Source organism: Dermacentor albipictus, chromosome 9, assembly GCF_038994185.2.
Source record: "Dermacentor albipictus isolate Rhodes 1998 colony chromosome 9, USDA_Dalb.pri_finalv2, whole genome shotgun sequence".
NCBI classification, from domain to species: domain Eukaryota; kingdom Metazoa; phylum Arthropoda; class Arachnida; order Ixodida; family Ixodidae; genus Dermacentor; species Dermacentor albipictus.
The window spans coordinates 23,461,410-23,524,462 of record NC_091829.1 but is presented as its reverse complement, the minus strand read 5'-3'; the positions used below and the strand labels follow the sequence as shown (position 1 = coordinate 23,524,462).

General features: G+C 43.8%; 1 long non-coding RNA gene across 1 annotated transcript; it reads left to right on the top strand.

Moving 5' to 3' along the window:
- The first annotated feature begins 2,331 nt into the window (after positions 1-2,331).
- Positions 2,332-13,650, top strand: LOC135902005 (uncharacterized). The gene is made up of 4 exons (XR_010564356.2): positions 2,332-3,703; positions 4,569-4,809; positions 8,683-8,776; positions 10,457-13,650. It is a non-coding gene; the product is annotated as an uncharacterized lncRNA (long non-coding RNA).
- Positions 13,651-63,053: the final 49,403 nt, after the last annotated feature.

The window sequence follows — 63,053 nt, the reverse complement described above, 5'->3', positions numbered from 1 at the left end:
CACCCATGACACAAACAAATTCAGCGTAAATCTGCTACGCCTGCTTGCGATTGGCCATTATATTAAATGACGCTGCACATTTTCAAACGAGAACACAAAAATTAATAATATATCACTGTGACGAAGTTCGGCCCAGGTCTCTTATCAATTAACAACCCGGAAGTTATAGAGATCACCGTCTTAATGTATGATATTCCGAACGATAATGGCACAACGCAAAACCTACAAAGAGATGAAAGTGAAAAAGTGAAAGACAGTGAAAAGTGAAAGACAGGTGGGATAGCTACTGTAACTTCCGGATGGCTAGCCTGTGCTGTGAAAAGGGGTAAAGTAAATAAAAGGGAATCGAAGGAATAAAAAAACATTCAGTGAGAGAGAAGACAACCGGAATAATACTTATGCACACTCCAGTGTGTTACACATATACGCATTACATTGCATTCTTTGGGAACCTCACAGTTTGCTGTAGGCTTGCGTGTCGGTCTGTCGTTTTGCGAATCCGTATCAAAACGGTTACACGCCAGCATGGGACACAGGATAGTCCAGGGTCTAATGTCTGGGGCATCGGGCTGCTGTGCTGAGAGAATCGAGTTTATTGCCACTCCTCAGTCTAACTTGAGCAATTGAGTTTACGGTACATGTCGCTCTTCAGTGAACTTCTTTCACGCCATCATGGGTCACTTTGTGAGTGTGACAATCGATGCGGCACCCTTCAATTATCTTTTCTACGCCATCTAGGGTGAATGCGGCGTCCTAGAGGCCTGGTGTCTTGGTCACCGCCCTGCTGACATGGTGGCAAGCATTTCTTGAGTACTGGCCTCTTGACGCCCACCCTGTGGACCTTGTGGCCAGCTCTTCCATCAGCCTGGTGTCTTGCTGCCCACCCTGTGGATCAAGCAGCCACCTGTTCTTGCGAAGTGGTAGCTAGCTGCCCCTGATGCGGAACTGGTGGTCAGCTGTTGTAACGACCTGGTCTCTTGCAGCTTGCCCTGCGCGCGAGGTGATGACCTGTTTTAGCGAATTGATGTGTCACGGTGAGCCCCTTCGGACTCGCCAGCTGTTCCAGTGAAACTGTATCTTGCCGCCTGACCTGGGGACTCCTTTGGTCAGCTGTCTAATGGCCATTGGTTCTAGCCATCTGGTATAACTCAACCCGCCCTATGAATTTCGTGCTGAGCTGTTCTAGCTATCTGGTCTACTGCTGACGTGGTGTTTGCGCGTGCGTTTGAGAATTACATCTGGCAAGAGCCTGTTTCTTTTTATGAATTTCTTCATGAAAGCAGCAAGTTGGACGAGATGGCAGGTTAACATCCTTGATATTAGCGGCTATGTTAACGTCGTTCCTTTTTACACTCTTTCATTTCTGCCATTTGTTTGTGTTCAAGCGTTCCCTGCACCGCAATCACACGAGATCTAGACCGCACCGATAATAATATATCGACACTAACGGCTCATGAATGTAGGAGATCCTCTTGAGTAGATTTTTGGCATTCACTGCTGCGCCCGAGATCGAAAACCCGCCGCGGTCCGATTTCGATGGAGGAAGGGCAAGAACATCCGTCTAGTTATCATTATCTGCACTTTGATGCAATAGGTACATAGTTCCTATTATAAGTATACATGTCTAATACTTACCTCTGCGTACACCTGTTATCGCCATTGTTCCCTCGACAAGCATAAAATATTTCCTACATCCATGTAACACCACTTCGTAGGTGTCAGACACTGTAAAGCTGCCTGATTAAGTGTTTCAATTTTGGCACAGTATGTGAACAGGTCAATCTAAACTTCATTTATTTTCCTTCATACCTTACAGGCTCCTATATGGAGCATCGAGTAAGGGGGGAACACATGATTAAAAACAGGGAAATTTGCGAAGTTGCATTGCAACATCAAAAATGGAATAAGTGAAGTTAACCCCAAGGGAAGAAATATAGCAATCACCACCATCAGCCTTTTAATTACCTCTCCCGCTATATTCCATAACTTCTGATTTGCACCAGTTCATTCGCTCTTACACCTGCCAACTTTGTAATTTTAGCGCGTCACCTAATTCCCGGGCATCCTCGACTGCACTTCCCTTCCCTCTGCACTCATTGGGTAAATATAATACAGCTCCGGTTATCTGTCCTACGCATTACATGGCCCGTCAAGGTCCATCTTTTCTTCATGATGTCAACTCATATATCGCATACCCCTGTTTGCTCTCTAATACATATCGCTATTTTTTCTTCTCTTAAGGTTATTTCTAACATTTCTCTTTTCAAGGTTTCTCGTTAATCTCGAAGTCTCTGCTCCTTGGGCTAGTACCCGTAGAATGCAATGACGGTACTCAATTCTAGGATAGTGGTAAGCTGCCGATCATGATTTTATACAGCGTGCCATATGCGGCCCAATGGATTTTCTTTTCCTCACAATTTCTTTGCCTTAATCGGGATAAGATTTCACTACTTTGCCTTGATCTGTCATTCTAGAGGCTGACAACCAATCAGAAATTCTGTTGTCTCGCTAGGAAATTCAACATTACTTTAGATTTGTGTATTATAATTTTAAACCTTACTCATTCAATTGGCTCAGTTATGCCAGTCAAACCTTACCGTTACCAGCAATTCCCACGAGAGAAAAGATAAAGAGATCGCACAGCGCATTGATACACACCTAAGAATTCCCTACCAAGAAGTTTGAAAGTTACAACCGGAAATTGATCGTTCTAGCAGAACATCATGTGCACAGCAGTCCTTAGCCCTAATTGGAAGAAAATGAAATGTTACATTCGTCAATCACTCTGTAGCTAAATATAACTTGAGCAAAACTGCACGCTGTGTTCAGCAAAGGTAGAATGAATATAATCGAAGAGGAGAAAATGCAGGTGGCGTCCATCTTCCAAACATACGGTTATCGCCGAAAGTTCAAAGAAACAAATCTTTGATGTTCATTCGAATCAACTACGGCAAGAAAGATACTCGAAGTAAAAAAAAAGTATAATGATTGGGTTTGTTATGCGTCAGCATCGTATGGGTTCTGTTCTTGTCTCATGTGAGAAATCGCTGTGTCACGGAGTGGATGGCCTAGGCCATTCTGCACAACCTATTATGTCGCGCTTCATGTCAGGGTTTTGTCTCTTCCCTGTGCTTAGACCGTATTATTGATTTGTTGGGAATTGGTACTATGTTATTCTGGTTCCCTTGCGTTTGCCCGTTCTGGTTTTTCCTTTCCATCGTTTACTGTCCCATCAGCGCATTAATATCTTCGCAGGAAACACCAAGGGCCGTATCTTTGCTTTCAAATTGCGTTCCTGTGTATGAAAATATGTGGGTGAATAATTGTCATTCAGGCGCGGATGGCCAGTGGTTCAGCAGCAGCATCTGAGACGATCACTTCTTAGGCGATCACTTTCACAGGTAATCACACCGCCTCAGTGCGAGTGTACAGCCGAAAGCTTTCCTCGCTTTGTGCCGAGATTGCTATCTGAGGGTGTACAGAATAGTGCAAGGTTTCCTGTCCGCATCTCTCTTTTGTTTTTCACATACACGTGGGATGTTTTTCTTTCTTTCATTTTTCATGAGTGCCAAGAACAAACGATCCACATGTGCCTGTCATACACGGACTGTCCATCAAAGGCGATGCTCGCTTTTCGTGGGTCCTCATCGGGTCAAGCACTGGACGCATCACCGTGGCCGACTACAGGAATAACGCCACCAAGGTGAGCGCACGGAAGACGAGACGTGTTGTGCCGTAATATTTCTATTGCCTTTCACACTGCCAAGATCACTGCGTATAAAACAATTTCACGCGCAGTAAACTGTATACGAAGTAAGGTTAGTCTTTTTATCAGCCGCATAACATGCCGCAAATATTTGCTTACTAACTAAATTAACAAGCACGTTGACGACCGCCCACAGGCAAACACGAACACACCTCATTAGATGTAAGCTGACGCTGGCTGTTGCACATTCTAATTATTGCGGTCAGTATTCCTTGCGAACTTCACCCAGCTTTAGGTAAGCTTATCTGTCTGTTGGTTTATTTATCCACGGCTAACCTGTTCTACGCCAACTGAGGTCTCGGGAAAGCCTGTGATTTGCTGGGTAGAGCATCGGGCAGCTGTGCTAAGCGAAGAGGGTTCCAATCAACTCTTCGGACCAACTTGGGTGACTGCTTATGTGATGTTATATGGTGCTCCTCCATCAACTTCTTTCACGCCATTATGGTTCACTGTGTATGTGCCTCTCATCAGTGAACCATCTTTAGACCCTGGTTATGTGCCATTACCCGCCATGATGGCGTAGTGATTTTCGCGTTGCGCTGCTACGGCCTAAGGCGTGGCATCAAATCGTGGCCGTAGTGGCCGCATTTCGACGGGGGCGAAGTGCAAGAACGCCCACGTAGCGTGCCTTGGGTGCACGTTAAAATAGTGGCGTTAAAATTCATTCCACAGTCCCGCATTATACTTTGTCTCATAATGCTATCGTGGTTTTGGCACGTAAAACCCCGTAAAAATACGTGTCGTTGGGTACGTGTTGCCCTTCAGTCAATATAATTTATGAAATCTTGGGTAAATGTTCCAGGGGACCTGCGTCTTGCTGCCTGACCTGCAGAACGGGTGGCGAAGCCTTCTAGCACGATGGTGCCTCGGAGCCTCCACTGCGGATCTGGTTGCCAGCTGATCTTGCGACCTGGTATCTCAACGCCAGTCCAGTTGTTCTGCCTTCATGTGTTGCTGCGCACCCCGTACACCTCATGGCAAGCTGTTTTTGTGGCCTCCTCCCGGGCTGCTGAAAAGATCGCACATGCGCTAAGGAATCACAGGTACCGAAGGATTTTCTTCTTTGCAAACGTTTTATTAAAAAAGTAGTGCAAGTTGTGGGTTAACATATGCAAACTTATCATCGATGTTAAGTTCGTTCTTTAACGTTATTTCATTTCGGCAATTTCTTTGTATATAATGATTGTCCTCGCTGCAATAAAAGGCAGTCAAGCCTCAAACGATATCGCGGGCTCCTTTCGCGTTGGCTGTAATTTTGTCGTCGTCGGTGCATGTGGTTGCGTTATCGGGAAAGGCTTTAGCTTTTAACTTCCGAATGCAACGCACGCCGCTTTTTAAATACACCACGACGTGGCTGGATCAATGCTGGCTGCTCCTTTTCATAGGACATCTCCATGGCGTTTGGTTCACACAAGGCAGAGATGGACAGGCCGGCCTTTGCAAGCTTCCGCTTCTTAGCATACGAGTAGAGCACAATCCTTGCAACTATTCTGAATTAATTACCCTTGTCAACTTTTGGTGTAGCGGTCAGTCGAAGTGTCATACGCTGCTTTTTTGTGAAGTCGCTTTCTGTTTCGTGGTCGGGAAGTAGGCGTATCGGTGGATAGACAAATCTAATGCAGCCGCCTCTTCAGTGCACCACGTTCTCAATTTTGATGTCGTCTAGTTGAAATAAATAAGATGTTCGTTAGGCACTCCTAAGCGCAATTAAAAACTTCGTCATAGAGAATTCCAGAAATACTTCAGGCAGATTTACGTATGCTGATGTTTAAACTTGTTTATGTGGTGTTAACATCGGTGGAGAATAATGATCCAACGCGCGGGTTATGATATCTCTGAAGTCAAGATTTTTACTGAAGGCTGTACGACCAACGGCGGTATGCACAAGTGTTTCATTTTATTCTGTGCGACGAGTAAACTAATGCACTATTTATGCACTACCTTCGCCTCCTAAAATTTTTAGAATTGTGCTTTAAGCAGCTCAGAAGCTATTCTGAAATGCATGCAATAAATAAGGCGGATGTACTATTTGAGACGTCTGTGAAGCGATGTCACGAAGACGAAGGCATTCTCAGCTGAAATGAGTGTTGGAATACGTGTATTTGCAGTGGTAATGATATGCCCTTCCAAGTAAAATCAGAAAAGAACCGCGCAGAAATTCTAACAATCTTTATTAAGCTATATGCTTTATATCCGCAACATTATCCCTAGATTTTTGTATTGCCTTTAATTAGTGTCAATGTATGTGAATTTGCAGAACTCGTCAGGCTTGTCCAGGTGCAGCTTTTTAGTTAAAAACAAAGACCGCTGGGCAGACTTTCTAGCAGCCTATGGGCTCCTGTTTTTCCTCTAGGATTTAGCGTCAATTCCCGTATCCTTCGCTTTAATTAGTGTTGGTATATGGATGTTTGCTGTGGTAACGATATTTCCTTCAAGTAAAGATTTTAGAGAATTCAGAACAGGGCTGGGTTTACATTCTAACAACCTCTATTAAGCTATGCTTTACCTCGGCAATACTTTTCCCTAAATTTTTGTATTCCATTTAATTTGTGTCAGTGTAGGTGAATTTGCAGAAGACGTCAAGCCGGTCCAGGTGCAGCTCTTTAATTAAAAACGAAGAGCGCTGGGCAGACATTCTAGCAGGCTATAGGCTCATGTTTTTTCCTCGACAATAATTTTGCGTAAATTCCAGTATCCTTCGCTTTATTACTGTTGGTGTATGGCTGTTTGCTGCCCTAATGATATGTCCTTCCAGTAAAGTTTTTAGAGAAGTAAGAACAGGGCTGGGTGTACCTTCTAACAACCTTCATTAAGATTTGCTTTACCTCGGCAATATTTGTCCTAAATTTTCGTATTCCCTTTAAATAGTGTCAATGTATGTGAATTTGCAAAAGTCCTCTGTGTCCAGGTGCATATCCCCATTTAAATACAAAGAGACCTGGGCAGACTTTCTCGCAGGCTATAGGCTCCTATCTTTTCTTTGACAATTGTCTTGCGTATATTCCAATATCCTTCGCTTTTATTAGTGTTGGTATATGGCTGTTTCCAGTGGTAATGATATGTCCTTCCAGTAATGTTTTGAGAGAAGTCAGAACAGGACTGGGGGTACATTCTAACAACCGTTATTAAGCTATGCTTTACCTCGGCAATATTTTTCCTAAATTTTTGTATTCCCTTTAATTAGTGTCAATGTATGTGAATTCGCAGAAATCGTCAAGCCGGTCCAGGTGCAGTTTTTAGTTAAAAGCAAGAAGGGCTGGGCAGATTTTCTAGCGAGCTATAGGCTCATTTTTTTTCCTCGACAATAATTTTGCGTAAATTCCTCTTTCCTTCACTTTAATTAGTGTGGGTATATGGGTGTTTGCAGTGGTAATGATATGTCCTTCCAGTAATGTTTTTAGAGAAGTCAGAACAGGACTGGCGGTACATTCTAACAACCGTTATGAAGCTATGCTTTACCTCGGCAATATTTTTCCTAAATTTTAGTATTCCCTTTTATTAGTGCCAATGTATGAGATTTTGCAGAAGTCGTCAAGCCGGTCCAGGTGCAGCTTTTTAGTTAAAAACAAAGAGGGCTAGGCAGACTTTCTCCAGTTTTTTCCTCAACAATAATTTTGCGTCAATTCCAGTATGCTTCGCTTTAATTAGTGTTCTTATATGGGTGTTCGCACTGGTAATGATATCTCCTTCCAGTAAAATCTTTAGAGAAGTCAGAACAGGACTGGGGGTACATTCTAACAACCTTCAATAAGCTATGCTTTACCTCGGCAATATTTTTTCTAAATTTTTGTATTCCCTTTATTTAGTGTCAGTGTATATGAATTTCCAGAAATCGTTAGGCCTGTCCAAATGCAGCTTATTACTTAAATACAAGGAAGGCTGGGCAGACATTATAGCGGGCTATAGGCTCATGTATTTCCTCGAGAATGATCTTGCGTAAATTCCAGTATCCTTCGCTTGACAATTGCGTCCACGCAATTGTCAAGTGAATATGTTGGTGGCGCCTAACTTCTATGCACTTGGATATCGCCGAATGTTCAACGAAACTATAATCTTGCATATTTTTAACCGTCAACTGTGGTGAGAGAGATAGTTCAGGTGGAAAAGAAATATCCTGGGGAGTTTTTTATGCGTTGTCGTCACATGACTTTTTTTGTTGTGTCACTTGTGGAACAACGCTATCATTGAGTGCATTGCTTCGGCCATTCTGCAGAAGCTGTAATTTTGTTCTTCAATACTGCGTTTTTTCTACCTGTGACCATCTTTGTTGCTTGCCCCACCTGGCCATTGTTCTCGCCGTAATTATCAATCAGCAAGGGCACATTGAGGATCTACTCACGTATATTTACCGTGGTTACTTTTTCTGCAAACATAATTGTAACCCATTGTTTCTAACATCAAAACATTCTACTGTACCGGGCTCCTCATCAAGGTCCTTTACTCAAGTTAACAAAGCCGTTTTGAAATTTTGCAAATTTAGAACATCTTAAATTGTACAAACAAGGGAAATATAGAATATTGCAAACTCAATATTTATGGATTCACACTTCACTTATAAATTAATGTAGTTGGTGAAGCGGCCACAGAAATGGCACAGGCCACTGATAGGCTGCAGTTCAGCTGTACATTCAGTTCCAGTGTGGGGGAGCAGCAACGAAGGAAAGTGAACGACAACCATGGTGTTGGATAGGGAATTTTAGTGAAGCATTCAACCTAAATGCAGTGCAGTCAATATCACTGAAGAATTCTGTGAGAAGCACGCTCAGCACTGGGACGCTCATTACTGTCCAAACGCAATATATGTGTATCGTGGATCAACATTGATAGAGAATGTGACAGGAAGACAAAGTGAAGTTGATTATTCTTGATTGGGGGGAGTTTTAATGCTGTGTTGATTAAAATGAAATGGTTTGCAGGCTTGTAGCGGAGCAGGCAGGAAGCTGTATGTCGGGCTCAAGGAAGCAGTTGACGTATTTGTTGCAAACTGAGGTCTCCGTGTCACCCTCAAAGGTGAGATACGTGCGAACCGTTGCCTGTGGACATTTAGCATAGCAGTGTGATCGGTATGACTGATTGGTATGAATTCATGCGGTATTGAGGGTTGGCGGATATTAGAAAATATTGAATAACAATTTGGGTATTTTTCGATTCAATTCAGTCGTCTAATTTAATTGTCAAACTTTCAGAGTACAGTATGTTTCCAATATTTCTCGAGTAGCTTCAAATTGGTAAATGTGTGATCAAATATGATATCCACGCAAGAGTACTGTTATATTTTTCCCCGCAGCCATATTAGGCATACAAGTGAAGTTACGCAGTAAACCAGGCTATGTAGCTGTACGAGCCTGATTATACCGCCTTTGATAACCTAATATTGCCAAAGATGATAAAAAACCGGTGTTTTCCCTCCAATGTTATGTATCCAATGCTATTGTACAACCTTTTGTTGATTTCTTGTGACGTGTGCACCTTTACTCGCCAAACTGGAATTAAGACATTGGCCTGAGCCACTGTAGCTGTAGGTGACGGACATTCTGACACAAGTCAATTTGCACAGTTTGTGTCAGAATGGTGGGAAACTATTCTGAATAGAGTTGTTTGAAGAAATAATTTGATTCATTTTCCTCATACTGCTGCTCTCCGAGAGCAACATGTAACACAGTAGTATGCCACGTTAAGCTACAGGCATTCCGATCGATTGCTTTCTGGTCACGTTGCTGTTTACGCTGATGACACAGGGGTTGAAATGGCAAATACAGCCGAATTGCAAAAATTAAGACTTCATGTCAACAGCATCGAATTTCTGGAGTGCCTATCGTTAAGCTAGCTTGATGTGTTCCTTGCCGTCGGAGCAGATAAATAGCCCTCTTTTCTGTATCACAATTCACATACTGGGCTGATTCATCACTAGGACTCATGCTTTTGACAAACATTGGCTAACCTCACAAAGCATTAGTATGCCATTGACAGCTCAATATTTGAAATATTCTAAGTTATTTGCTATTACTAGGATGGCCCATCTAATTGCTCATATTTCCAGGCTAGAATTGTCCCGCATGGAGCACATGGGTTGCGCTGCGCTCATGTCACCGAACGTCACGTATGCGCGGGCGGTTTCGAGCGAGAACTTTGCGGCGTTCGAAGGTTTAGGTAATGGCTCTTTGTCCAGTTTTTATGAACAGTACCATTTGTATCCTTGCTTGGCGATGTGCATTATGATAAGTATTTCCTCGTAGACAGTTTAGGCCACGTTCTCTCTAATTTTTTTGCAAGTTATGATGTGTTGTATCCTGAATGTCACTTTGTTTTTACCGTACATTTTGAAACATACGTTTCTTTTCTTTTTTTGAGGGGTGGGGGGGGGGGGGACTTGCAACCACACCTTGTCGTTAACCATATAAAGGCCCCTTACACTTTGTCGATGAGTAGCCTGTTAGGTACTCTACAATAATAAATAAATAGATAATAGAAAATGTATATAACTTTATTTCTTATCTTATATCCACGTTCGACGCACTGTGACCGGCACTAGGAACCAGGGTCCGTAAATTTCCTCTTCCTACCATCCATAGCACCTACTGTCTATCGAAAAGAAGGCAAAATTTTGAAAACTGAGGAAAGAAAGCCGCGATCAATTTTTTCTGCCTGAAGGTGTCTGCAGCCCTCTAATTATTAATTTTTCACGATCAGAGCAACGTGCTCATCGCATGTGGCGATGATGGCGAGGACCTCCCCACCACGGACTTGGAACTGCAATCCCTCGATCGGGAGCAACCTGCTGCCGGACCGCCGAACAGACGCTGACCCAGGCTGGAAAAGTTCACCTGGAACGTCAAGTCTCGAACCGGCGTCAGAGTGGCCACATTTATTGTCACGACAACGAGGCAATTGACACCATTGCTCGAAATCCCAACAAACGCGTGGTTACACACATACACACAAATAAAGAGACTCCAAACAGCGCTGGCCGCATGGCCAGGAGAGGACGACGATGGCGGCGTTCAGCGCCGATGACGTGCAAGACGACTCACGCTTTCGTACCACGAGTCCAACTAATAAGTATTTGCGGGGTAGATCTTCGGTAGCCTCAGGATAGGTTGGGGCGGGTCATCGAAATAGAGCTTCGGTAACACAGGCTTACGGAGTTACCCTGTTGGTATCGGCAGAGGAAACTCGAGGAGTGAAACGGTGGGTGGCATGAATAGCCCGCCGAACGGAAAACCACGCACGCCGACGAAATGTGATGTTCACGGGAGCGTATTCCCGCAATGTGTTCTTCATCCAGTCACCAATGTGTTTCTGCACCCTTTTAACCCTGTACTGCACAACGCAGATTCTGTATAGTGCGCGTTTGAGATTTCGTAATTTAAATTTGCGTACGTGGAACACAAGTAGCCGTACTAATTCACCATCAGGGTATTTTCATGTCCACTACATGAAGAAGGCCTCTCCCAGCGATCTCGCATTACCGCTATCCTGTGCCAGCTACTTCCAACTTGCGCCTGCGAATTTTCTTATCTCAGCTCGACTGCGCTTCCGTTTTCTTGGCACCCATTTTGTAACCCTAACGCTCCAACGTTTATCCATCCTACGCATTACATAGCCTACCCAGCTCCATTCCTTTCTCTTTATTTCGATTACAATAGCGCGTATCCCTGTTTACCCTCTAATCCACAGCTCTTCTCCCGTCTCTGAACGTTACGCCTAACGTTATTGGCCCCATTGCTCTTTCCGCGGTCTTGTTCTCGAGCTTCTTCAACCTACATGTTTCGGCCTCATATGTTGGCGCCAGTAGAATGCAGTGATTGTAGACTTTTTCTGCGACAGTGTTTTTTTAGTCATAGTGGCTTTTTTCTCCCGCTCAGGATCTGGCAATGCTTGCCGTACGCACTCCAACTTATTCTTTCGCTTCTGTAAATTGCTTTGTCTTGATCAGCGTCTCTTGCGACTTCTGACCTAGGTAGATGGACTCGTTCACAGACCCTAGAGGCTGATTGGCAATCCTGAACTTTTGTTCCCTTGCCAGGTTATTGATCATTTCTCCTGATATTAATCCAACTGCACCATTACGCTTTTTGTTAAGGCCCTCAATCATTTGTAATTCCTCCCCGTGTTGCTTAACAGGACGTCGTCTGCAAACCGAAGGTTGCTGAGATGTTGGCCGTTGAACCTCTCGTAGTCCATATTTTGGCAGCTTTCGTACTGTGAAGCATGCAGTGAATACCATTGGAGAGTTTGCGTCTCCTTCACTGACTGTTTTATGCGTACATTTCTACTTTTCTTGTGGAGAAAAAAGGTAGCTGAGGAATGGTTTGAGCTATTTCCGAATATATTCACGTATGCCATATGTACTTCTTGATTACGTAATACTTCTATGAAAATGCATTTGATTCCTTAGAGACACCAGCAGTCGTAATGAATGAAAGGATTGTAGAGTGGATTGTAGAGTCGATTGCCTTACTGATGACAGGAGGAAGAAGAGAAGGGAAAGAGATCTGTTGAACATCCCGAAGCCAGCCTTTTATTTTGCCTCACTGAGGTTGAGTGGTGGCTTTACTCAATGGGAAATTCGTGAATTTGTTGGAGCCATGTGGCGGTTGTGATTAGGTTCGGAATCTAATTGCAAACGAGCGCTTGCTGAACTTATTCACAGTGGAAATGTGTCCTCGAAGACGAGAAATCGAGGAAATTCTATGATTTTTCTTATGTGGAACTGTGTTTGGGCACTACAGGGTTAACTACTCCCTAATACTATTCGCGTTAGTGTTGTGTGCTTTGAACAGTGAACTCTGCAATGTATTTGGAGACTTCCGCAACTAGCGGTTTCGTTAACGGACAACGAAGCCTCGTCGGACACGTTACTTATACTGCTATTCACAGAGAATCGCAAGGACTCGCCAGAGGTCGAGTAAGTAAGAAAAAAAAAATCTGGCAATGACCTATGACGCGCCACTGGTGCCTATCGATGATGTAGCCGGTGCAGATACCCATGCCACTGGCATTATGCGCAAGCTAAGCAATCGTCTTTCAGGATTGAAGAGACTGTTCGATTGACCGGTTCAGTTTAGCGTTTGCAACCGAACAATCGCATTACGTACGTGAAGAAATATCGACCCTGGACACGTCCTGAACGTTAGTGGCGTTTTGCGGCTTGCGTGCGCTATGATAGCGTACGGTATTTGAGAAGTTTCAGGTTCGAGTGTCCGTACGCTTAGTAGTGTCGAACATGGCGGCGCCCATGGCTCCAGCTTCAGCGTATGTTCTGATAACCGCTCTCTGAGACGCGTTTGTCACCAGTACCTATAAAAATGAGTGTTATAGGTACTGGCGACCTGAAACTCGCCTGAAACATTACCGCATAGCACGTAAAATTTCAGGTCAGCCGGCGATTCCGGCGCCCGTAGGCCTAACCAGACACGTCGGCGTAGGAACGGCGAGGCGTTTGCTAATGGATTGTCTTGGCTTGGATACGTTTCGCACGAGGCACCAGACGGCAGTATGTTTTGCGGAGTCTTTGCGTTTGTGCTCCCATGCGGTAAACTGGTCGTCTTGAACGGACGCACGCCGGAACATCCCACAAATCTGATTACGTTTAGCGTAAATCGGCAAACTCGCTTCTTAAACCGTCTGATATTTCGTGCTCTATTGAAGTTCCACCGCGGGCATTTCTCTGGTGCCCTATCCTTCGGCATGAACGGCCGCACGCTTCTGCCTGGCCGGAGGCTTCCTGAAAGCTGTCCTAGATGGTCTGCGTCTAAAATGAAGATTGCAGTGTCTCGAGCAGCTACCGCCTTTCGGGGTCTTGCAAAGTTGAGTTTGATGTCTCCATTCTGTGTGTGTGCGTGCGCACGCTGTTTCACACCAGAAATTTGTAATAACGTTCACTGGCTTGGAAATAAACTTCTCTTGAATTAACGCAGTGTGTCTAGTCTCGCTTCATTTTCCTCATGAATGTCTCGCATACGAATGATGCGTTCGCTACCTACAAAATAACCCATCCTTACTGCGTATGTAACGGTTCGAGTGCATTAGAGTTAAGACGCTGCTACTCTACGCCGCGGCAAAGTCGACGACGAAGAGAGTAGCGTCACCGCGCAGCCAGCGTTACTGGCGGCTTCGTGTGCGCATAAGCATGGCCAGAGCGGGGTGGCGCACGTCTTATCTCGTCGCCAGAATGAACTATGAGAGCATGGGCTGCGACAATGGCCTAGCTGGCCAAGCTACTGGTCGACAAAAAAACTGTAACCGGTGTGCCGCTCCGGTAGCCGAGTGGCTTGAGTGTTGAACTCGTATTCTTCAGGACGGTGGTTCGATTCCCGCTGCCTGCTTCGTTGTGAAAAAAAATACCACAGCGATGCGGGTATCGAGACTCGAACAGCTGTGAGGACGGCAGTTCGAACCCCGGTGCCTGCATCGTTGAAAAAAAAAAGTCAGCGATGCGGATGCCGGGGCTCGAAGTGCCGTCCATGAAGGGCCGAGGTGGACGAGACGCTGGGTCCCCGGACACCAGTGGACCAGCTGCATCCTAGGGCCGGCGTCCGCATAGGAAATGCGCGGATTGGAGGCGATGCGCATGTCGGCACTAAGACGCAGATGACCCCCTGGCAGTTCCGGCACGCAGCTGTACTCCCTGCACACCCAGCTGTACCGGAGTGTGGTGGATAAGGGGGAGTTTTGTGTCATGGTGCACAACATTTCCTCTCGCTATCCCCCGGGTATCCTAAGAGGGTGGATACCTGTTGCTTTTGGGGGAAGTGCGGGGCGGACCCGAAGGGGAAGACACCCGCCCCCAATGAAAACCGAACCCCGCACACAAAATTGACCCGGCACACCCCCGAAAAAATCAACCGCGACCCGCCCCCCCGCAACCCAAAAAATTCGCCGCGACCCCCCCCCCCCCGAAAAATCCCGCCGTTCCCCTAGAGGTCGACCTGTAAGGGAAGGCGCGGGGAGCGGAATTTTTCGGGGGGGGGGGGGGTCGCGGCGAATTTTTTGGGTTGCGGGGGGGGGCGGGTCGCGGTTGATTTTTTTGGGGGGGGGGTGTGCCGGGTCGGTTTTGTGTGCGGGGTTCGGTTTTCTTTGGGGGCGGGGGGGTGTCTTCCCCTTGGGGTCCGCCCCGCACTTCCCCCAAAAGCAACAGGTATCCACCCTCTTAGGATACCCGGGGGATAGCGAGAGGAAATGTTGTGCACCATGACACAAAACTCCCCCTTATCCACCACACTCCGGTACAGCTGGGTGTGCAGGGAGTATGCTGGGTGCCGGAACTACCAGGGGGTCATCTGCGTCTTAGTGCCGACATGCGCATCGCCTCCAATCCGCGCATTTGCTATGCGGACGCCGGCCTCATGATGCAGCTGGTCCACTGGTGTCTGGGACCCAGCATCTCGTCCACCTCGGCCCTTCATGGACGGCACTTCGAGCCCCGGCATCCGCATCGCTGACTTTTTTTTTTCAACGATGCAGGCACCGGGGTTCGAACAGCCGTCCTCACGGCTGTTCGAGTCTCGATACCCACATCGCTGTGGTATTTTTTTTTTCCACAACGAAGCAGGCAGCGGGAATCGAACCACCGTCCTGAAGGATACGAGTTGAACACTCAAGCCACTCGGCTACCGGAGCGGCACACCCTTTACGGTTTTTTTGTCGACCAGTAGCTTGGCCAGCTAGGCCGTTTTCGCGGTCCATGCTCTCACAGCTCGTTCTGGCGACGAGATAAGACGTGCTCCACCCCGCTCTGGCCATGCTTATGCGCACAGAAAGCCGCCAGTAACGCTGGCTGCGTGGTGACCCTACACTCTTCCTCGTCGACTTTGCCGCGGCGTAGAGTAACAGCGTCTTGCCTCTAATGCACTCGAACCATTTCATACGCTTGACTGGTGCTATTTGTCTACGCTGAAAAAAAAATGATGCACACGGCAACGTCAGTACGGATGGGTTATTTTGTAGGTAGCGAACGCATCATTCGTATGCGAGACATTCATGAGGAAAACGAAGGGAGACGACACACACGGCTTCTTTTCAAGACAAGTTTATTTCCAAGCCAGTGAACGTTCTTACACGAGGGAAATCATTTTTCTGGTGGTGTGAAACATCGTGCGCACGCGCACACATAATTATGATGAAGAGACTGCCTGTAATCTTTGCCTTTGTTTACGTACTCTACATATTCGCGCTCGCCGAAATGAAAATACGATAAAACAACGAATTCATTAACCGAACAGAAGTTGCCGGGAATCGGCAGCATATCGCAAGCATAGATGTCAACTCTGGTATGGAAATCAAAACAGTTTCAGAACTTATTCGTGGCGACGCCTAAATGCTGACGAACGTTTGTCAGCCGAAAGGCAGAAGCTGCACGAGAGGGAAGGCAATCGAAATTTCAGAGGCAGAACATTGGGAACAGCTTTAAGGAAGCTGCCGGTTAAGCGAGAGAGAGGGTGGAGCACCCGCAAGAAGCGATAAAACTGCAACGCAGCAGGAAAGTACGTGCATCATTGAAGTGGCTCAATCACATACGCCAATTGCTTAGCTTACGCAAAATGCCAATGGCAAAGGTACCTTTGCCGACTACACAATGAATACGCAGACGCCTGTTCAGAGGCTCGCGTCATAAGTCATGAGATTTTTTTCAACGTACTTAACCTGTGGTATGTCTTCAAGATGCGTTACGAATAGCAGTATAAGTGACGTGTCACATCAGGCTTCGTTGTCCGCTAATGAGGGCGCTGGTTCCAGAAGTTTTCGGATACTTACGTTGCAGAGTTTGCTATTAAAAGCATCCAAAAACGCCGACAGCAACCGTATTTCGCTATTAGTGTTAAGTGCTCCCCATTAAAGTTTTACATCAAAGAAAATGCGGATAATTTTTTATCTCGCCGTAGAGGTCATATTTGTACTGAGTCTTAAAAGGTGCGAGTCAAGATAGCTAGCACTCCAATTTGTAATTGGATTACGAAGCTCGTCACACCGGACACTTCGTTTCAGCCCATTCATGAAGATAACTTCAAATAGAATAAGCGCAACGTTTGACTTCAGTCAAGCAAGAGACCAGGGTGGCTTCAAGAAGTGATGTTCTACAACGTCACCGCCTTCTTATGAATGAGGTAATGGAGAAATCTGCAGAGTGCAAGCAACCTCTCTACAAGGCTTTCATAGATTATGATTGCTGGTATCTCTACTGAATCAAGCGCATTTCCAGAGAGGTATTAAGTAATCAAGGAGTGCAGGAGGCGTACGTGAATATCTTGCGAAATGTCTAAAAAGAAACCACAGCTACCTTTGTTCTCCACATGAAAAGTAGTCACCTATAAAGAAAGGAGTCAGGCAAACAGACGCAATCTCTCAAATGCTATTACTGCAGGCTTCGAAGTACTGAAGCTGCTAAAATGTGAAGGCTTAGGAGAGAGGTTCAACGGCGAACATTTCGGCAACCTTCGGTTTGCAGACGACGTCCTGTTGAGCAACTTTTGGGAGGAATTACAACAAATGAATGAGGGCCTTAACAGAAAAAGTGTAATAGTGTAGTTCAATATCAATATCAGAAGGCAAAGATGATCAATAGCCCGGCACGGGAACAAAAGTTCAAGATTTCCAGCCAGCCTCTAAAGTGTTAAGGAGTTTCTTTACCTAAATCTAAAGTCAAAGGAGACACTGATCAAGAGAAGGAAATTTACAGAAGATTGCAAATAGGTTGGAGCGTGTACGACAGCCATTGCCACGTCCTGACTGGGAGCGTAACACTAACGCAGAAAATAAAAGTATACAATCACTGCATTCTACCAGTGCCAACGTATGGGGCCGAAACATCGAGGTTGACAACGAAGCTCGAGAACAAGACCGCATAAAGAGCAATGGGACGAAGAATGTTAGTCGTAACATTAACAGAGAGGAAAAGAGCGCTGTGATCAGACGGTAAACAAGGATAGCCGCTATTGTAATAGACATGAAGAGATAACAATGGAGCTGGGCTGGCTATGTAATGCGTAGAAGGGATAACCGGTGGACCGTAATAGTTACCAAATGGGTGCCAAGAAAAGGAAAGTGCAGTCGAGGTGGGATGATGAGAAAATTCGCATGTGCAAGTTGGAAATAGCTGGCACAGGATAGTGGTAATGGGAGAACGCTGGACATTAAGATAGCCTGATTATGAATTCATATCACTACTTGTGCTCCACTTGCACAAATTTAAATTACGAAGTCTCTAACGCGCACTACACAGAATCTGCGTTGTGCAGTACAGGCTTGAACGGGTCCCTGAACACCTTGGTGACTTGGTGAAAAACACATTGCGCGAATATAATACGCTCCCATGAACATCACATTTTGCCGCCGTGCGTGATTTTTCGTTCTTTGGGCTATTCATGCCATCCGCCAACGTTTCACTCATTGCGTTTCCTCTGCCGTTACCAACAGCGTACCTTGGTGAGCCTGTGTTACCGATGCTCTATTTCGATGACCCGTCCCAACCTCTCCTATGGCTAGTGAAGATCTACGCGGCAAATACTTATTAGTCGGACTCGTGGTACAAAAGCGTGAGTCGTCTTGCACGTCATCGGCGCTAAAAGCCGCCGTCGTCGTCCTCTTCTGGTCTTGTGACCAGCGCTGTCATGAGTCTCTTTATTTGTGTGTATGTGTAACCAAGCGTTTATCGGCATTTCCAACAAGTGTGTCAATTGCCTCGTTGTCGTGGCGATAAATGTGGCCACTGTGACGCAAGTTCGAGACCTGACGTTCCAGCTGAACTTCTCCAGCCTGGGTCAGCGGCTGTTCGGCGGTCCGGCAGCAAGTTGCTCCCGATCGAGGGATTGTGGTTCCGAGTCCGCGGTGGGGAGATCCTCGCCATCATCGCCACGTACGGCGAGCACGTTGCTCTGGAAATGTAAAAAAAAAATTAGAGGTTTGTCAACACCTTCACGCAGAAAAAAATGCGTGTGGCGTGTTTCCTCGGTTTTCAAGAATTTGCATACTGTTCGATAGACAGTCGGTACTACGTAGAGTGGGAATAGAAAATTTACGCACCCTGGTTCTTAGCGTCGCGTACGGGGCGTCGACCATGGATCTAAAATAATTATAGAGCAATGTATTTATTTATTTATGTATTTATTTACTTGTGTTTATTTATATATTTATTCATTTATTTATTCACTGTGCCTTACAGGCTGCTCATCGGAACAATGTGCAAGGGGGATTTACATTGTAATAACATGGTATGGTGACAAGTGCAGAAAAAAAACATGGTACAAAATGTGCGGTAAAAAACAATGTGGCACTCAAAATACAACGCATCATAAAATGCGAGATAATAGTATGAACATGCCCTAAGCTGCCTACGAAAAAGTACTTATAATCACAATGCGGATCGTCAAGCAAGGATGCAACTGGTGCCGTTCATACAGATCAGACAGAGACATTATCTAAACCTTCGAACGCCGGAAAGTTCTCGCGAGAAACCACGTGCGCATATATGGCTTTCGGTGACATGCACGCAGTGAAACCCACGTTCTCCATACGGGACAATTCTGGCCGGGAAATATAAGCCCTTTTCTAATTGTGGGGTTTTACGGGCCAAAACCACTGTCTGATTATGAGGCACGACTTAGTGGAGCACTCCGGAAATTTCGACCACCTGGGGTTCTTTAACGTGCACCTATATAAGCCATATCATGGCCCATCTTAATAATACCAAACAACTCTGGATATTTCAAATATTTACCAGTCAATGGTATACTACTGCTCTGTGGAAGTAGACAAAGTTTGCCAGAAGCATTAATCCAAATAATGAATCGGTACAGTATGTGAATTCTGATACAGAAACGAGTGCTTCTTATCTGCTCCGATTGCAAGGCACACAACAAGCTAGCTTAACGAACTATTTCCAAGGCAGTCCAGAAATTCTATGCTGTTGGCATGAATTCCTAATTTTTTTTCAAATCGGCTATATTGCGCATTTCAATCCCTGTACCATCACCATAAATAGAAACATCATTCAAAAATGACTCATTGGAATGCTTCTTAACGTAATTTTATGGAATCTAATTGCTATGTAGCCTGCTTTAAAGCATATAATAGCAGTCACGAGCGTTCCTTTTACAATCTTAACTTAAAGCACATTTACAAATGCAGGTGAACTTGGAAACGGAACAATATGTTTGAATAATTTTAGAATAGATCACATTCGAATTTATGCTGAAGCTGCTCCTGATAGTGCGTTATGAAGTTCAGTACTAACAAATTATTCAGAAGCTCAGAATTAGATGGAAAATGTTACGTTCACAAAAGAAATATACCTTACAGCATGCTTTCGTTACCAATCTGCATGCTTCATTTGCTGTGCTGTGTTCTGTCGCATGCCGCTGGAAATGCTTTGGAAATGGGACGGGGAATTCGCCTGTTTACTTGTGCATTTTTGCCCATGTCGAATGTGCGTCGGTTATGCCTTTCGTGCATCGCGATTGGTATCTCCGGGGAAGCATGTCGTACCGCCAAGCCACGTCGCCCTCACTGAGTACCGGATGTGCAAGACTAATCACGATGTTGTGTCAACAGTGCGGCCGTGAAAGGCTTACTGAGATCCGTCTGCCGACCCGGCTGTCTTCCACTTTGCCGTCGCTGATTTCCGCACTTGAACGTCGCTTTTACTGTTTGTTTTGAATGAGACATTTCGCATGTTCAATAAGCCTTAGAGCGCAACCTTGCGCTTCGGGTTAACCAAAGCGACGAATTCGTTTACATCGACATCTACATCAGTAATTCAAATATTGTGGAAACGGCACATCGCTGACGTTAAATAATGTTAAAATGTAGCAAAACATACATATCTCCGCGTATGAGCGGCCTAGCTACTTAAACAATGCATGTTGCGCTTCTATGTGCAGAACAAGAAGGTTGCACCCTGCTGGACAACCTGGCCAACCGACATTTAAAGTAGAGTAGCCGGCTACGCGGAGACATCATGCAGTGATCATGTCACCAGCACGACTGGAGCACTGTGCTACGTACCTTGTTCGCCGCTGGCACATGCGTATGCGGCAACGGATGCTGTTCACCTCACTGCTGCAGGAGCCTGGTGGACCTGGGAGTGATACCAAGGCCGGAGTAGGATCACAGCCTGAGCTTATTGATTCATTTACCGCGCTAAACAGTTACAGTCACGTTACAGGGCAGTCAGGAGTAATTTCGTGCCCTTCATTCCTTTATTAATTTTTCTATAAACAAACAATTATTACTACGTCACTACAATGATTGACAAACAGTACCACATGGGTCCATATAAAAGCTAGGGCAAAAGAGCTTCACCTTCATGTTTGTCTTTCACATGAGCATCCTAAACTTTTGCAATCGGCATGAGTGTTTTATAGCTTAACCAGCATGAAACATGCGAGCCCCTTGTCCCTACAATACAATGCCAGAGGTGCGCCGTCTGTGGACAGTGTATGCAAACCACTTATCCACTGTAATCGATACAACATGACTCCATGCGAGACAATCCCACGAGCTCCGGGCAAAACTGTCAGTGCTTATGCAAATTCAATGACATTCAATGCCACCATACGTTCTCGCCTACACTAACTGCTAATACCTCTTGCCACAGCCTTACCCATTGCATTTCAAGCCAGGGCACAACATTTAAAAAATTATGGCGTTTTACGTGCCCAAACCACTTTCTGATTAGGAGGCACGCCGTAGTGGAGGACTCCGGAAATTTCGACCAACTGGGGCTCTTTAACGTGCACCTGAATCTAAGTACACGGTTGTTTTCACATTTCGCACCCATCGAAATGCGGCCGCCGTGGCCGGGATTCGATCCCGCGACGTCATGCTCAGCAGCCCAACACCATAGCCACTGAGCAACCACGGCGGGTAGAGCACAACATTAATAATAATAATATATGGGGTTTTACGTGCCAAAACCACTTTCTGATTATGAGGCACGCCGGAGTGGAGGACTCCGGAAATTCAGACCACCTGGGGTTCTTTAACGTGCACCTAAATCTAAGTACACGGGTGTTTTCGCATTTCGCCCCCATCGAAATGCGGCCGCCGTGGCCGGGATTCGATCCCGCGACCTCGTGCTCAGCAGCCTAACACCATAGCCACTGATCAACCACGGCGGGTAGAGCACAACATTGTCTACTGATGATGCCTGCTGCTGGTGACACACTCAGATTCAGTGATGTTTATGACGTTCATGCAGCTAGTTCTCATGTGTTAATGTAAATTTCGCATTGCTCGACCAAACGATTTCTCTCTTGCCCATCCTAAACTACTTCTCACTCATCGACCATGTCCGACAGGCCGCCAAGGCGCGCATCCTGTTCATGACCATCCACCCACCCAACTATGAGCTCTTCACCATGATCACACGAGGTAGATCGCCGGCTGCTGTATACAGCCGTGTAGACTATCTGCAAAGTGCTATATCAGGAGAATGCGGTAACTTACTCCCTACTGTTTAGGCGAATGAACAAAGAAAGGTGACAGCGTCACATGCAGGCTACGGCTATGATTAAAGCAAATAAATCCAGTCGGGCGATTTTTGTCGACAGACTAATTGACAGACAAAAATTCTGATGACATGCAATATCACTAATAAAAAATTGTGGCGTTTTACGTGTAAAAACCACTTTCTGATTATGAAGGACGACGTAGTGGTAAACTCCGGAAGTTTCGACCACCTGGGGTTCTTTAGCGTCCAACTAAATCTAAGTCCATGGATGTTTTCACATTTCGCGCCCATCGAAATGCGGCCGCCATGGCCCGGATGTGATCCTGCAGTATCACTAATAACAGCAAATACCCAAGCATGGATAGTCATTGATTAGATCTGCTCTTGTTGCCTTGATGCGGCCGACTTCATCTAAACATGAAGTGTTCCTTCCATGTCACTAAGTTTTGTTTTGTTGCGTGTCAGCACTGCCTACCAGTAAACTTTCTTCCAAGATGTAATTTGAGGCTTGTTTTGCAGCACATGCAAGGCAAACAGTATATATACATTGCCTGTAGTATTAAATCTAGTACTGATTGTGAACTGTAGTTCAGTGACGCAAGCAGCCATGAATATTTGAATGAATACTAAGTGCTTTCATAGTTTGCATCTAACCAAGTGACCAAACAAAAATACCAAGTTATATATCAATATTTTCTCTTCTTGCAGTGTTCATTATATCGACGGCCTGCATGACGTACCACGTCAAGCGACGTGGAATGCTCCCGTACTTCTCCAACATCGACGTTCCTTGTCCAGCTTTCTGGAGCCCCTCCAAAAAGAATGTGAGCCTGCGTTTCTTCCGGCTATTAAATTATATGCCCCTGAAAACTAACAGCGCACCAGATCACAGGTAGCCGTTGCACAAGAGTTCAAGAATTCTTTCAAGAGTTCTTTATTTGCATATTAATAAGGTTACAAATGGGGATTATACATACATACAGAGGGAGGTCCCATAGTCAACAGACTGTACAGGGGACCTCCCATTACAAGTGAGTAGGATATATAAATACAAAGCAGCTATATAAAAACACAAAAGACACCATATTAAGTTAGTCACTTGCTTACGCTGTAAAACATTAACGACACAAAGCACTTATTAATAAAATGATAACGATCACATTGTTATATTGAGTGCAGAAATTTACGAAGGTTTGACTTGAATGTGTAAAAATGAGAGGATATCTTAATATGACACGGTAATGAGTTCCAAAGTAGTGTGGCTGAAAAATTAGTAGTAAATTTACCATAATTAGTTCTAGGTTTTGGTAGTGAATAGCTGTTGGTAGAAGCGAAACGGGTAGACGTGGAATATGGATACTGGCTGGTAGTAATTATAGGGAATGGGAGCTTTCCGTTAACAGATTTATAAACAAGTAGTCCAAGTGAGTATTTATTTAATTTCTGTAACGATAAAATGCCGTTAGATCTGAGCAATGGAGATGCTTCCGATGTGTAGCTGCTACGTGTAATGATGCGAATTGCTTGATTTTGTGTATGCTGTAGTGGAGATAAATGTGTGGGATACGTGTTTCCCCATGATGATATGCAATAATTAATATGCGTGTGAATAAAAGCGTAGTAGAGGGAGGTGAGTGTCTTCATTTTAAAGAAATTGCGAACTTTAATTAATATTCTAATTCCATATGCTGCCTTCTTTGTTAAAGATAAAACATGCTCGTCAAATTTTAGGTGTTTATCTAATATGACGCCAAGAAACAGTACACTATCAGCAGGATAAATTGCACTGGAAGCAAAGGTTAGCGATGGATACACTGAGATATGTTTTTGTTTAGCTGAGAAGATCACGAAGTTAGATTTGGCAGTATTAATGTGTAGTCTGTTTAGTTGGCACCAGGTTACAATATTTGCCGCGTCGTGATTAAGCTTACACATCAATGAATCAAGGCTTTTGTCTGAGGAGAAGATGGTAGTGTCTTCAGCGTAAAGGATACATTCAGAGGACTTTAGGTACTTTGGGAGGTCATTAATGTATATTAAAAACAAGAGAGGCCCTAATATAGATCCTTGTGGTACACCAATGTTAGTTGTTTTAGGGTGCGAGTAAGTGCTGCAGATTGATACAGTGTATTCTCTATCTTTTAAATAGTTACGTAGTAATTGCAGTGCCGGGCCAGTTATACCAATAGAGTCTAATTTAGCAAAAAGGATGTTATGAACAAGTGAATCGAATGCTTTAGAAAGGTCAATAAATAATGCACCAGCGAAATTTCCAGTGTCAATTGCCTGCCGAATCTTGTCTGTTAGAAATATTAATGCCAAATCAGTTGAGTAACCTTCCCGAAACCCAAATTGATTTGGTGATAGGATGCAAAATTTTGATAAATAGCTTGATAAGCGTGTTACGATTAGTTTTTCGATAATTTTACTGAAGAATGAAAGTATAGCTATAGGGCGGTAATTAGCTGTTAGACGCTTATCTCCCTTCTTGAATACGGGGATTATTTTGGCTTTCTTCAAAGAAGTTGGATATATTCCTGTTTTAAAGATGAGGTTCACTATGTGACAGAATATTTCAGATATCAGGTACGCTATCGTTTTTATGAGAGATGGGCTGAAGTTATCGAGACCAGGACCTGTATTTTTTAGACTGGAAATGACTGTGACTATGTCTTCAGGTGTTGCGGGATGAAGAAAAAAGCTATGGGGCACACGGGGGTAAGTTTCGGTCAATGAATCTTCGCACTCTTCATTATCAGCACAAAAGGAATTAACGAAGCAGTTTGCAATGTCCAAGGGATTATCAAGGCGAAGATCCCCCGATTGTATCACAGTTATTTCGGAATTATGATTCGACCGACCTAAAAAAGTGTTTAATACTTTCCATTGCTTTCTGACATCATTACCTGCAGACTTAATTTCATTTTCATAATACGTCGTTTTAGCCTGTTTGAGTAGTTTTCCTAGTAAGTTAGAATACTTATTATATCTTTCGTGAAGTGCTGTGTTAAATGGCTGTTTCTTTGTTTTTCTGTAAAGGTTATCTTTCTTCCTTAAGCAATTTAGCAAACTACTGGATAACCATGGGTTACGAGGAGCTGAAAACGTTTTTTTACAATTAAGGACTACCGTGGAATCTGAAATAGCATTAGAAATTATTTGTGAGAATGTATTATAGGCAGTTTCAGGGTTATCACATGCCATTACTGGGGACCAGTCAACAGCGGCAATTAATTCAATAAACATTGACGAATTAAACTTCTTTCTTGTGATGCTTGTATCGGTAGTGCCAGCAGTAGAAGTTAAGCGAACGAATGTTGGATAATGATCGGTTATTGCAGCTTCGACAACACCACAGTCAGGGTTAGTAAGAAGATTAGATACTATGTGGTCGATAAGCGTGCCCTGTTTATCTGTGGGGCAACGAGTTGGAAGACTAATTAGGTTTTCATATCCGAACCCATTGAGGCAGCTAATGTAATCATTAAGTAATGTGTTGGATGTATCCAACACATTACTTACAACGTCTACAGCTATGAATGAGCACAATGGTACGCCGGCTATATTTTGGGGACAATCATAACACGCACCTTCATCTTTCTCATTCAGTATTTTCTTGTACCTGACTTTCATTAGGTGTATGTGAGTAGCAATTTTGAAAACCTAATCAAAAACAAATCTAATACTGTCAGAAGCGATAGTAATTCAACATAGAATACTTTTCCAATAGTTCTCGAATGAGGAACTTCCGTTTTCACTATTAATATGAAGCGGTCTTCACACCCCAATGTATTCACGACGCTACTAGATTTGAGCGAATAGCGTGCACCTCTTGAATTACAGTTGATTAAAAGCCCAGGTAAAGCAATAGGAGCACATAGGCAGTTTGTTTGCATACTGAGGACTCATTGATGAGTTCCGAATATAGCAGTCTAGCACGAAAAAAAAGGCACAGAAAGACGGAAGAATGGACAAGACACATTAACGAGGCTAAAGTAAAATAATAATGCATAAATAACTTTGCACTATACCTTTCACACTGCAGTGGACCTGATAACGCTGTGCAGCCTGTCACCAGAGGCGATGTTCGAGTGTAACCAGTGAGTCGAGAAATGGGTCGAGGTAATCCGGTGCCGATAAGGGACACTTTCCGACCCGAGTCCTCCGGACAATGTGCCCATGAACGTCTACAGGACGGGATTCTTTGACCATATGATGGCCCTGTGGATGTAAGTGCACGATTTCATAATCAAAATCTATCTAAGGTCTCCCGCTCTCTGATCTTCATGAAAACCCTTGCTAGCTTTTCCATAAAATCTACCTTCCTCAACGATTTGCATGATCTTGTACACACATTATATAAAGAACTGCCAAGTGCTTTTTGTGTGAAAAATGTGTTTCGTTGTAACACACACGCGTCAGCACTAAGGTGAAGATTGCTACTTATTTCAGTCACGAAGCGACATTTGTCTGCGTCGATGTGCATCAACGGCCTTCACATACCATAGACTCATCCCAGTTTCAAATTCCAAGTGCTTCTCAAGCCATGCCAATAGATATTTGAAGTGTACTGCTTTAATTTATCAAGTAGTTGATTATATTCTGAAGCGCATGAACATCCGAAATTTTGAATCCAAGTGGAATGTAATAGAAACAGAAAACAATGCGCAGAAACAAATTACTCAATTCGAGAATCTGCTATTCAGTATTTCTTTAAATATTTGATTACGATCAGATGCAACAGTGTGCTAATAATGTTGGAGCCAGACTTCCATAGAGAATGCCCCATACCTGCGGTCCACTGGAGATTTGTATAGCCATTACCAAGCCAACCATATTTAGTTGCGAGCTAACTTGTTGCTCACACATCGTCGGCCTTCTGGAACAGACGTCCTGTCAAATGTAATTTGTGAACATTTAGTTTTCACGATGAAATTAACCAAGTTTCACTGACCTATCCTTCTACACAATAGTAGCTTGATAGGCATCAGAAAGTTCTCTCAAATGTGACACTTCAGCATCAACCAGTTCTTTAAATTTGAGTGGGTGTTCAGTTTCATATTTATACCACCTGTACGGGGTCATATCCCTTACATACCATGTAGATCAACTTAGTTTCTTAGCGCGCTGCTCAATTTCTTAATGAAAACAAAGGTAATGCTATATCTGTTATTAGGAAAAACAGGACATGTATGGGAAGGACACTTCATTATCGTTCAACACTTTCTTTGCATATGCTTTCCCTTGTAATTTGCATGGTATAACCTATGCTCTCATACGCCATAGTATTGAGAAATTTTACGGTCACAAATATAACCCTGACATTTGCGTTCTGCGGTCATATCATGCAACAATCCTTGTCATTTTTTGTCCTTTTGGTCGTTCCTCATTAGCTGGTATGGCACCAAGTCTTTGTTATTAGCAGTATCAGCCACATTCTGGGGAAAAATTAAGTTGTGGTGTTTTGTGCTGTCAAGACCACAATCTGATTATTAGGCACACAGAATTGGTATACTGCGGATTTATTTTGTGCACCTGGGTTTCTCTAGCGCGCACCTAATTGTAAGTACACGAGTGTTTTTTTTTCTTTTTCATTGTAACTCTGTCTAAGTATGATCACTACCGTTTTGACTTAACCCACAACCTCGTTATCAGCAGCACAACGCCATAGCCACTAGCCATAACCACTAACCTATTTGCTACAATGGATGATGCTGCTGAAAAATTAAATATTACCCAGAGTCGAAGGCAAGGAATCATTACACAATATAGCTTCTGGTGTTCTCCTTTGATTCCTTGTATTTGCAAAGACGGACACTGATATACTGACGTGCACTGATTCAATTCCACAATTAGGACATGTCTCCATGCAACACCTTGGTTGGCCTTCGCTTTGCTTCATTGCTGCTCACCAATACCGGAATTCAATGTGCACCTCAATTGCAGCCTCCCAGTCGCCTGTGCCATTTCTGTGGCTGCTTCACCAACTATTCGAAAATAATGAGTGAAGTGTGAATCCATGCACATTATGGGGTTTTACGTGCCAAAACCACTTTGATTATGAGGCACGCCGTACTGGAGGACTCCGGAAATTTCGACAACCTGAAATCCTTTAACGTGCACCTAAATCTAAGTAAATGGGCGTTTTCGCATTTCGCCCCCATCGAAATGCGGCCGCCGTGGCCGGGATCCGATCCCGCGACCTCGTTCTCAGCAGCCCAACACCATAGCCACTGAACAATCATGGCTTTCTTTTTCTTCATTGCCGGATTCTATATTTACTTGTTCACACTATTTACGATGTTCTTAATCCGCAGCATTTCAATTATTTTGTGTACTACAATAAATCCCCTTTAGGACGAACCCGGCTAAGTTCAATTTTCACATGTCAAAACCAATGAGTTCGCATTTACTTTGTTTGCCACATACTCAAGGCAAACAACTGTCTGGCTAATTGATCCTCTTTGTTAAGCTTATCTGTTAGTCACCACTGATGCCTACTGCTCAGACATGCCATAGCTACGTGAGATGCAAATGGCGTTTCTGCGGACATAAAGAGCCAATGCTGCATCGACAATGATATGGAAATCTGTACGGCTGATACCATATCAACAATATTTGAATAGGTTCTGAAGTGCAGTTATGGCGCGGACATTGGCCAGATGGTGCAACAAACAGCTATGTTCACACGTAGCAAAAGGATCAGTGAAGTGCAAAGTAATAGGCTGTGCAAATGACCCAAACCATGATACCGCTATACATTACGTGAGACAAGAACCGATTTCATGTGACGCGAACGCATAAGAAAACCACCAACGTGTTTCTCTTTTGCCTCGAGTATCTCTCTCGTCATTGTTGATTATAAATATGCAAGATTTGAGTTTAATTCAAATCTCGGTTATGTCTGAATGCCTGGAAGTTCGACGCCACCAACATTGCGAAGTATTGAGTTACGAGCACGCGACATTTGCTTAACAAAGCTTGCAGTTTTCCCTACGTAATGTCTGCCGACTGACTGTCGAACGTCAAAGATTTCATCTTCCCCTCATACCGCCTATGGACTGGGGTGTCTCTGATGAGTTTTTCACAAGGATCAGTTCTTGATTATAAGCTTCTAGCAGTTTGGCGCCGATATTCCCACGTGCATATGATCTTATTTTTGTCTCTCCTGGGAATTATGTTAAAGGTAAAGTATGACTGCTCTGCATGGAATCACTAAGTCAACAGAATGAATGAATAAGGCTAAGATTAACATTAGTGAAAGCGGATCATGATGAAGGGAAGGACATTTACAGAAAATAAGACTGGTTGGTTTGCATACGGCGCACATTACGAGATTATGATCGGCAGCTTACCGCTATCTTTGAATTGAGTACAATCATTGCGTTCCACGAGTACTAATGTAAGGAGCACATACTTCGGGCTACAAAGTATTTACTAATGTAATCGCAAATAGAATCAGGGACACCTTAGACTTCTGTCAACGAAAGGGCCAGGCAAGATTCCGTAAAGGCTACTCAACAATAGACCATATTCACACTATCAATCAGGTGATATAGAAATGTGCCGAATATAAGCAACCCTTAAATATAGCCTTCATTACTTACGAGGAAGCGCTTGATTCAGTAGAAACTTCAGCAGTCATGGAGGCATTACGGAATCAGGGTGTAGACGAGCTGTATGTAAAAATGGGAGGTTGTGGCCAAGTACTGCACCAGGGTGGCCAATCCTGCTCAAGGGCGGACAGGTCGCCATTGGAATCTCTACCTGGCAACGTTTACCGCTAGAACGTTATCTAGTGAGGCGAGTCTGTCAGTGCTATTGGAGGAATTAGAGGGCAGTAAATTGGATATAATAGGGCTCAGTGAAGTTAGGAGGACAAAAGAAGCATATACAGTGCTAAAAAGTGGGCACGAACTGTGCTACCGGGGCTTAGCGGAGAGACGACAACTGGGAGTCGGACTCCTGATTAATAAGAATACAGCTGGTAACATACAGGAATTCTACAGCATTAACGATAGGGTGGCCGGTCTTGTTGTGAAACTTAATAACAGGTACAATTTGAAGGTCGTACAGGTCTTCGTCCCTACATCTAGTCATGATGACTAGGAAGTCAAAAGCCTCTATGAAGACGGGAAATTGCCGATGGGTAAAGTAAAAATAATACACTATACTGATGGGCGACTTCAATGCCAAGGTAGGCAAGAAGCAGGCTGGAGAGAAGTCAGGGGGGAATATGGCATAGGCACTAGGAATAGCAGGGGAGAGCTATTAGCAGACTTTGCAGAACAGAGTAATATGCGGATAATGAAAACGTTCTTCCGCGAGCGGGATAGCCGAAAGTGGACGTGGAGGAGCCCGAATGGCGAGACAAGAAATGAAATGGACTTTATACTCTGCGCTAACCCTGGCATCATACAAGATGTGGACGTGCTCGGAAAGGTGCGCTGCAGTGACCACAGGATGGTAAGAACACAAATTAGCCTAGACCTGAGGAGGGAACAAAAGAAACTGGTGCATAAGAAGCCGATCAATGTGGTAGCAGTAAGAGGGAAATTAGAGGAATTCGGGATCCGGCTACAGAACAGGTATTAGGCTTTAACTGAAGAAGAGGACCTTAGTGTTGAAGCAATGAACGACAATCTCATAAACATCATTAAGAAGTATGCAAAAGAAGTCGGTGGTAACTCCGTTAGACAGGATACCAGTAAGCTATCGCAGGAGACGAAAGATCTGATCAGGAAACGCCAATGTATGAAAGCCTCTAACCATACAGCTAGAACAGAACTGGCACAACTTTCCAAGTTAATCAACAAGCGTAAGACAGCTGACATATGGAAGTATAATATGGATAGAATTGAAAGGAAGAATGGAGGAAGCCTAAAAGCAGTGAAGAAGCAGGAACGGAGAAAGCCTAAAAGCAGTGAAGAAGGAACTAGGAATTGACAAGAATCAGATGTCGGCGTTAAAAGACAAATCCGGCAATATGGCTATGGACTAATATGGATGAAATAGTTCAAGAGGCTGAGGAGTTCTATAGAGATATATGCATTACCAGTGGCACCCACGACGATAATGGAAGAGAGAATAGTCTATAGAAATTTCAAATCCCACAAGTAACGCCGGAAGAAGTGAAGAAAGCCTTGGGAGCTATGCAAAGGGGGAAGGCAGCTGGGGAGGATCAGGTAACAGCAGATTTGTTGAAGGATGGTGGGAAGATTGTTCTAGAAAAATTGGCCCCCCTGTATACGCAATGCTTCATGACCTCGAGCGTACCGGAATCTTGGAAGAACGCTAACATAACCCTAATCCATAAGAAAGCGGACGCCAAGGACTTGAAAAATTATAGGCCGATGAGCTTACTGTCGTGCCTACAAAATATTCACTAGGGTTATCGCAAATAGACTCAGGAACACCTTAGACTTCTGCCAAGCAAAGGACCAGGCAGGATTCCGTAAGACGCACTCAACAACAGACCATATTCACACTATCAATCAGGTTATACAGAAATGTGCGGAATATTCAACCCTTATATATCGCTTTCATTGATTACGACAAAGCGTTTGATTCTGTCGAAACCTCAGCAGTCATGGAGGCATTACGGAATCAGGGTGTAGACGAGCCGTATGTAAAAATACTGAAAGATATCTATAGCGGCTCCACAGCCACCGCAGTCCTCCATAAAGAAAGCAACAAAATCCCGATAAAGAAAGGTGTCAGGCAGGGAGATATGATCTCGCCAATGCTATTCACAGCGTGTTTACAGGAGGTATTCAGAGACCTGGATTGGGAAGAATTGGGGATAAGATTTAATGGAGAATTCCTTAGTAACTTGCGATTCGCTGATGATATTGCCTTGCTTAGTAACTCAGGGGACCAATTTCAATGCATGCTTACTGACCCAGAGAGGCAAAGCAGAAGAATGGGTCTAAAAATTAATCTGCAGAAAAGTAGAGTAATGTTTAACACCCTCGGAAGATAACAGCAGTTTACGACAGCTATCGAGGCACTGGAAGTGGTAACGGAACACAACTATTTAGAGCAGGTCCGGATTCATGATCCGGATCCGGATCATGAGACTGAAATAATCAGAAGAATAAGAATGGGCTGGCGTGCGTTTGGCCGGCATTCTCAGATCATGAACAGTAGGTTGCCATTATCCCTAGAGAAAACTGTATAACAGCTGTGTCTTACCAGTACTCATGTACGGGGCAGAAACCTGGAGGCTTACGAAAAGGGTTCTACTTAGGTTGAGGACGACGCAACGAGCTATGGAAAGAAGAATTATAGGTGTAACGTTAAGGCATAAAGAAAGAGCAGACTGGGTGAGGGAACAAACGCGAGTTAATGACATCTTAATTGAAATCAAGAAAAAGAAATGAGCATGGGACGGACATGTAATGAGGAGGGTAGATAAGCGATGGTCATTAAGGATTATGGACTGGATTCCAAGGGACGGGAAGCGTAGCAGGGGGCGGCAGAAAGTTAGGTGGGCGGATGACATTAAGACAGGGACAACATGGCCACAATTAGTACATGACCGGAGTAGTTGGAGAAATATGGGGGAGGCTTTTGCCATGCAGTGGGCGTAACCAGGCTGATGATGGTGATGACTTTGGGAATAACAAGAAATCTTGAGAAGATAAAGCTGAGATAACGTTCAGCTACAGGAGGACAGTACTGCCGATTATAAAGCATACAGGGGATGCCAATATTTTGACAGCAAAAGGAAAGTATAAAACTGGCCGGGACGTGCAGTGCGTAGGAGAGATAACCAGTGGTTTATTACGGTTGCAGTACGGGTGCCAATTGAACGGAAGTTCAGTGGAGGTCGGCGGGAAATTGGATGGCGGAAATTATAATCAGCTCCCGCAAGACAAGTGCTGTTCGATATTGCTGGAAAAGAACATAAATTGGCTGCTGGTGATTATGACCACTGCTTCGTTTTTTCCCCTTTTTGTGGCTTTTAGCTTCCTTTTCCAATGCTTAAGATTTTAACGGTTATCTTAGCATATGGACGTATTACTGCCTATTACGCTGCCTACTATGAGGTGAAATGGTTAACCACACGAAGCAATTCTGTCACTATGGACGATAACCAACAAAATTAAGCGACAAATGCTCATAAAGAATTGAGATATCATTTATTTTCCTGTGAATACTCCGGTTGGACATTTCATTGAAGGAGATGGCTGTTGATTTTATCGTGTGTGAGCGTATACATTAGTTGCACTATGGCATAAAGACTAATAGTATCTTGGAATAGATGACATAGAACATTATATTTCCCCTATCTCTGAGTTTTTTTGTTACAAGACCGTGCTATGGTTGCGTGCCTCACTGCTATTATTCCATTTCTGCATTATCAGTATTTCTGTACCATCTTACCAACGAGCCCCAGAAGTATTTTTTTTTCACCAAGAGTTTTATATTCACGAGAAGGCAAGTACAAATACATTGTAGGTATAAGGAGCCGTGAACTGAGTAGCATACCATGGTATCTCGTGTAGCGAGGTGAAGAGCAGAAACTAAATGTGCAGCCTATCAGCGGATGGCTTTCTTCAAAACAGTACAACATATATATAAATGAATTATAAAAAAAGCCAACAGGGCATATAAAAAGTAATGTAGCTCATCCCAATGAATGGACCGGAGTAGAAATTTCTTTTCCATGTCGTCACACTGTCGTACGACCTATAACGTGCGATGTATGGCACATGAAAACAAGGTTATGCAAATCGTAAGCATATGTTCGACTTACTTTACTGAAGCCTAAGGGAGGCCTTCAATCAAATGCTATACAACTAACGGCGATGCGTTCAATTTTGTTTACTTTCATCCTGTGGAGCGTTTAATCCCATACAATGCATACCATTATCTACCAACAAGTTCAACTTTAACACCATGGAATATTTTTGTATCTGCAGACTGCACCGTTTGTATGCTATGCCGGAATTTAAGCATAAAACAGGCGAATGCGCGGTGTTAGACATCTACGCAACGATGTCACGAGGACAAAGGCAACGTACGATGCTTGGCCAAAATATCCGCCGAGGTGCCGATCGATCCAGCATCAGCACCCACGCGAAATCTGGGCGAGTGGGCAAAGAAAGCAGACGCCCCTTTTACCTGGGGTCCTGCACAAGCCGCGGTTTTCTCTGAACTAACTGCACTCGTCGCAAAGCTTCCCATTTTTGCCCAATTGGAACCATCAGGCCGAACTGAAGTCCACACTGACGCGAGTGGTTACGGAATAGGCGCTGTCTTGGCCCAACGTCGACGTGGAGCGAACTGCGCTATCGCTTATGCCTGCAGGTTGCTGTTCACAAAGGTGGGAAATTACTGAATTACAGAATATGAGTGCCTCGCTCTCGTATGGGGAGTTGCAAAATTTCGACCTTATCTATTTTTCCCTCCGTTCACAGTAGTTTGCGACCACCATGCCCTCTGTAGGCTCGCCTCTTTGAAAGACACTGCAGGCAGACTTGATCGATTGGCATTGGGCCTGCAAGAGTACACCAACGCGGTTGTACACAAAACGGCAGCCTGCGCAAGGAGACGCATTATCTGTCCCGCTACCCTGTGGTCGACTGTGACTCTTCGAGCACTGAATGCCTTGTTTGCGTCTTTTCCGTGAGCCAGTTGCTTAACATCGCCGAGGAACGGCGTCTGGATGCCTACTTCAGAGAAATAATCGAGCGCCTGGAATCCTCTCCTAGCAAAGCTTCTGTGCCCATGTTCACCTTGAAGTAAAGTAGGTTATATCGGAGTAATGTGTACCCTGACATTCCAGGCCTCCTCATTATACCATCACAGCTGCGCGCCACGGCTTTTCGTGAGCTTTACGACGCCCCAACCACTGGCCACCTTGGTGTTACTCCACGCATATGATCACGTGCGCCGTCGCGTCTGTTGGCCTCGCCTAGCCCTCCCAATGCGGCATTACGTCAGCGCCTGCGAGATCTGTCAACGCCGAGAGAAACTGTCTATGCTTCCTGCTAGATACCTTCAGCCCATCAACGTTCCACCTGAGTCCTTCTTCCCTGTAGGTGTGGACCTTCTTGGACCCTTTCCCACACATTCAGGAAACAAACGGGTTGTCATCGCTACCAATTACGCGACGTGCTATGCAATGACACGAGCGCTAGTGTCACCAGCTCCGGAATTTCTCATCCATGACATATTTTAGTAAACGGTGCCCCACGTCAATCGCGGACTGACCGAGGTCGTACCTTCCTGTTTTGAAGTCATCGACGATATCCTGCGCTGCTGTTCCTAGCGGCACAAGACTACCACGTCACGCCATGTCCAGAAGAACATGCACACAAAGCGCTTGAATCGGACCTTAACAGACATGATTCAAAACTACGTGTCGGCTGAGCAACTTCATTGGGGCCTTGCAGTGCCACACGTGGCATCTGCATTAAATTCGTCTCGCCACGACACTGCTGGGTACTCTCCCGTTTACCTTTTGTTCGGACGTGAGCCAACTTTACCGTTGGACACATTTCCTCCTTCACCTGCAACTTCGACTGGTGAATATGCACGCCACGCCACTGCCCGTGCTGATCACGCGCAGCATACAGCCCGCAGGAGATTTGCTGCTTCCCACGACAATCAGAAGCGCATTTGCGACCAGCGATATCGCCACTTAAGTTTCGCTTCGTGTGCCGTCGTGCTACTTTGGGGAAGGGGTGTGGGGAGGGGAAGGAAGGTTCCCTTCCTTCCCCTCCTGACCTGTGGGCCGTTCTGAAAAGCTCCTTCCTCGCTAAACAGGCCCATACCACGTCCTTCTACAAATAACTGATGTCACATACGAGATGGCGTGCGCAAGTCCCACTAAATCTTCTGTTCCGTTGCCCGTCGACGTCGTCCACGTTTCGAGACTGATGCACTACCACCCTGCCTCTACTATGGATCCTTAGGGCGCCGGGCCAGCGCTTCTGCCGCAGGCGGTCGTGCCACGTGCTACTCGAAGATGATGTCGACCCTTGGATTTAGTGGGCCGTACCCATAAGCGGCGACGGCCTGATATCATGACGGCGACGTGCCTTGCTCGATGTTCACTGGCTGGCCAGTGCTTGCTACACTTCTAAATATACCCTGTTAATAGTTTCACTACGGTGCTTTCACGTAACTATATAATAAAAAACTAGCAAGCAAAAAACACCCCCTCAGGCTTCGCTTGAGTGTCAGCCGGCCACAGTCACAATTTTGTATGCGCCTGACGTTATCCGCGCAGTTGCCCAGTCCTAGCAATCGCTCCAATGCGACCACACAAGTGTGCGCTCGTGCACATTGGTGCTTATGAGACTTGCCTGTATTTGTTGTCTAGACAGAAGATGAGCATAAACGCTGCAATGTCCAACGAATCATTTATGCTTCGGTGAGTTAGAGAGCTCAAAAATATCATTTGAGCAAGGGAAACTTAACTCAGCCTGTAGTAGCGTTTTCATACGCTGGAGCGACGGTTCAGCTGCCGATAGCTTAGAACCTACCAAATAATTCTTTACTAATGGAGCTTTTGTTAAAAGAACATAGGATCATAATTTTTTGTACGAATGTATATGTGCGGACCAAAGTAATTGGAACACGGGAGCTGCGGCCGACCGCATTAGAATCCTCAATGCCCTCTGGCAGCCTAAAAGCCTCTAGAGGGCATTGGGATTGAAAAACATGAGCTGTCAGCATTTTTTCATTCATTATGTGGCACTCCGAAATGGCCTCTGGCCTACTAGTAAGCGTAATCCAAATTCTCGTTTTCCCTTTAGGCTGCTAGAGGGCATTGTGATGCAGTTCAACCACAAGTCCCAGGTCCCGTGTTCCGGTTACTTTTGTTCGCACCTGTACTCCATGGCCAGAAATGAACGCAAACAAGTTGTTTTATTTTCCTTGATGTGAAAGTATGTTCCGGAATTACATTGTTAAATGGTGAGACGTTGTTTGTATATAACATGTTTTATGGAGCAAATCTGGCCAGGTGGCGAGAGGCGAATAATTAAAAGAAAGTGCGCACTGCAATGCGTGCGAGCGAGGTGCACAATATTTCTTATGCAAGAGTTGAAATACATAAACAATGCGTTTAAATGACGATTCGCTAAGAGCGAAATACCTTTAACTAACAAATTAACCAACAAAATCGTACGACATTTGGGGCATTTTACGACGGTCGTACAACCATTATACAACATATTATACGACCGGTGAGCGAAGTACGTAGACAAGATTGATTTCGATGCTGGTATTCTGGGGTGATAATTGCAGCCATCAGTCGCCGTGGTTGCTTAATAGCTACGTTGTTGGGCTGCTACGAACGAGGTCGCGGCATCAAATTCCTGCCATGGTGGCCGCATTTCGATGGGGGCGAAATGCGAAAACGCCAGTGTACTTCAATTTAGGTGCACGTTAAAGAACCTCACGTTGTCCAAATTTCCGCAGTCCCTCACTATGGCGTCCCTTGTGATCAGACAGTGGTTTCGGTACGCAAAACTCCAAAATTTTTTTTTAATTGTAGCCATTGAGCCGGCGCGTCCGGAACAGCAAGACAAGACGATCGTTTGCTGATAACTGAAAATGAATTAGAGAGCAGCACCACATACATGATGCCAACGAAGCAGATTCACGCTATTTTGCAATTAACTTTTACTTGTCAAGGCAGCGCGCGTCCGCTATTTTCTTCGTACCGTATTCTTCATGCGCTAATTGATTGGTTAAATTCCAGCTCACCCAGTTTGCAATTTTTTGGCAGTGACAGCATTATTCATATGAGGTAACTGTCGCATCGCTAGTTGTGAATTTTCATTTGATTATATTTAATTAACATAATGAAATAACGTTTTACAGCCTCTTGCTCCCACTTCATTGCTGAGAATAACGAGAAGGATTGGTGTATTCGAGTTAAGTGCAGGTGAAATTGTTTTATATGACATTACTTTGGTAGAGAGAAACACAAACGGAAAGATTACGACTCTACACGTCACGTCTTCGAAGCGCTCACCTTGCTTGTTTGACTCGTGCAGTCGGCCCCCGTGCTGCCTCCCCCGCTTGACCTGGTGATGACTCCCGAGAGGTCAGGATCGTCATCCTCCGACAGATGCGTGCAGGACACGAGCATATCGATCTCGTGCCGTTTGTTGCCGGCACCAATGAAAAAGAAGTCAATGCACACGTATGTGAGAAGCACGGGGAAAGAGATGAGGACAAGCAACTGTAACTGTATTCTGTGCATCATTAGAAAGCGAGCTTGACACAAAGCCAGAAACGCTTTCGGCTGTATACGCACACAGATTAGGTGTGATCGCCTCCGAAAGTGAACACCCTAGAAGTTATCGCCCTATTTGGTCACCCCAGATGTTGCTTCCGAACCACTGGCCGTCCGCGCCTCGATTACAGTTGTTCACCTACGTAGTCCCATATACAGCAACGCCAGCTGAAACACAAAAATATGGACCGTGGTGTTTTGTGCCAAGACATTAGTAGATTAATGGGCAGTAAATGATGGACAGCCAAATAAAAAACACGCAAATGCAAGCGAAACACACGGACATAGCGTCAACTCCCAGCAAATGAATCACTCTGGACAAGGAGAGGTTAAATACTATGTCTCACCAGAGGAGAAAAGCAAAACGAAAGCATCGCAATTGTAGTTTATGTAGAAGGGTCTAGGCCATCAACTCCATTATACCCTGATTCCCTACTGGACAGCACAGTCGGTGCCATGCGCTACGAGCGCATGACATACTCCAAGGGCGTATGTTTCTTACTTCATCTCTCTCGTCTGAATTTATTCTTGGGAATAAGCAGCATTTGCTTTATTTTGTCTTTCGGCGATTGCTGTACGTCTGATAACATTTTGCTCACGCCCATTCTACCTTTACTTAACGCAGCGGGCAGTTTTGCCTACGTTATCTCTGATGATTCATGGTCAAATGTCATAGAGTGTGCCTATGCCCATGCAACGTAAGCAGTGCGGTGCTTGAGATGAGCTTTGCTAGAAGGATAAAGTCTTCGTTATAGCCCTACCATGTCTTTCGTACCGAAGTCACCACACGTATATTATTGCGCTGTTCAGCCTTTTTTGCTATTATGAGATTTCGTGTTACAAGTAGGTGTATCTAAGGTAAGGCTAAGTCGAAAAAATAGAAGAGTAAGCTTGAATATTATTAGTCAGAAGAATAAGGTAATGTTAAGTTGCATAGCAGCAGAATGAGAATTCGCGATTGGTAGTCAGCCTCAAAAATCGGTTACCGAAAACGTACATCAAGGCCAATCAATCAAAGGCTACCGTGATCATGGGAAGAAAATTTACGGGAAAAATAAAATCGGCTGTAACTCATACGGCACGCATTACGAAATCATGACCGGCAGCTTACCGGTATCTTTGAAACGTGTACAATAATGGTTTCTGCGGGTGCTAACATATTGAGCAGAAACCTTGGGACCAGCAAAAAACCTTAAGAAAATGTTCGACCTCTCGTTCAAGAACAGGATGACAGCAAAGTGGATTGTTAGGGCTGCGGGTGCTAACATATTGAGCTGAAACTTTGGAACCAACAAAGAGCCTTGAGAAGAAAACGTTCGACCTCTCGTTCAGGGACAGCAAGACAGCGAAGTGTATTGTTAGGGCTAGCCGTTTTTCTAGTGGACATTAGGAAGAAAATGTGGAGTTGGGCGGGCCATGCAATGCGTAAGGCAGATGACAGGTGGTTCGGAAGTGATATCGTGGACGGCAGGCAGTTAAGTGGTGTGATAAAATTAGTAAGTTGGCAAGCATAAGGTAGAATCAGCTGGTGCATTACAACGGTTATTTGAAATTGCTGGGAGATGACATGAATAGGCTGCTGGTGATGATCATAAATACTTTGTGTTTTGCCCTCAGGTTAGCTTCCTTTTTCATCGCTTAACGTTTTACGGTAACGTTCGCTGATAGACGCAATGAGGTGCACACGAACCAAAGCGGTAACTTTCGGCAATCACCAACAAAATTCATCATCATCATCATCATCATCATCAGCCTGGTTACGCCCACTGCAGGGCAAAGGCGTCTCCCATATTTCTCCAACCACCCCGGTCATGTACTAATTGTGGCCATGCCGTCCCTGCAAACTTCTTAATCTCATCCGCCCACCTAACTTTCTGCCGTCCCCTGCTACGCTTCCCTTCCCTTGGAATCCAGTCCGTAACCCTTAATGACCATCGGTTATCTTCCCTCCTCATTACATGTCCTGCCCATGCCCATTTCTTTTTCTTGATTTCAACTAAGATGTCATTAACTAGCGTTTGTTCCCTCACCCAGTCTGCTCTTTCTTTATGCCTTAACGTTACACCTATAATTCTTCTTTCCATAGCCCGTTGCGTTGTCCTCAACCTAAGTAGAACCCTTTTCGTAAGCCTCCAGGTTTCTGCCCCGTACATGAGTACTGGTAAGACACAGCTGTTATACACTTTTCTCTTGAGGGATAATGGCAACCTACTGTTCATGATCTGAGAATGCCGGCCAAACGTACCCCAGCCCATTCTTATTCTTCTGATTATTTCTGTCTCATGATCCGGATCCGCAGTCACTACCTGCCCTAAGTAGATGTATTCCCTTACGACTTCCAGTGCCTCGCTGCCTATTGTAAACTGCTGTTCTCTTCCGAGACTGTTAAACATTACTTTAGTTTTCTGCAGATTAATTTTTAGACCCACTCTTCTGCTTTGCCTCTCCAGGTCAGTGAGCATGCATTGCAGTTGGTCCCCTGAGTTACTAAGCAAGGCAATATCATCAGCGAATCGCAAGTTACTAAGGTATTCTCCATTAACTTTTATCCCCATTTCTTCCCAATCCAGTTCTCTGAATACCTCCTGTAAACACGCTGTGAATAGCATTGGAGAGATCGTATCTCCCTGCCTGACGCCTTTCTTTATTGGGATTTTGTTGCTTTCTTTATGGAGGACTACGGTGGCTGTGGAGCCGCTATAGATATTTTTCAGTATTTTTGCATATGGCTCGTCTACTCCCTGATTCCGTAATGCCTCCATGACTGCTGAGGTTTCGACAGAATCAAATGCTTTCTCGTAATCAATGAAAGCTATATATAAGGGTTGGTTATATTCCGCACATTTCTCTATCACCTGATTGATAGTGTGAATATGATCTATTGTTGAGTAGCCTTTACGGAATCCTGCCTGGTCCTTTGCTTGACAGAAGTCTAAGGTGTTCCTGATTCTATTTGCGATTACCTTAGTAAATAATTTGTAGGCAACGGACAGTAAGCTGATCGGTCTATAATTTTTCAAGTCATTGGCGTCCCCTTTCTTATGGATTAGGATTATGCTAGCGTTTTTCCAAGATTCTCGTACGCTCGACGTTATGAGGCATTGCGTATACAGGGTGGCCAGTTTCTCTAGAACAATCTGCCCACCATCCTTCAACAAATCTGCTGTTACCTGATCCTCCCCAGCTGCCTTCCCCCTTTGCATATCTCCCAAGGCTTTCTTTACTTCTTCCGGCGTTAGCTGTGGGATTTCGAATTCCTCTAGACTATTTTCTCTTCCATTATCGTCGTGGGTGGCACTGGTACTGTATAAATCTCTATAGAACTCCTCAGCCACTTGTACTATCTCATCCATATTAGTAATGATATTGCCGGCTCTGTCTCTTAACCCTTTGAGGGTCGACTTTTTTCACCACATGCGACCACTCAGGGTCGATTTTTTTTATTGCACATTTAAATTCTTCAGAGGGAGCTATTTCGAAAAAAAATTACTGTAATTTTTCTAGGCTGACCGTAAAGTGAGAAAAAAATGTTTGGCGTTGGCATATATGGACTGTTTATTCATGAAAAACAATAAAAAATAGCAAATAAAGTTATAAGATTTTAAAAAATTGGCGCATTGTTATACACTATGTGCACACGAGAAAAATACACAAGAAGAATGCGCACAAAGAAGTCTCAAATGTTCCTTTTGCACTAATACTTCTTCAGCGTGTGGTAGTTCTTGAAGCATGGCTCCACGCAGAGCGGTTTGTTGCACTCAGCGCGCATGTACCTTGTGTCCTCGCGATATTTTTGCTGCCGAGTGGTGTTGGCGCAGACATGTTACCTCCTCTGGGTACTGCTTCCCTGAGCAGACGTGGGAGGCAACTTAGGAATAAAGGGCCAAAAAAGGAAACGCATGCACGGCGGCATCCTTCGTATGCGGACCCTTGTGAGCTACAACCGAGCGGGTAACAGGCGATCACCCTTTGAGTGACAAGAACGAGATAGCCATCAGTTTTGCGAGCAAAAGAAGCCGAAACCGCGTGTGGAACAAAACCGAAACTAACCGCCGCGCGCCCGCGAGCGCGCCAATGCGCGAGCGGTAGCAGACGCGCCGCAGCAAGAAAAAACTATAGAACGAAAACTGAAAGAGAGAGATGCGAGAAAAAAATTTCATGTATTCCAACATAGTAGCACCACATGCCAGGCAAGAAAAAGTTAGGAAATTAGCGCGCGTTTTAAACGTACAGACGGTGCCGTAAATATACGGCATCGACCATTTTCGGACCTGTTCGCGGCGCCGTATATTTACGGCCTCGACCCTCAATGGGTTAACGCATGCATCTGATTCTTCCCAATTCCTAGTTTCTTCTTCACTGTTTTTAGGCTTCCTCCGTTCCTGAGAGCATGTTCAATTCTATCCATATTATACTTCCTTATGTCAGCTGTCTTATGTCAGCTGTCAGCTGTCAGCGGTGCAGCGGTGGCGTAGAGGTAGAACACCCGCCTCGCGTGCAAGAGGTCCGTGGTTCGAATCCCGGTGCCGGCAATTTTCCACTGGATTAAAAAAAAAATCCGCGTGTTGATAAAATTGCAAAATAGGCCTGGAGTGTGGCCTGATCCCGGTGACCAGAACCGGTAACGCACTCCCTCACCAGAGCAGGATTGGCCACCCTGGTGCAGTACTTGGCCACAACCTCCTATATGAACAACGCAATCAAACCAACAAAATTAAGCGACAGCAACTCTATAAGAATGGAGATGTTATTTATTATCCCTTAAATGCCCTGATGGGGCATTACATTACAGATTTGGAGGTTGTTTTTTATCGTGCGTGAGCGCGGTATTAGCTGCGCTATCACGTAAAGAGTTATGGTATGTAGACATGGATGACATATAGCATTTGTGTTACTCAAATTTTTTATTTATTTTCTGAGAAGATGGCGCTATTCTTGTATGCTTCGCTGATAGTAGTCTATTTATGCACTATCAATATATATCTATTATATTACCAACGAGCTGAAGTCGTAAATATCTTTATCAGCAGTTTTATCTTTCCGAGAAGGCAAGTAAGTATACAAGTACGTTGTAAGTACATGGAGTCAAGAATTGAGTGAGATACCGTGGTATCTGGACTATCAAGGTGAAAAGCAGACTATAAATGCTTGTGCTATCAGCTGATCTCTTCAGAGAGACGCAGCGTATATATAATTGACCTACAAAGAACCAACTTGGCGTATGAAACGTAATGAAGCACAATATGTCAATGAATGAACAGGAGTACAATTTGTTTCCCTTGCCGTTGTGCAATATCTCAGCTGGCCCACGTTAACAATTCAATATTTCTAATACATGCCACATGAAAACGGTTATGCAAATCCTACGGATATGTCAGAATTTATCGCAGCTTTAGTAAAGCGTCCACTCACATGCTATACAACTAATGGCAATGCAAGTTTACATTGGAGCGGAGCGTGTAATCTCATACGATGTTTATCCACCACAATGGTCTTAAATTGAATCTCATGCAATTTTTCATATTTGTAGACTACACCGATCATAAAGCTATGCCGAAATTCAAACACTAAATCAGGCAATTGCACACTGTCAGATTTTTACGCAGAGATGTCACGAACACAAAGGCAATTAATGCTTGTCAACGCAAAAATGGTGATTACGGGTGCATGAATTCACAGAGAAGTGTGACACATGTTTACATACGTTCAGAATTATGTACCTCTGGTGTCAACAGCGGCGCGTAACCATTCTGTAGGATTGGCCAACAATTGGCCAACATACCAAACGGCTAATTCAAAGAAAATCAAGTGCACTAAAGAATGAAATGATTGGAGTGTGCTAATTTAGTAGGACCTCTGTGTGCTTCAGAGGTAATTATGTCCAGATATCATACGTCCAGGTTTTATGTACCATTTGTTTTTTTTATTGTGCATAACAGAGGTGCGCCTCCTGGTACTACTTTGTCGTTCAGCCTACGAGGATTATACGAGCCAACTCACTCGTATTTGCATTTGGCGCACATAACATTCGCATACACATCCACAAATACATCGACGGAGATAATAACCGACCCAGAAGCAGCGGTGGCCCCGCCAAGCATAGTATAGGTTAGAAAAAAGAGAATCTTAGTAAACTATGCGCGTACCGTAACAATTCAGCAACCAGTGGCATGTGCTCATCAGAGCTGCTGCTGTAAATTTTTTTTATGGTTTACCTTATGGTTACGCTATTCTCCACTATGCGGGTAACTATCAGCCAGGCTACCAATATCGCACCCTAACTACTATAATTTATCTCACGTTCTATGTCACTCGGCTTAGCTGTCTGATTACTGGCGCGATTAGAGACTTATTTTAGCTTTATACATCATGCGTTACAGCGATACGCAAGACGTTGGGCCCATGGCCTATGCACGTCGTCTACCAGAAACTACTACGGTGGTTACCTCCGGGAACATTAATAGCCGCCCTAAACGTGATTACGCAGCAACATGGCAGCGCCCCACGCAGGCCAAACCACCCGCGTCGATCGCAATTCGCGATTGTTGCGGGCAGTCCGCCCAGAGTGCAACAAATAAACAGTAAAATCCATCATCGCTTAGTTTTGTCTCATGCTGAGGACAAAGCATTAGTAACGTTTTGTCGTTATTCGGATCAGTCGCTTGTTTTGACGCTACTAGGACTACAGAGGCAGCGCCGACCAGTAAAATTGCTTTGATTCAAGTTAGCAGGCGGCACCACAGCATAAGCGCTGGTGATGCTTTCACGATGTGGAACGCTACGAAGGCCTAACTATTGACTACATCATTAATTTACTACAGCGTTCTAGCATGGCACGTGATCACAGTGGCGACGGCGACAGTCTGCTTGGCGACAGACGCCAAGCAGACTGTGCAGCACGTGGGAACATTACTACTTTACTACTTATTACTACTTATTATTACTACTACTTTGGCTTGGGCAGGCTCGTATTTGTATGTAATTTTGGAAATAAATAACTCATTTATATATATATATATATATATATATATATATATATATATATATATATATATATATATATATATATATATATATATATATATATATATATATTAATAAGGGTGTTCGCTCTCACAAAAAGTGGCTATGGAGGCTACAGTGAACTTCCCAGAAAGCGTATCCGTGAAACGAAGGACCACTGTGGTATTTGTGAAAACGCAACCTACACTTTAAGTCAATACCGGTTTGAAACAACGCATACAACGCGGAAAGTAGATCAGCACTTCGACGCTTATCAATGGCTCAACTCCAAGCTGCTTACTGCATATGCGGCCTATTTTATGCGGAACCTGAACATGTGGCCCGCATTCAAAGGGCCACGTTCCGTTGCATAGAAGGGCCACTTGGAAAATGGCCCCGATAATGTCACGTACTTATGTGGTATTTGTGATAAAATCTAGCCGGCTTACTAAGCGGCTCAAGTATTATGCGGCCCAAAGGGAATTTCTATGAGAAAATATTGTTTACACACAGATTCCACCCAGAGCTTCTTTTTTGCGTGTGATTTAGTACACAACTTATAAGCACATCATAGAAAATTGGTAACACTCATCACACAAACGTGGAAACACATTAGACAAACATGGACACACTGGGAATCGAATCTGGGTACCATTGCGTTGCAACCGAAGACTAACCACTACGCATCACTAGGCTGACACGGAGGGTTTGCATAGCTATTTCCACATACATTTGGGCTACCGACTCTTTCGTTTTATGTCCACTCTGGACCATCAGCGATCGTGCGTGGTATACGTATAGTTTGCGTGACTATTGCCAATGCTTATGTGCTTGGTGATAGTAAAGATGTATTTAAATAAGTAGCAGTATGCAACTACCACTTTCAACAGGGGTCTTGTGCGGCAGAAAGGCTAAAAGGGGTAAGAATACGAAGCATAGGAACTGCGCGAAAAGAAAACGTCACCAGGCGAACTTTTTGTTCAATAATTTTACTTTATTTGCTACGGATTGTTTGCGGCAGTTGCTGTTTAACCGGGAATTTGGCTTTGTCTGAGAAACGCTTACCATCGTTCACAAGGTTCAGTCAAATATGATCCGCCTCCAACATGCGCACCTTCAACTATAGGTAATTGCACTTACTTCAAAGTTACGCTGCCTCCACGGTATGACGGCAATACGGTTCCGCTATTCTGAGACGTCGAATAGGCGGGCGGGATTTTGCTGGCATATCTGTTAAACTGACAAGTACTTCTATTCTCTTCCGCTAGCCGCCCGTCCGTAAGACTGGCAGATATCGCTTTGGTGAGTACGAAAAAAGTGCCCTTGAACCGCTGGTTTTATGTCACTTCGTTGCATTTAATGATACAGCGTTGGTTTTGAAGCAGCAAAAGCCGCGTCAGTATATCCGTTCGTCAGCCTGTTTGTTTCAGCTTGTTTTCACCTCTTCACCGGGTGCATGTGACGTTGCGACTAGCTACCGTGGCCATACCTGCATTGCCGTCGAGGTTAAAAGAAACCAAGGAGTGGTTAAATAATTTATATTGCGAAACATAGCATTCCGCGACTGCTGTGGATTACGAGGGACGCAGTATTGAAGAGTTCTGGATTAACTGTGAACACATGGCGGTTATTGAACGCGCACCGAAGGCAGGACGCAAGCGTTGTTGCATTTCCTTCGGGATGCGACAGGCAGGGCCTAAGCGCTTAAGCCACCGGGTCACCGCGGCGACCATCGTCGAAAGAGCGATACACCTAGCTGTTCGAAATTGTATAACCAGGTTGGATTTTGCCGTCGTATCGAAGCTGACAACTGCTTCATTCCTATTCTTGCAATCGACGATTCCGACGCAAAATGAACCTCGAACGACCACGATTTGCCCATTGTCTTGTACTACATTTGTCTGATCAGCTCCACCGCAATGAGCCCTTTCTGCTATCTCGAATGGAATCGATTCTTCGTATGGAAGACGAACCATATTTATGCTCAAACTACTTATGCCAGTATTTTAAAAAAAAGCGCGCCGACTGCATTCAAGTGGATGCGCTGTATTAAGTGGGAACAACGCCATAGTGCTGTGTGGGGCAAAGTAAACTGTGCCAGGAAGTGAAATGCAATGCATGCTTTACGTATTGTGTACATTAGTGGAGTGCCTGTGCCTTCCTTATATTTGTTATATCCACTGCACCCAGATACACAGTTATTAAAAGCGTATTCTTCCCTTACCACCAGAAGTATGCTTTCGCGTAATGCCCACTTCATCTTTGTATGCGTTCTAAAAGAATGTTGTACATTCATGCAGGCATATGTTCATTCAAACTTAGACAAAGAGCATGTTTTTCAAATGGGAGTGATTTATTCAGACCAAAGTACGCAGCATAGTTTCACTGTAGGTTACACAGACTGAGGACTTATATACCTTGCTCTGACAGTAAACAGTAAAAGACAAGCTGCAGCATAAAATACAAAAGCAGATAGGCAGTGTTCGCGCCTACAGCTTTTAAAATGTGGAACAAGCATAACGCATGAACTTGCATGAACTTCATGTGAATGTGATCAACAAAAGTTGGGCCTGTCAGTTGGTTGCTTTCTCATTTATTAAAAAAGTTTCCCTTGTAGCCCAAATTATGTCAAATAGATGACAAGTACAATATCAGAAACAGAACACGCATACATCCCAAACCTAGTTTAAGGTCCCGTTTTCTATAGATAGGTTATCTAATGAAGAGCTTAGGCAGCCAAGTGCTCGCAGCTAATGAAAAGATAGCTATCCAAGACTAGCATAAAAAAAGGAAGAATTAAAGTGCTGCAAGAAAATGTACGTATTTCAACTGGGAGCCAAGCAACATAAAAAAATCTTGTCCTGCGGAGTAGTGTTTCGGTGAACGTAGAGGGATGCAAGGGAAGTATATATGTATACACTGCCAATAGGAAAGAAAAAAAAAGCCCTTTCAAATATGCATTTCATTCTGGCATAATTGCTTCGTCACCACAAACACACGGGATATCATTCGTATATTTTCAGAGTTATTTGTCCTGATGACTCCTGGACCTCTAGGCAATCGTCGAATCTGGAAGGAAAAAGAAATTCCACTCAGTGTTAGACAATTCCAGAAACTGCTTCACATTGGCCCTGTTAGGGCTATGTTTTGTTGAATAGTTGTTCAGGGCGATATAGTAGGGATCTTGCACAGAACAGGTCTTAGTGTTAAACGTAAACTTCTGAGACGGCTAGGTAACGATACCAGGTCCTTTATGTGACTGCACTCATTGCGGTGTGGCTAGAAAACCAAACTTGACTACACTTAATTGCACCTTGTTGGGGGAGAGAACATTGTCCAGGCTGTGCTAAACACCCTTGCGTTGCCCTGCTACTTGACATGCGGGCTGTTGCTATAGTGTGCTAAATCGCATTGATGTGCACACATTTATTCCTTTTTATTTTAAATATCGGCTTACCTGTTTACTTCCATGCCCTTTGCACCCTTTTCTCAGCACAGAGTAGGTCACTTGTATTTACACTAGCTAACCTGCCTGTCTTACTATCTTTCTTCCTCCTTTCTTCAAGAGCAAGCGTTAGCTGATAAAACTGATCAACCAGCAGGCCTAGCTATCCATCCTAACATTATATAACGAGCTGCCGATGATTCATTTACTACAGAAAGCAGGGCATTCTCTATAAAACACTTCACATGTGCAAACCCCTTAAGAAGTTGGGAACTACATGCGAATGTGTCCGAGCTTTGAAGCTACAGCACTGTACTTGAAGCTTACTGGTTCTATTAGCACCAAAGTCCATCCAAACCTAAAACCTTGATACAGTGAGCACATACGTAGTGTAAACAAGGCATTCAAGCCATGAGAATAGGTGAGCATGCGTAATGCTCTGAGCAAGCAACTAAAGCGAGCAAAATAAGCTCAGTTGCGTTCTCCACATCCTGCATAAACACATTTCACATATACTTATTTACTTCGATATCAATTCAATGTGCTTGAGCTTATGGTTTGTTTCACAGTTACCTTTCTTCCCACTTGCATGTAGTAACTAATTGGTCCACATTGACAACTGGCACTCAGGGGTACTGGTTGATATCCCTTACACTTACTGGCATTAAGCTGCACTTACATTCATTTACACCCGCCTAAACTAACTCGGTCACCTCCTACTCTTGTGAAATCAGCAGAACTTCTTAAGAGTGCATTTTAATATGGGTCTACCTGTAGTGATAATGCGGCGCATGCAAGTGCGTCAATGTCATGCGCATACCAGCAATATTACAAACACTTGTCTCTTTCTGTGCTTCAACCTAGTCTTCTGCTTACAAAATATGAGCTTTTTTGGTGCGTGCTTCATTATAAGCATATCATCCTTGCGCACTGCAATGAACATCCATTCCGGTCCTAATTTTCGCTTACCGCTGCTTTGGTCCACTCTATAGTAGCATTGGAGAACCGAGAGTTCTACTTTCTTTGGTGGCATTGTTATTAGTGTTGACCTCTCCCACTTTAATCCTGCGTAGGAAAAAAAATCAGTTACGTGAGAATAAATAGAAATTGCAGAAATGTGGTCATTCAAGAAACAAAATGTCATAAGAAAGGTCTTATTAAGGCCTATTTTGAGGGTAGTGGGTTCTCCATAGCCGAAAATCAACACTACATAGCAATCACTAGAAGAAAGCAAATTGTCCAACTTGTTGATTTATTTTCTTTCATGGTCTTTTAGCAATGCAGCGCTGTTTTCTGACATCATGAAACGACGCAAGTACGGAGATCAACATATTTTTAAGTCTTCAAAAAAACTCTAAACTGCTAGCTCGATGTGAGACAACGCGCCATTGACATTGTGCCAGTGGCATAGAATTTTACCCCTTCTACAAGTAACGAGTGTGCTGTTCCTCTCCAAGAGATACTGTGGGAAATTCTGCATCTAGCGCAAACGGAAACTTCGATGCTGCTGCATTATTTATTATTATTATTTTTGCGTCAAGCAAACATCGAGCTAAATTGGGCTTTGAATTTCAGTGAACTAGACGCGTTTAACAGGATAGTCAGGAACCCGCGTAAATAAACACATATACACAGAAGAAAGTGCGTAACACACCAGAAAAAAAATTTACACCTAAAACCGCTGTTCGACAAACTTAAGCTACGCAATGCAATGAATTCATTTCACAATGTTCACGATGTTTCTAAAAAAAATGGTAGATTTTGCGGTTAAAATGCTACTCGCGATTACTTGCGGCGCAACAAAACGCAAGCCCTTATGAACATCCGTGCAAGGACACCTGGCTACCAAAGAAAAATATATACCCAGCAATAATGGAATTGAATGAAACTGAAACGGAACTACGCCTGCACTTATAATACATCACACACCAAAACTTCAATGCGCGTGTACGCATTTGTACACACGCTCAGGTGTTTATATCACAGAAATTCGTTAGTTGCTGGCTCATAATAATGCACTGGCGGAAATTGAGCATTTAGTAAGCTTAGCGTATGGCAAGGAAAAATCAACCTACCGACTCGACAGTGGTTCGCAGCTGTGCAGCACGCACTGCTGGGGCCCGACGACACGGAGCACATGGTGGCCCGCCGCCGCTGAATCTGCCGAACGCCTTTGGTTGGCCGTCTTCTCGAAGCCGCACTGGCTTTTTGCAATTACCGGTAACATCAGCGCAATTGAACATCACTGAGAGAATCCAGAGCGTTCATCGACGTGACCAGATGACTTCACAACAGAAACATAGTCACATAAGGTCACCGGTACAAAGTCATGACGATAATTGCAGTCGATAAGAATAGCCTCGTCCGCCGGCCTCAGCCATGAGGATTGACAGATTGAGAGCTCTTTCTTGATTCGGTGGGTGGTGGTGCATGGCCGTTCTTAGTTGGTGGAGCGATTTGTCTGGTTAATTCCCATAACGAACGAGGCTCTAGCCCATGAAATAGGTGCGGGGTTCCCAGCACCTTGCAACCTTCTTAGAGGGACAAGCGGCTCCTAGCCGCGGGAAACAGCAATAACAGGTCTGTGATGCCCTTAGATGTCCGGGGCCGCACGCGCGCTACACTGAAGGAAGCAGCTTTATCCCTGTCTGAAAAGACTGGGTAACCCGTGGAACTTCTTTCGTGATTGGGATAGGGGCTTTCAATTGTTCCCCTTGAACTAGGAATTCCCAGTAAGCGTGAGTCATAAGCTAGCTTTGATTACGTCCCTGCCCATCGGACACGGGGCTGCCACGGGGCCGGCTTACGCCAAGGGCCTCGTGTCGCAGAAAAAATCCGGCATCAGCGTCGAACGTCGGTTCGACAAAAAAGAATTTTGATCCGCGCATACCCAGGCCTCTTTAACGATTTGAACTAACCGAACTAATTGAAATTCTCGAACTAAATTACGCAGAAAAGTCGTAAAACGCGACTTGCACACAAGCAGGATAAGAGGATATACACAGGATAAGCGTCAGGTTGTAGTTTCGATGTACGAGAAAACATAATTCTGTTACGCGAAAACTCTAAACAAACCCCTTTTACAGCTTTCTACCACGGCGTCGAGCATTTGCGCACGCCGGCGCGCACCAAATCTTGGAGGTCACGGAGCGGCGCGCCCGGTTTCTTGCAATACCTCCAAATGGCACTCGTCTTCGCTGGTGGCGGACGGGCGCGTTTTCCCTGGTCTCCGCGGCGGCGACGAAAACGTAAGTTTCTTCTGCATGCTTTTAGCTTGCTTCTGCTTTTGATTTGCTGATCTATTAGTCTTTAAATAATAATTGGCTAGTTTTTTTTTCTTTTACATTTGCGCGGGTGTGTTTCGTGTATATTTGGTTTGGGAAGTTGTCTTTATGTGGGGGACGTTAACGTGTGGGATGTTAAGTCTTTATAGCCTTTAAATAGTAGTTTGGAAGTCGCAAGACTGTTAGCTAGTAGTAGTAAGCTCATTGTTATCGGTAATATTGCTTTAGTAACACAGTGAGCACGTGGCCGCGTGTTTGAACACGCGTGAACATTATCGCTTCTAAAATATTCTTATTAATTACTTTCAGGCATTTTAAAGATTTAGATTTCGTGCGTATCTGCCTTTACAAGAAGGCACGTGCTCTCAAAGCTTCGGTATTTTTATTAGAACAAGCCAAATGCAACACATGGCAAGAAAGACGGTAAAGCGTGCAGTGTGTGGGAGATCCATCAAGGTAAACGATGGGGACAGATGAAAATGGAGAGTAAATCAAGTCAATCGGTAGACACTGTGATGTCGATGCTAAGCTGAAGAAGCTGAAGGCTTTGCAGGATGAGCTTGTCAAAAAGGTTGAAGAGCTCAAAAATGAGCTAAATATCAAGCGTGATGCACTGAAGGTGGTGGAAAAAAGACCTCAAGCAACCCAGGAAAAGCCGAACAGGGCGCCCATCGGGAACGAGAATGGTCGTGACATTGGAACACCGTCTCTGGAAGTAACAGGAGAGGGAGTGTTATCAAAGCACGTGCAATGTGCGCGATGTGGGGAGGGGGTAGCACGAACCTACCTTGATGCGGCGACAAAGGAAAAGCAAGGAACGCAGGGGTCCGTGCACCTTGTCAAGTCCAAATCACACGGAAAAGGTGCAGATTGTGGTGTGCATGTTTCCGGAGGTGCCAGTACGTGACCGTAACGTACAAAGAGCCGTAGTGGCTGCTAATGAAGCTATATGGACAATGAGCAGAGAGAAAGGTTTCGAGGTTGTAGTAGCAAACAGGGAAGTAAGTAGGTGTGGTGGTTTCCAACGAGAGGGGATCCACTTCAATCACAGGCTTTCATACGAAGTGGACTGGGGAGTTGCTGGTTGCGCGGTTCCATTTTTAGGAGACCCCGATCAGGAGGCCATTGTAGGTAGTAATAGAGAAGGTCCCTTAGGGGACTCGGAATAGCATCGCCGTCCATAACAAAAAAAAAAGAGAAACACAAGAAAGAGAGCTCGCCATGCGGTAGACCAAATAATCATGCAGGGTGGTAGAAGAGAGGAAAAGTGGGTAGAGATTGAGGAGCAAATAAATAGAGAACAAATAGTGGTGTATGCGGTTACAGAAACGAACCTTAGAGACTCGGAAGAACCGCCAGTGATTGAGAATTATGTTTTGGAAGGGTGAAACAGAACTAAATTGAGAGAAAGGGAGGGGGAGTCGGAAAGCTCATCCATCAGGGAGCCAAATGGGAAAGAGCAAATTCAAAGTGTCAAGAGCATCTTTAGTTATCATGTACAATGAGTGGAAAGAAAACTTGCTGGGGCGTAACGTATTTGCGGACTGGAAATAATTGCAGAGAGAACAAGAGTTAGTGGAATGTCTAAGTGCCGATGTTAAGGGTTTCAGGAATGGTGCCGAGATTATCCCATTAGGTGACATAAATGCCCATATACAGGATCTAGATGCTTATACAGACAACAATGGAAAGTCAGTGCTAGATCTTTGCGAGCAACATAATCTCATTATCATGAATACATGGCCTAAGTGTGACGGGCAGACCATGCGGGATGTAAGAAACCAGCAATCGACCATTGCTTGCTGTCTGATGACACAAGGAATTGATGTTAAGTTGAGAGAAATGGTCATTACGAGGAAGGGTATAGCCGCTAGGGGAGTGATTATAAACGCATCTTTTTGAAAATGGGATATGCAGTTGGGAAAGAGAGCAAAGTGCACAATATGGCCAGTCCAAATTTGAACGCTGAGGAAATAACAATATATGGTCTATTAGTCACATGAGATTCCCAGTAGGCTTATTAATGAACTAGATCGAAAAAGTAAGGAAGCTCTCTTGAAAGCAGTAGAAAATAGTTTGAAAAATATACGAATACAAGACAGTTGGTGACAAAGCAAAATCAGTTTAATTTATATAGGTAGGGGTGAGAAAGGTAGAGTTCGCTTGCATAGATCGTTGACCATTACATCGGTAATATAAAGGTTAGCAATGCAGGCAATTAAATGAAAGCTGCAAGAATGGGAAGAGAATAATGGAATATTGGGTGAACTTCAGAATGGCTTCAGAATCGGTAGGATGATAACCTGGATGATAAATTATTTGTCCTTACTTTGTGTATTGAGAGAGAGAGAGAGACAAAAGGGAAGGAAAGACAGGGAGGTTAGCCAATGTAAATACCGGATGGCTACCCTGTGCTGGGGAAAGGGGTAAAGAGAATAAAAGGAGAAGGAAGAGAGAAGAAAAAAAATGCACACAGTAACGCGATGTTACGCGCAACTATAGTCAAAGGCGTTCGCACAATTCACATGTCCTTAAGAACTTGACCAAAGCCCTTAAGGCCTTGAGTGCCGAAACCCGTCTGGACCGGTGTCCTAGAACTTTCTCCTCTGTGAAGGGGCGATTGTCCAGTTTTTTTAGCATGGTCACGAGCACTTTTCTTTGCACATTGTAACGTGGACAGTCACAGAAGAGGTGTGCGATCGATTGAAATACCCAGAGTAGAAAGGAGACAGTTATATGTGGCCTTTTTAGACATTACAGGAGCGTATGACAAAACAGACCGCAAGATTTTATGGGATATTCTGGAATAGGAAGGCTTAGCCGATGATTCTATACAGCTTTTTAGATATATTTTGCCCAGAAAATACCGTTTGCGTTGACTGGGAAGGGATGAGGAGCGAGGAGAAAGTTGATATCAACAATTCCCTGAGGCAGGGATGCCCTTTATCCCCACTGCTGTTTATGATGTACACGGGGAATATGAAAAGGGCACTAGAGGAAAGTAATATTGGGTTTAATTTCTGATACAAACAGACGGGTACAGTAGTAGAGCAGCTGCCTACAGGTTTGTTTTATGCGGACGACATTGTGTTGCTAGCTAACAAGCAAAGTGATATGCAACATCCGGCTAACATCTGTGGACAGGAAGGCGAGAATTTAGGTCTGAAATTTAGCGTTAAAAATCAGGTGTTATGGTATTGAATGAAAACAGGGAACAGACAGTGTCAATACAGGGCCAGGAAATACCTCGCGTGAAAGAATATAAATCCTTTGTTATATGGGTGAACTAAGGCAATATATATAAGGAAACACAGGAAAAACAATAACAGGAAAGGGGAAGAGAAGTGCGGTCATAATGAAACACAGAGTGCTACGGGGAGGCAATAGTTACGAGTTGCTCCGCGGTATGAAGAAAGGTGTAATGGTTCCAGGACTGATGGCGCTGTATTATGGACGTATTTAGGAAACAATCATAGCAGGGCTATATCCCGACGATCATGCAAGGGATGTAGTGACAGGCCCAGTTTAATTTGTGTTATGCTTTTGTTAGAGCCGTAGCAACGTGAAATAAAACGCGCTGCCCTTTTGTGAATTGAGTCGAGTTTTTGATCAAGTATTTCTGATGGGGAGATCAGACGGATGTGGTGCATACAAGCTGAGGTCGAACAAATCTTAGATAAGCTAGTTTACGAATGTGTTTAGTAGAATTACGTAACGCGCGTCTAACGTACCCTAATGATCTCCAAGCATTGACGCATATGTATTCAATGTGCGTGGGCCACGAAAGAGTCGAAGTTAGGTTAACACCAAGATATTTATAATGAGCATAATGCAAAATGATGATGTTATTTATGTGATAAAGAAACGTAGATTTAGTGTGCTTGCGGCTAAAAGAGAATTTCACGTTTAGAAACGTTAAGCTTCATTAGCCAAGTGTTTCACCAAAGAGAAAGAAGTTCTAGATCTTTTTGGAAGATTGCATGATCATAGGCACACTTGATGGAACGATAAAGAATGCAGTCATCTGCGAAAATGCGCACGTGTGAGGAAATGTTATTCGGTAAGTCATAAATGTATATCAGAAATAGTAATGGCCCAAGAACGCTACCTTGGGGTACACCTGAAGTGCGAAAGAGGAGAGGAAAGTTAGTGCTGTGAATTTCTGACGATTAGAAAGGAAATTGAGAATCCATGTTAGTGTAAGAAAATCTAATTTAGAGCTGATAATTTCAAAATAAACAGCAAGGTGCTACGAAGTCAAACGCTTTTGAAAAGTCTAGAAAAGCACAATTAGTTTGTATATCCCCTTCCATGTTATTATGCAAATCACGTCTTATTTCTAATAATTCCGTCTCACAAGAGAACTTTCTCCAAAATCTGTTTTGATTAGAAAAGAAAAAGATTGTTGGCTTCCAGGTGACTGAAGACATTCGCGGCAATTACATGTTCTAGCATTTTGCATCATATAGATGTTAGTGATATTGGACAGTAGTTTTCTGGTGCTTGTTTATTACCTGACCTAAATATAGGTATGACCTTTGCTGTCTTCCAGTCTGAGGGCAGCACCCCAGTCTCTAAAGATTTCCTGAAGATGCGAGACATAATATTACTACATGCTATGACGGTGTTTTTCTGAACTTTGGAATTAATTTCGTCAACGCAACAGGAGGCGGTTAGCTTGAGGTTATTTATAAGGCATGCGATACCTTCGACTGTTACTTTTATTGGTGAAGTATACTGCTAGTTTAGCTCCGATACATCCGGCAGATCCGGCTGATCTGTGGTGAATACAGAAGAATGATAAGTATTGAAAGTGGAAGCACAGTTAATATCTGGAATGAGAGCGTCATTATTGTTGCGTAAAGAAATGTTAGTGCGGTCCTGATCTGGGCTTTTAATGCGCCAGAACTTTCTCGGATTACATTTTAGAAGACGTGGTAGATCTTGAGTGAAGTAGTTATGTTTAGCTGAAGACAGGGCAGAGCAGTACGTTTTCAAGCTTTCCTTGTGCGTGTCCCAAGCTGCTCGCGTGCGCAAGCGCTTCGAACTTTCGTAGTGGCGCTTCTTCCTGTTTCTCTGTAAGCGTAGTATAGGGTGAACCGTGGGTTATATTTTTCATTGGTTATCCTAATCGGAGGGATGTACTGGTTAACCAAGGCACATATCTTATTCCTGAAGAGTATCCAATTCTCCTCCACCGACCGACTATTAAACGAAGGTAACAGCATGTGCGAAAAGAATATGTCTAACTCCGAATTCATAACGTTGTAATTGGCTTTGTTACAACTGCGTATTTTTTTGGCAGCGAAACCTGTAAAAGATGAGGGTAAGTTGAGGGTTACTTCCAGTAAGGAATGATCGCTAAAACTATTAATAGACACAATTTGATCAACTGTCTCAGGAGCGGTTGGGAGAATTACATCTAAGATGTTATTACTCCGTGTAGGCTGCGTAACACAATAAAACAGGTCAAATTGAATAATTCTGACGAAGTATTACAGGATGATGATAAGTTAACCCAGTCGATCAGAGGAAAATTGAATTCTCCTAGCAGATAGATGGCATCAGAGGGGTGAAGCTTCGTCACTGATTCTATGTAGCTGCGCGAGTCATTATTAAATGAATTAGTAGAATTTGGAGGTTAGTAACATCCACCTAAAAGTATTCGTGAGGATGAGAACATGCATGCAACCGAGATAATTTCTTGGTTAGAGTATGAGTTGATTACATAAGACGAAAGTGGTTTTCTTATTCCTGGAAGGATGCCACCACCTCTTATCTTTTCGGTCATATCTGTGACTGTTGTGGTCGTGAACACATTCAATTATTTCTTTAGGAGAGACATCCGGATACAACGAAGTTCCAGTTAATGCTAGTATGCCAGATTTGCCGTCTTCAAGGAAGGAAGAAAGCTGGTCGCGTTTACGCACAGGACTTCGAAAGACTTCGAGTGCACTTAGTGAACGATAATGATACCGGAGGAAAGACATGATAGGAGTTAGACCGATTATAGCTTTTTGGACACATACTGCCCTTCAGCTATCTACTGGAAGGAATAACAGAGTTGGTAGCAATATCAAATATGTATGTCTTGTTGTCTATGCCCAACCTGACAACTGTTAGTTCGAATAGTTTTTTTTCTGCATGTTCGTGAATGCAATGAGCTGTCTTCTCGCCTGTCGTGTAGCTGGGCAGAAATCTTCGCTGATAGCGAGTTTGTGAGCTGACATCATAAAGTTGCCTTTGTCCTTAAAAAAAGGTTTTGCTGCTATTGGTCTACGTTTATTGTAACTGTACTTGCCAATTCTATAAACGCGTTCAAATTGGTTATTTGTCACTGTAACTTGAAGCTTCTCTGAGCAGGACTTCATTATCTTTTGTTTGGATGCAAGCAAACCTTTTTTAGGGACGTCTTCAATTAAAAAAAACAGAAGGTTAGAGCGTCGCATGCAGTTTTCAGCGCTGTCACACCTGGATGAAATGTTAGACAACTGGGCCGTAACACTGCTCAAGTTAGTTGTAGATGTGACAGCATCGGATGTTTGCTGTTCGGATATGTTGCATGTTTCCAAAGCTGCAATTCAGGAATTTATGAGCTTAATCTCATTCTCGGCGGCTGCACACCTCTCCTTGCTTAGTATGAATTCGGCAAGTAAATTACCCTGCCCCTTCTCAAGCTTGGTAATTTTTTCCGTGGCTAAGGCGAACGCATCTGCATCCGCCTTGCTCATGGGACTGTACACTGTACGATGACGTCATGTTGATGGGCATTCAGCCTTCCTATTGGCTACGGTGCCCTGCACGTCCTCCAGGGCTGCAACAAACTACTGAGATGGAGTATAGCTCCACACCCTGTTACCCGATACATCATCCTTTTTATCCGGTAAATAGGTGTAGTTGTGTGCGCACAAACTACACAACTATGCAACTTTGAACCGCGACAAAAATGATGAGGACATCATAGTGTCATCGACAACACAAACGCTACGATGATGTCACGAAGACGACCGCGGCAAAACTGCGACGATGCTTGACTATGGCGCCAATCTGACGGCTACGCAACCACTACAGGCTTGTGGTAAAGACGGCATAATAACGAGGATGGTCAGATAGCAAACGACCACAATGACGTCATGGATACAGTAACACGTAGATAATGACAACGCTGACATGCGGAGCTCGACAACCACGAGATTACAAAGCGACAGTGCCATGACGACTAAAGTGCAGTCGCAAGAAAGTCTATAATTGCCTATGTAAGCCTATAGCCCAGCGAATGAACTAATGCACGCCTGAACGAAAGAACTAACCAACGAATGAAGAATTTAACCAATAACTGAGTAACAAAGGAACGAAGGCTTCCTTGCCGAGTCCGGCCATCGAGAAACCACGAAAACAGACGGAAGAAGCAAAAAAAGTATTCGCCGAGAAGTTTGCGAGCATAAACATTCTAGAGGGCACGCCAGACATCATCATCGATGACGATGAACGCGCTGTACAGGTTCAGGTACAGCAATTAATTAATTAACATGTACAGCAATGTAATTGCTGTACATGTACAGCAATTAAGTAGTCACGCCAACAATGACAGTCATCATCACGTCGTCACATCAACGTCTTTGTGTCGTAATCGTGTCCTTAGATAGTCGCTATTATTATTATTATTATTATTATTATTATTATTATTATTATTATTATTATTATTATTATTATTGTGTGCAATATATACCGCGTGTCTTTCGTTTAGTTGTGTTTGTACCTTTCTGGACCCCCTAATAATAATAATAATAATAATAATAATAATAATATTTATTGTTGCCATCTTACAATAATCGTACATCAGAAGGCAGGCCCGTCAAAGCCAACGAAGTGGCTTGCGTGACTTGGCCCGGCATGTCGGCAAACAAAGTCAAAATGGCAACATGTACAGAAATGACAAGCTCGTGAAGTTCATCACACAAAATGAAACAGAAAATCAGCTGAAATCAGTGACAAAAGAAATACAAGAAGTAAGAAAAGAGAAATGCAGTATTATACATATCTTACAGTGCTTTCAACATTTTTTTCAAGTTTCGTTTCGAAGTTGCAGTAAATATATGATCAGGAAGATCATTGAATATTCTTGGGACATAAGCATACCTACTAGCCTTACCAAATCTTGTGTTGCAGTGCGGTACTACAAAACGCAATGTTTTCCGCAGTGCACGGGGAGCAACATATTCTTGTTTGAAATCAGGGTTCCAAAAATGTCTCACCACAACCGTTTGAGTGAACAAAGTTTGAAATAACGGAAGACCCAGATGTATAAATAAGTTCACGTTGTCGGCCGAGGAAGAGTTATAAACAATGGACTTCAACATATTTTTATTTAATTTAATATTTAATAATAATAATAATAATAATAATAATAATAATAATAATAATAATAATAATAATAATAATAATAATAATAATAATAATAATAATAATAATAATAATAATAATAATAATAATAATAATAATAATAATAATAATAATATTATCATTATTATTATTATTATTATTATTATTATTATTATTATTATTATTATTATTATTATTATTATTATTATTATTATTATTATTATTATTATTATATTATTATTATTATTATTATTATTATTATTATTATTATTATTATTATTATTATTATTATTATTATTATTATTATTAGGGGGTCCAGAAAGGTACAAACACAACTAAACGAAAGACACGCGGTATATATTGCACACAATAAAAACGAAAAAGAACAGGCATGGGTACTGCGAAACTTAGAAGATATACTGGTCTTACTAGTAGTGCAGCGTGGGCAAGGCAAACGCGATTATTTCTCATTTTAACCAGGTTCCTTGACCAACACCAAAGAGATCCTACGTTCCCTTATGATACGATCGCCCTTGGGATAGTCAGGAACTTAATCACGTAGCCGCCACGGCAGAAAGTAGATGGCCCTCGATGACATCCTACGCAAAGCTACTGAACGGCGCTTGCTGAAAATTGCAATTTCCCCTAATATGTCTCGAATACATGTGATTACAAATACGTCGCACTTCTCTGTGAACACGCCTGTCCTCAGCATCTTTTCATCGACAAGCATCACACATCGCCTTCGTCCTCGTTACATCTCTACACAGACGTCTCACAATGTGCGTCCACCTGATTTTATGTTTGCATCTCGTAACCACTCTGAACGGTGTAGTGCAATATTCTTAAAATTTCACAAGAAAGAAGTTGTGCATAGCGTTGCATATCATAAAATTTAGCGTTGCATATCATAAAATAAAGGAATTGTGCGCATCGTCGTTAGTTGTATAGCATTTATTAAACGCTTCACTTCAACTAGATGATAACATCTGCGTTCGGTCAATATTACGCTCCAATGATGCTGCCAGGAGATAAAATTAAAAACAACGTGAATGGTCAGCTAATGTACACTTCCCTGCACTATTCCTTTAATACTCATTCGACCGGTTCAGAGCTTGTTGCCCTCCGAGGTGCCGCTGATTATATTAGCAACCAACCTGCTAATGCGTAGTCGATATTCTGCGACTCGAAATCGGCCCTACAATGACTTTAGTCAACTATTCGTCGCGGGTCCTGTAAACCGCTTGCGTTGGAGATACGAGAAACACACGATAATATGATCGCGATGGGACACGACTTCTTGTTTCAGTGGCTGCCGGGTCATTGCGGTATCTCCGGCAATGGCCTCGCCGACGAAGTTGCTAGGAAAGCACACGAAGCCTTGTTTCTGTACGTTTATGGAGGACTGACTCAGCCCGACACTTAAGCAAGCAGCGCACCGTACAACAGTGAAGAAGTGGCACACACCAGAATTCACCTAGCATCGACTGCATTCCCTCGACTCATCTATGCAACTGCGGCTGTCACCTGGGCTTCCGCAAAATGAGGAAACAGCGCTGTGACACTTACGCTTGGGCGTCGCATTCACCAATGCATATACGGGTTTGAATGCAATGGCTGATAGCACAGAAATGGCTGATAGCGCCTGGGGTGTCGACCAGACTATAGAACATCTACTGTGGTTTTGCCCATCTTTTGATAATAAAAGAAATGACCTCTTCACAGCTCTAAATCACTTAGAAAACCGTTCATCTTGAATGAATATCTTGGGACCATGGCCTCGCACATCGCAGCTACAAAATGTCAAAGATGCGCTGCTGCGATAGTTGAAAGCTACTGGATTGAGCGACCATCTGTCATCTCTGCGGAGTGACTGTCAGTAGATATAGAACAGAAAACTGTTACTACTTCGGCGACATCCATAGTGGACTCTCTTCTTTTAATTTTTCCCTCCTCTTCCCCCTTCCTCTAGTATAGGGTAGCCAAATGGACTCAGTCCTGATTAGCCTCCCTACCTTTCATTTAACATTTTCTTTCTCTACCAGCAAGTTTTAATTGTCTTTCGGAAATAGGACCGAACGAGTCATTTTTCAGCTACGCGACATCAAAGTCAAAGACTTGCTACGCAGAAGAAACAGATGTAGTGTATTTGTCTAACCACAGATACGCCGACTTCGCGAGCACGAAAGAGAAAGCGCTTACAGCAGAAAGCATGGGATGGCAATACGCGTGGCTCCCACACCAAAAGGTGATTGAGCATAATTAATTTAAACAGTCGTAAGGAGTGTGCTCACCTCATCTTTCATAGGAAGCGGAATTTGGCTCGGCTGCACGTCCCCGCATTCTTTGAACCACGAGCCATGAGGATGTCCTACATTATCGAGCAGCGAGCATTGATCGATCCGATTAGCGGTGTCTTCAAAAAAGTGGTCCGAGTTTCGTTCACGAGTTAAGACTAAAGCTAT